Source organism: Mustela putorius, unplaced genomic scaffold, assembly GCF_011764305.1.
Source record: "Mustela putorius furo isolate JIRA1106 unplaced genomic scaffold, ASM1176430v1.1 tig00003962_pilon_pilon_pilon, whole genome shotgun sequence".
NCBI lineage: Eukaryota > Metazoa > Chordata > Mammalia > Carnivora > Mustelidae > Mustela > Mustela putorius.
This window is the reverse complement of record NW_025422106.1, coordinates 8,976,489-9,048,577: the sequence shown is the minus strand read 5'-3', so window position 1 is coordinate 9,048,577 and position 72,089 is coordinate 8,976,489. Positions and strand designations below refer to the sequence as shown.

The following is a 72,089-nucleotide window of genomic DNA, read 5'->3' as shown; positions in this document are numbered from 1 at the left end:
ATACCATACAATTTACACATTTTTTTTCAACTTACCAAAGTGTATGTATTTAAAGCATATACTTCGATGGTTTTTAATATATTCACAGAGTTAACCAACCATCACCATAATAAATTTTAGAACATTTTATCACCACAAAAATAAACTCCATACCCATTAGAAGTCATTCCCCATTTCCCCCCAGTCATAAGCAACCACGAATCTCCTGTTTTTCTCTACGGATCTTCCTATTCTGGGCATTTCATACATACGGAATGATGCAATACATGGTTTTTTGTGATTGACTTCTGTCACTTAACAATGTTTTCAAGGCTCATCAGTATTGTAGCAAGTATCAGTTCATTTCTTTTAATTGATATGGTATTGTGTGGGTATACCACATTTTATTTATTCATTCATCAGTGATCAAAAATTTGAATTGTTTCCATTATTTGGCTATTATCAGTAATGCTGCAATCAACATTCATGTACAAGTTTATGTACTTGTATATAAGATATGAAGATATATAAGATATGAAACAGTTCCATATCTTTCCAGTAGATCTTACGGTGATGTTAACTCTATGTTCATCCTTTTTATAAAAAAAATAAATTTACTTGAGAGAGAGAGAATGAGCACTAGCAGGGTGGAGAGGCAGAGGGAGAGAGAGAGAGGTGATGTGGGGCTCCATACCAGGACCCTGAGATCATGACCTGAGCCAAAGGCAGATGCTTAACCAACTGAGCCACCCAGGTGCCCCATGTTTATCTTTTTGAGGAGCTGTAGATGTTTCCTAAAGTGGCTGCATCATTTTAAAATCCCTTTGGCAGTATATGAAAACTCCAACTTCTCTCCATCCTTGCCAACACTTGTATTGTCTTTCTCATTACAGCCATTCTAGTAGGCATAAAGTGGTACTTCACTGTGGTTTTGATTTGCATTTTCCTGATGACTAATGATGTTGAGCTTCTTTTATATGCTTACTGACCATCTGTAGATGCCTATTCAGATCCTTTTTTTTTTATTGTTTTTTTCTCTATTTATTATTGAGTTGTATGTAGATGTTCTTTACACATTGTAGATACAAGCCCCCTAACAGATAAATGATTTACCAACACTTTCTCCCATCCTGTGGGTTGTCTTTTCACTTTCTTAATGATATCCTTTGAAGCAGAAAACTTATCATTTTGATGAAGTCCAATTTATCTGTTTTTTCCTTTTGCTGCTTATGTTTTCAGTGTCAAACCCAGCGTCATGAAAATTTCCTTCTGTGTTTTCTTTTAAGCATTTTATAGCTTTAGCTATTACATTTAAGTTTTAGATCCATTCTGAGATCATTTTTGTATATGGTGTGAGGTTTGAGTTCAACTTCATTCTTTTGCATGCAGATAGCCAGTTGTCCCCACACCATTTGTTGAAAAGATTATACTTCCCCACTGTATTTTTTGCTACCCCCTGTGGAACATCACCTGATCACAAATGAGAAGTTTTATTTCAACTCTCAATTCTAATCCATTGATCTACATGTTTATCCTCAAGACAGTACCACCACACAGTCTTGATTAATGCCAATTTGTATTAAGTTCTGAAATCAAAAACCATGAATCTTCCAATTTTTTTCTTTTTTTCAAGATTGTTTTTCTATAAACAAGATCACATCACCTACAAAAAAAGACAGTTTTACATCTTCCTTTCCAATCCAGATGCCCTTTATTTCTTTTTCTTACCTAATTATCCTGGCCAGAACCTCCAGTACAACTTCTGAACAGAAGTGGCAAGAACAGACAACCCTGTCCTCCTCTTGATCTTAGAAGAAAAACTTTTAGCCTTTCATCATTAAGAATGATGTTTGCTGTGGGTTGTTCCTGGATGCTCTCTACCAGGTTGAGGGAATCTCCTTCTATTCTGTTTGTTGAGTGTTTTTATCATGAAAGGGTGTTACTGTTACTATACAAAAATGCAGCTGTTCTCTTTTTTCTCTTTTTTCCTCTCTTCATTCCCTTTTTTGATTTCTTTCCAGAGCCTGGTAGGACACCAGGATGACATCAGGAAAGAGGAAACTGGGAGCTGCTGTGTGTCCATTCCCTGAAGTGCTCTATGACCAAGCATCTGCCACCTCCTCCTTCCTGTCTGCACTCCTGACCTAGTGGTGCCCTTGTTGTTCTGGCAAAAGTCACATCCCTTCCTCTTCGATCTGCTTTGCTGGCCTACTGTCTACGGGTTCTGGATCCCTGCCTTCCTGTCACTCTTCTTCAGGGTTCAGATCCTTTTTCTATCTCTTTCCAGGTGTCCTAGACTACTCTGGCAGCCAGTGGTGTTTGGAAAGCTAAAGGCTGTTTTCCAGGCAGTAGAATTTCCTTTTTATTCCTGTACCAATTTGATTGCACAAATATTTCATGAGAACTTTTTAATGCCAAGCATTGTACTTCTTTGATCCTGATAATATTCACAATAACCCCACTGTGTTATTCTTAGTTTGGTCCCATTTTACATAACAGAAAACAGAGGCTCTCCATGGCCAATCTGTCTGAGGTTACATAATGTAGTAAGTGGCAGAGCCAGAATCTGATTATAGATCTGTTTCTTTGGAGCAAAGGAGAGGAACATGCATATAGCTCTAACTATAAGACTGAACTCAGGGCATTAGTTGCCATACTGAAATAACTAGGAAGAACTAGGAAAGTGGTACATCTCATTCCAAACACAAGGCTTCTGTTGCTCTGGCTTTTGCCAACTTGTCCAGACATATCTTGCAAAAACACAAGCCCACCCATTTAAGACATGCTGAATCATATCATGCTATCTCTACTTCTGTGCAGTTGGATATGCTCTTATCTCTGGCTCAAAAACACTCTCTTCTACTCAACTGCCAACTTTTAGATGTCTGACAATTCCTATTCCTACTTTCATACCCAATACAAGAATCACCTTCCCTGGGAAGTCCTGCTCCACACTAGGCTGTGCCCTATTATATCTCATATGTACCTAGCCATAGCACTCACCACATTTCTGTCCTCCTCCCTCTCCCCTAAGATAGATAAATCATGAGCGCCTTCAAAGTGGAGCCATGGTTAGTCTCCCTGTCTCCAAGGATAGTTACTGGCCCTTTGTTTTTTAAATAACTGAATCTTCAAGAGAGCTCCTACAAACAGATGCCATCTCTAGTAGCAGATTTAAACCACCTCTCTACTGAAATAAATTAAGAGTTGGAGCTCTTGTTCCCTTACATTCTGGAGAATCTGAATCCGAAATCAAGGGGTTCAGGCCTATGAAATTTGAACTTAAAACAGTAAAACCACCTTTCCACTCTGCAAAACACAACTCATAGTCACGAGGTCACCATGAGGCAGACCTCAGGAAAGAGGATAATCCAAAGGAGGAAACAAACGGTCTCAATTTAAATACAGAGCAAGAGCACCCTCATGCTCTTATGCACTTCTTAACACCTAGGAATCCACTGTCAGTGCCAGAGACCACTTTTAGATTAAACAGTACAAGCCATCTATTTCTTCAGCTACTAAACAAAATGACAATTTTTTTTACTTCTGACTCAAAGCCAATTCAGTGAAAAGATGCCAGCTATAGGGTGTTTTGGGGGGTTCTTTGTGGCAATTCTGAGAGTAAAGCTTTAATGCAGCCACCTTTTGCTTTCTCCTCTAAGAGAAAGCTGTGAGGTCAGGCCCAGGATGACAATGTCTAATAGCTCCCAAAAAGGCTCCTGGTCTTAATCCTTGCCAATTTCCCTCCAAGCCCTGGCACATCTTGGGCTGAAGGCACACATGTTATTTTCATTTAGGCATGAATGCTGAACCACTGGGTGCTTTTTTTTTTTCTTTCTGGGATTTCTGTTAAATGTCTACAAAATGTGGTTTTAAGATATATTACCCCTGGTCATTTATCTAACAGACCATACTGTGATCTGTAAGCTCCATCCTTCTTGCAGCTTTCACATTCTATTAAAACGGGATCTCTTACCAGGAAATTTACTCAGACAGGGGAGTTCATTTGAGGTTGAAACTGTAAAGTGGCCAATTATCTCTCAGCCATTGGGTGCATTCGATCTTTACCCCAAGCTTTGGAAATAAAGACAACATTTAGCAAATGTTCTGCTCCAAAGCTAATGTTTTGGAAAGAATAACAGCATGTTGGGAATAAATTACATGGTCTTTAGTGCATTTTAGTGTTATTGCCTGTTAACACGCAGTGTGGTGTGCCAACTCATGAGAGAACTCCAGTCTTCTAAGGAATCGATTTCGAATTGTTGAGTTTATGGCGTCCGTGTTGTATCGTTGAACAGACTAGGAATACAGGAGATTGTGCCTGTGGAATCTGACCTGGGGAAGCTACGAATCATAAGTTGTCCTTCCATTCTAATAATACCCAGACCATCCGCACACTCTGGATAATGACATTTGAGGCTTTTCATCTACGACTTACCTAGTCTCCTACTTCATGGGTTATACTGATCCTAAAACCAGGTATTCTGGTAAGTATTCAGGTAATCCAGAATAGGCAAACCCATAGAAGCAAAAAGTACATTCCTCGTTTCCTAACACTAGGAGGATGGGGCATTGGGGAATCCTGGCTTAAAGAATGTGGGATGCCTTTTGGGGGTACTAAAAATGTTCTAAAATTGATTGTGGTAATGGTTGCCCAAATCTGTAAATAGACTAAAAACCCCTGAACTGTTACTTTAAATGGGCAAATTGTATGGTATGTGAATGATTCCTCAATAAAGCTTGTTAAAAAAAAAACAAAAACAAACTTTCCTTCACAAAAAAAGGAAAGATGTTAATAATTCAGATGGAAAACACAGAAAACTAAAGTCAGGTGCCACAGAATGTTAAGGAAGATCCAAAACTGCTTAACTCTCTTCCAGCTTTGGAGGATATTCTTTCTCCTGGGACCATCACAACCTCTCTTGGTATATGTTTAGGTTCAGAGGTTAGGAGAGAAGGCCCTACAGGTGAAGAGAGCTTCTGTAACTGGACAGAAATGAAAGCTATGGGAACACAGCAAAAGATGTCCTGGCATCAGAAATACCAGACTGGGGGCCCTCAGTGAAGTCCCTCTGCAATGTGTGAGAGAACTCCAGTCTTCTAAGGAATCGATTTCGAATTGTTGAGTTTATGGCATCTGTGTTGTATCGCTGAACAGACTAGGAGTACAGAAGATTGTGTCTGTGGAATCTGACCTAGGGTAAGCTACGAATCATAAGTTGTCCTTCCATTCTAATAATATCCAGACCATTTGCACCTCCCTTACAAAGGTACCTTACAAAGGTACCTCCCTTACAGCTGCTCATAAGCAAGGTATTGTATTTAAAGGGAAAAAGAGGGAAAGGTGATTTTGTTAGGCTGAGAGACAGCTCCTGTCACTGAGGCCTCTCCATTCTAACAACAACTTACTGGGAGACAACTGGGAGAGCACTACCCCCAAACTCAGGCAGCCTCCCATGTTCCCCGGGCAAAGGGCTCTGGCATCAGGGTTGTACACAAAGGAGATCAACCAGAACAAGCCCTGTGCCAACCTGGAAGCTAAACTACTATTCCACAAACACATGATGCAAACCTCTCTCTCGGGCCCCATAAGCTGCCATAGAAATTCTTCAGACAGAAGAAGAAATTATATTTCATGCCTCCATGATGTATCTTTTATTGGAGTAAGTTTATTTTATTTAAAAAGGTCCATCAACCACCTTCACCTTCACTGAAGTGGCAGGCCCCTCTCTGCCACCATTTTTTGTTTGTTTATTCCCCCGATTTCCAATATTTACTAAAAAGCAATTTGATTGGGTATATTTAATATACATAATTCCAAGTATTTTTAAATGTGATACTTTTTAAACTTTTAAACTAATTCAAGTATTTTAAATGACAAATTGCTTTCACAGGTCACACTGAACTGCCAAGGAACATTGTATGTGAGTTATCTTAAAGAAAAGTTCATCCAGAGATTTTTCTACAGGAGTGTGGATGTGCATTCCAGGTTTGATGTCCTCACTAACCAGGGACTGCTGCTTCCTCACTTTGACAATCAAGACTTGTCACCATTTTTTGCTGCCCTTGTCCTCTACATTTATTGTAGCTGGAACAAAGACCGAGCTGAGGGTTTAGTTAAAGTGATGGTACAACATTGGCACAGAGCTCAATCTTTCCTCTCCTCTTGGAAAGGGCCTGCAACTGGGTGATGGTTCTGCCAGTTCCATAGAGGAGTTCTTCAAAGCTTGTGGGTCAAACTCAGCTAAGTGATGTGTTGCCACCCTCACTCTTCTGATCTCCATTTTCCTAAAAGAACCAAGGAGAAAGAGCTCTCTTGTCCAGTGCTCACCATCATCTACCTTCTATGACAACGCAGGCATTGGCTTTGGGAAGCTGCCAAGTTTCTGGTGTGGGACTTGAACCCTTGGCCTCCCATGCAAAAGTAATGATGCTACCAGCTGAGTGACACAGGCCTATTTCCTGAGTCAATGACTGAACAGATCCAAAGGTATGCAAGGCATTTCTCTCCCACCGCCAGCCTCACCCAGCCTTGGCATGGCTGCTGGCATCGCCAGAGCCATCCTCCCTTGAGAGCAATTACTGGGCCACTGCCAAGTTTCCACAGTGCAGAGCTGTTTGTCAGCTTGTTAGTGCATTTCTTCACCTTCAGTTTTCCTAACCTGAAAATAACTAGAATAAAAACTTACTTTAATGAACAATTTTGACCCTTTTCTTTTTCCTTTCCTTCCTCTTCTCCTATATAGTAGCTGTTTTATTTTCAATGGGAGCCATTACTTCATGGCAGAGTAAACAAATTTACATTTCCCTTTATGAATAAGCTGACATTCTAGAATGAAGATAAAAATACTCAGGATATCAATAAAGCAAAAATAGGAAAAATCGGTTTGTGTCCTCCACACATTGAGTTAGCTTCTGGTAAGAAATGTTCTTAAGAAATATTGGCCAAAATGGAGAAACACTCTCTTCTACAATTAGTCACATAAAAATTGATGACATATGGGGGAAGAAAAGCAAGGATCATAAAAACCTAAAGTAGAATATCAATATTCTTCTGTTGTTGTTATAATAGTGCTTAAATGTCTACTTATTTATTTTACTTTTAAGTAGGCACCATGCCCAGCATGGAGCCCAAAGCAGGACTTGAACTCACAACACTGAGATCAAGACTTGAGCTGAGATCAAGAGTTGGATACTTAATCAACTGTGCCACCCAGGCGCCCCATGTCTTTCATTTTTAATGAGGAGGAAAGGGAAATAGCGTACCAATACACACACACACACACACACACACACACACACAGTAACCCTGCTCCTTTAGTTTGGTGTGTTAATAACTGGATATAAAACTAACCCTCAATCTATCATTCCTCTTCTTTTTCCCTTTCTCGCTTGCCAGGCATAACTCTTTTCTCAATCACTCTGGGAGTAGCTGCCACTTCCAGATTTCCTGCAGCTGCCTACTCCCCTCATGCAAGGAGTGATAAACCCCATGGCTGCAGAGGACACATGACTGACTGTCTTTCAGAAGAGATGTCTGAGAACTCTTAACAAAAGGTCCTTCTCATAGCTCAATGACAGAGGTGTGGATTCCCAAAGGCTTATTAGCAAGGCATCCACATCTCATCCCCAATTTACTCCTAATAAGATGAAGTGGGAAGAACTCACTGACAGAGTTAACTGGCTTGGGCATCTGAAACTCCAGGCCAGGTAAGGTTGCATCCCAATAATTCCCATCATTTGCCTCACAGTCTGTCTGCAATTTTCCTAAGTCATCCCTAAAACATGGAGGTAAGAGTTAAGAATTATAACTTCAGTTGAATGGATTCCATTGGCAATGCTGTCAGTCTGACCTAATTTTTTAAGTGTTCATCTCATACTTTCTTATGAAGATCCAGAGCAGGGGAAGAATCCAACCCACTATTTCTATGTTGTATGTTTATGTGTAGCTATCATAACAAGCTATAGTGACAGACAAATGCCTAGGCTCAAATCTTAGTGGTATCATTTTTTAGTCTGGACTAATGATTTAACATCTTTGAGCATCATCTTCCTTCTTTGTAACATGGGGAAATACTGGTGTCTGCTTCATATGGCTGTCATGAGGATGAAATGAAATGGTGCTTGTAAAGAGTTTTCATGGTCCCTACCCTAAAGTGAGGAATTCAAGAAATGTTAGTAGTGATGGTTATTACTATCATCATCTTTATTATACTGCCCCTCCATTCTTCACTTTATCCACCTCAAAGTGATCTAGAAATACCTTGATGCAGCAGCAAGTGCACAGAAACTAGAGATCTACAGAAAATGGATCTCTTCCATTCTACTAGCTGAGTAATGACCTTTGACAAGTTACTTTGTACATATGAATCTCCTGCCACATCTATAAAATTCAGAGTGTGATACTCACCCCCACAGGGCTACTGGGAAGATCCAATGTAAAATGATACAGGAAAATGCCCAATGCATACTAAATGCTCAGTAAATAATGGTTGAATCAGGACTTAGGTTTAGGTCACTCACCCCACTTATTTCTTTTTAGCTTAGATTTGCAACTAAAGAAGGCATCCCACTCTCCTCGATGCCTCTTCCAGCAAGAGCAGGACAGGGAGCCAAAGCATTAGCAAACTTTTGGCAGGCACTGGACAAGGAGTGTGATCACAAGACCACCGTGCAGAACTCTGACAACTGAAAGTGCAAATTATGCTATTCAAGCTGGAATATCACCCAAGTGTGTTTTGGAACCACAGTGACCACATCCCAGCTGGACTGGGGAAGTGAAGCTGTCCAGCCAAGGGTTTTATTATTTTTATTTAAAAGTGTGAATCATCAGAAAATCAACCCTCTCCAGCCAGGTGCTGTATTCAGATTCCACATAACATCCACTTCTTTGGCAGCTGAGCAAGGTAAAAGTGCCTATGAGAATTGTTCTGGGAAGATTTCAGAGGTCAACATCTTAATGGTTCAACCAAGGTAACTTTGGAAATATCACTTAAACTCTCTAAGACACAGTTTCCTCATGTGTAAAATAAGATAACAATAGGAAATACTGCATAGGTTGGGTCAGGTCTAAATAAGATGTGTGGAAAATGCTTAAAAGAGAGTATCATACACAGTTTTAGCGCCAGACATGTATTTGCTATAATGATAATGATTATTGGACTAAGGCATTTGGGACTTTCCAAAGGCATCAAATTCTCACCTCTTATATTCTTTTGGGAGAAAAACCTTCATATATGACAAATGAAATGATAAAACAGATCTGTCTGAATACATGAAAAACTGAACAAGATCCCTATTGTCTGGGTGGCTGGGAATAATTCTATGCTGGAGAAAATCTTAGAGCTGAGCCCTGGAGGAAATTTAGGAACCAAAGTCATGGACAGGAGGGAAAGAGCATTATATGAAGGGTAAACTGCTTCATAAAAACCATCCAGCCTTCCCTGATGTCTTCAAAGAACTCTGGCAGCTTGGTTTTAACTCCACCCACAAAAAAGAAAGATCCACAATTTTCAGAATTTGCTAAAATTTCTTGATTTCACTGCTTCATGCATCAACCCTTGCTTTCAATCTCCTGACCTCTCTTCCACTAACTGGCATGGATGGCCTAGCTACTGTTTTAACCTGATGTTGACCATTAGGGCAAAACATGGTTTGGTCATTAAGTTTTTGACTCTGATTTCCCTCCTGACTATGGTTTCCTCTAGGACACTCTTGGGAATCACTCCTGCAGGGGAATCCATGTCTCTGGAATCCTGTTTCCAAATACTATATCTACAGGGAACCCCTCTAATGAGTAGTTTGTGGGTAAGCTGTCATAGGCCCTGTCATGTTTTAAGGACAATGAATAAGTAGAATAATTCACTCTGGCAATCAAGGCAGCAGAAGGTAATAAAAGCTTATTAAAGTCATACTCAATGAAGGAACTTCCTAGAAACATAGACCATTCAGCACAGACCTCCACCCTTCCCTACCCTCTACAACCCCACACCCACTTCTGACAGAGGATGTGACACCAGGGCTCCAGATTTCACAGATGGATAGATTCTCATATATTCCCAGAGATTTCCCTGATGACCCTCATGTAAGTTCTACCATTGGTTTGTACAGTTGTTCCAACACTCAATTATAATGACTTTGGTTTCTACTTTGGGTAGTGTCATCTATTTTCCAGCTGGAAGATAAATTTCTAGGTAGTAACAGCTTCATTATTTTTTATTTTTATGTTATTAGAAAGCTAAATTCTGCACTTGCTATATATGTAGGGAAAACACACACACACACACACACACACACAAAGAACAACAATAAAAGCAAAACCAAAACTACTCTGAGGTTCTGATTTTGAAAAACATGAAGTCAGAAGTTTTAGGTTCTAGCTCTGGCTCCAAGGCCTGCTAGCTAAGACATCTGGGTATATTATACAATTTTCTAAACTTCCTTTCACATCTACAAAACAGAGATTATGAGACTAGTCTTGATTTCCCTAAGGAGAATCACAGTGCCAAGAGATAACAGATAAAAAATCATAGCTACAGAACCTTTTCAAATGAAGGAAAAATAAGACTGAACTCAATCTCAATTTATAAAAAGTTTTGTTTTGTTCGTTTAAAGTAAGAGAAAAAAGATGTTTACGGGAGGAGGAGGAAAACATGAAAAAGACAGCCACTGTTTTGAGGACTAAAAGAGAAGAATTCTAATGTTATGTTTTGTATGTCAGAATTCTCTTTTCTTATTTAGAGACAGAGAAGAAAAAGGGTAGAATATTATTTTGTCATTTTTTTGACCCAAGGTTAGAGGAGATTGATGAGGCAGCATTCAGTGCTGGCTGGGTTTCTGCTCATTTTGTATTGCCTAGATGTTTCTTAGACACTGCCACTCATCAGGTACTGAAGGGAAATATGTTGGAGCAGTTGCCGCATACTGGACTGGCTGAACTTCATTATTTTTAGCTGAATAAAATGTATAGAAACTATACATTAAGTGTGCCAAGGAAAAGCGTACGCTCCTTTGTTCTCTCTGACAAAGTGTAAGCTTTGGCTCTTTCTAAGACTGACCTACCATGTTTTTCCCTCCACTTCAGACATCTTCCTTTAGGACATTTTATTCCCCATTAGTGGTAGCAGGATTAAGGTCCAGTGCAATGCTGATGAGAGCTTTGAACATACGAAAGATCTCAATTTGCTGGCTAACATCAGTGATCTGGAATAATGTGCTGATACACACTCTGTGAGCTTTGGGTTAACATGACTCTCTAACTGTCCCTTGTATTCCTCATAATTAGGATAGGGCATAAGGAGTCTAGTGGCCAGTGCAGAAAAACGAACCACAATCTATTGAGTACCTATTTCTGCCAGACTATTCTAGGCCTCTAGGTTAAACCACTTGATTTCTGTAACAATGTCTGAGCCACATATTGTTACCTTCTTTTTAATGATTTAACTCACATTAATAATTTGCTTAAAGCCACATGGCTGATAAGTGGCAGGGAATGCTTCTCAGAGAATGTGAGGTTAATCCAAGTTATGATACAGGTGAGAGGCATCAACGAAGGAGTAAGAAGGGCATTTTATATATGAGATATGGCAGTACATGGGTGAAAGAGCTTGGACCAAAAGACTTAAATTCCAAAATGTGTTCTAATACTTAACTTTCTGTGTAACCATAGACAAATCACTTCGCAATCTAGATTTTTAGTTCTCTATCTCGTATTAGAACATAGGAAATTCTAACAAATTGTAGTTACCATCATCATCATCAAAACCATTACTCTTACTAATACTAGAATTATCATTGTCACTAATACTTTATTTACTCTTAGTATTTTAGGAGGATATAAGATAACAGCTATAAAAATGCCTTGTCCCAAAAACAAACTAAAAGTAATTTAAAAGTGTTGGAATTTATTTTAAATCTAAGGGAACTGAAAATTATAATTTTCAAATATAATAAATTAAATACAAAGTAACTGCTGCGTACTTCACAACTATCTTGATTCTAGTCTTAGCCACAGTTTAAACTCTTGACAATACTGAAAGATTTAATTGAGCATAACAATAAAAAGAAAGAAAGAAAGAAAAAGCAAAAATATTTCACCGATCTCTCCAAGCTATGATATTTGCATGTATGAAGGTCAGCCATGTATTTATCACTCAGTTAATTGTTGGCTTCATGTGGAAGCTTTAACAAGTTCAGTCAAATTTCCTATAGGGTATTCCATCAAAAAGGAGGGGATATTACTCAGAGATTTATTGTCTTATAAAAACGGGATATTCTTAAATGTATGACTAGGGAGAAAAACAGTAAGGATCCAAGGATTCTTCTATGGCCAGAGGAGACAGAAGGGGAAGACGACAATCCATCTTCCACCAAAACTGTACATATGGCTCTGATACATCTGTCTTACCAAGCCCCATGTGGGAAAGGAATAGAGAAGCTAAGACACCCAGAATGTTGATGACTAGGTTCCTGCCAGGAGAAATCCACAAGTTATATTAGTTTTACAAACACTTCTGAGAGTTCAAGTATTAATGAACAATTAACAGCTGCTGTTAAACTTGGTGGTTTCTAGGTTGCAGTCATGGTGGTGACGCTAATAAAAAAAAAAAAAATCATTGTAACCCATCAGCATGTATTTTGTCACTTTAGGATTACACTGTTGTTCAGACCTCATTTTTGTAGACTTCAATATGGCCTAACTCCTGCATGAAAGGAAAATTCTGAAAACCAAGAAGAGACGGCCACCATGAAAATCACTGTCCCCCTCATAGCTATTTTTCACATGTTCTGATATACTTTGTTTTCCTATAGATGCATATAAATTTCATAGAGTTGACAAGCAAATTGAAACCCATTTGTCATCTCCTCTCTATCCTTCTCTACCAGATGGTATACAGATAGTATAAATTGTGCCACCAGAGATATACTGATAAGGGAAATATGATTATGTCACTACTATGTTTAATAATCTGTGGAAATCTCCCTTTATTTACAAAATAAAGTAATAGCTCAACAGTTGAGTATATAAGGCCTTTTCAATCCAGTTCTAATGGAAAATTTCATACTTATTTCCCATTATTGACATGATGGGAATCTTTCATGCCAACACATCTACCCCATTCCTGCATTCTGAAGGTCTCTCCTGTTTTCTTTGTTTATGTCATTACTTCTTCCTAAAATTCCCTCCCCCATTTACTATCCACTGTTTAACTCCTACTTACTCTTATCCTTTCCCACACCTCTCTGGGCAGAATTAATTGCTTCTTCCTTTGGATCTCCAAAATGCTTTTTTAAAATTTTTAATAGAGTAAATAGCACTTTTTATCAATATGCTTTTAATTGTGTGTGTGTGTGTGTGTGTGTGTGTGTGTGTGTTTATCTCTGAGAGATCATTCCAGGTAATAACTGTGTCCTCTCTCAATGCACAAGGCTTAGCAGGTGCTTAATAGATGTTAAAAGAATACACACAGTGAGCAACCTTCCTTTCTTTTTGGAATGTTTGCCTATTTTCCTTTAGTCATTAATTCAACAAATAGATTTTTAAAAACATCTACTATGTGTTAGTCATTGAGCAACACCTATGACAGAAATCTGTAATTTCTGTCAAAGCATCACACTGTATCTAAAGCAACAGCAACCAAGTGAGAACCACTTTAAGTAGCTTTTATGCAAACATTTTAATCTGTCATGCTCCCTTCCATGGTTGAAGGAACTGTAAACGAAGTATTTGGCTCTCAGAGAGTTATGGCACAATTTTTGGCTCACTTTGATAAATATTGATCTTGTATAAATTACTCAGGAGAGGCAGTCGATGGTTCTCCGAGCAACACACACAACCCCCACTCCCCTTTATGCAAAGACATAAATCATTTATGAATAGAGCCCCACATGCTCTATGAATAAGTCCCTTGGATTCCAAGATGACTGATACTCAAGTATTTTTCTCATTTGAGTGCAGACCTAAATTTAAGCAAGCAGTCAGACTACATGAAGTTACAATGCCCTTTTGTTCACTGTAAGGTGAGAGATGCATAATAGGTTTTCAAGGGTAAACATAGTGTGTTTTAAAATAAACACCATTAAATGCGATTGCACATTTGTGCCTTTAATAAAACTGATTGTGAGGGGAAAACTCCTTAGAAAAATCTCATGTCAAGTTCATTCAATTTTAAGTTTTAGTCACTGGTGGAAAGAGGAACGTTAGTGCACGTACATGTGTGGAATTGTGAAGAATTCGTGTTCTTTGACTACAGTTGAATCAAGTCCTTAGTTTCATCTGGAAAGTTGTGAATAGCACAATAAGGGGTCTGTGTGTGGTGAGGAGTTATTAAAGTAAAGAACCAAAGGGCAGCAAACATTGGTTTTCAGGGATTCTTGTGGTAAGATTAATAATGACAGTGTTTAACCTCTAGGGACTTCATCATTGAAGGGACAGGAGGGAGGATAAAAAGACAGTAAACTGACAAACAGCTTCTGATCTCTTGGCAGGAGTTGGAATTTGTCATCAGAGCTCACACAGAGAGTCAAAATGCTGAAACATCTCAGGTACAATAAAGGAATGTCACTTATGTTTTCTGGTACCTTTATTTATGTGACTTTCCCCACCCTGAATGTTTTTTGCTCTCCAATTCTAGCATTTGCACATTCTATGCATTGTCGCCATCTTCATTCACAATGTAAATTGCATATAACCCACAAAACAAGAGATCCTATTCTAAGTAACTGATGGCCAAAAAATCTTTAAGGAGAATATGGAAAACCATCTAAGTCAATGCCCACAGTAGGAGATTGGTTAAACAAACTATGAAACATTCCTAACAAAAGAATGAAATGCAGCAGTTACAAATGCAGCAAGTGAAGAGAAATGTACCAAATACCAGGTTGTCCAGGTTTTTACTGAAGTAAAAAAATAAATAAATAAAAAGTTTTTTAAAAAAAAAGAAAGAAAGAAAAAGAAAAGAAAGGGAGGATGCATAACAGTATTTACAGTGTGATTTCTTTTAAGCAAATAAAACCACCATAGTGTATATATACACAGAGTTTACGATGGCTATGCCTTGGGAATATAATTACAATAAGAAAGGCAGAATTTTCACTTCTTACATTAAATACATCTGTATTGACTGAATTCATTAAACTGCATGCAGGTTGTTGCTTGGTTTGGTTTTGGTAACAACATAATTTAAAAAAAAAAAAAAAATCTTACTTGTCCTTCAAATCCAAACTCAAATAACTTCTTATCTAGGAGTGAATTCTCCCATTTCTGCAACACAGAATTTGTACCAATTTTATAACATTTGCTGCACACTGTTGCAGCATTATGGAGAGAGCATTTAATTTGATACCAAAAGTTCAATCCAATTGTGCTACTTTCTAGTGGTAGTGTAACTCCTAAGCATAAATATTTCTTTCTGTAAAATGAGAGAAACAGTATTATGTCCACAGGATCCTTAGGAGTTGCAAAATAAGAGGCATTAATATACCATGTGTTGCATATTTTTATTAATATAAAATGACAGACATTGTGTGCTTATTTTGTGCATCTTATGTCAATTCCCATAAGAACAGGGACCACTATATTCATTAATTCACTTAAAGCGTAAAGAATGAGAAACTACTGTGTATCAAGCACTGTGCTAAGTTCCAGAGATACAACAGTGAACAAGAAAGACTTTATCTCCTCCCTCACTAAATTTAGTTAAGTAAAGAAATCACAAAAATAATCAGTCACCAACAGTGCAGTAGTAAGTGTTATGATAGGTGATTTGAGAAACTCTGTAGGAAGTAGTATCTTAACAGATCTGGAGGATGAATAAACTTTAGCAGTCAGAGCGGGTGGAGAGGATTTAAAGGGTGTGTACAGTAGAGAGAGCAGACAAGTGAGAACATGAAATATGTCCAGCATGCTGGCACTTAAAAGATGAGGAGAGAGGACACAAAGGAGATGTGATCTGACATCTCCCTGACATGCCTCCTTTGTCTTCCCTGCATGCTGCTCTCTCCAGAATCATCAGAGAGGACTTACAATATCTTAGAATTCAGAATTTAAACATCTTCCAAGCAACTAACTCCACAGTTCTTGGAAGATAAAGACTCAAAAGAACCAGCATCATCTTAGTACTAATCCAGAAACCCAACAGGCTCCTCCAGGAGACATGAATCCACTCAACCTTCAGAGCTAGGTCACGGGACTGAAGGAATATTCTAAACTGGGTAATCTGGGAGCTGAAGGGGATGGAAGGGTGAAGATGGGGAGATCCATGTTTGTGTATTTGGAATGGGAGATATGTCAGGGACTGGTTAGATACATCAACTCAGCATACCCTCAGTGTAATTAATGGTAAAAAGTCAGAGAGAGGGGATGTATAAACCTCCAAATCCCAGATGCTTAAAAATCAAGAAGCTTCTGACTATATAGAAAGCTCTGGCATTAATACAAATAACTGAAATTTTAAAAAGGTATACTGTATGTGAATAATGTGATATAAAAACAAGAAATCAAAGATTTCAGGGCTCAAATAGGCTTCTGAAGTCACCTGGCTATCTCTCTTGGTTTTGTGGAAATAAACTGAGGCCCAGGGATAATGAGTTCTAGTCATCCATGCAAGCATCCTTGAATCATCTCTAGCAAGTGCCTACTGGGTGCTGCCAGTCATATACAAAGGGAACTCAAAGATGGAAGAGTTTTCTCTGACTACATGATGGCTAGTAGTAAGCTCTTTAAGATAACTTGAGATATGACAGGATACAGTGAAAACATCAAGAGTTAAAGACGCCGGACTAGTTCTCAAAGAAGTATGGGGCTTTCTCAGGCTAGAACGGGGAAGATACTGCAGAGAGAGCAATCTAGATACACAGGCAGCAGCATAAACAGACTAAATCAAGACAAGAATTGACAACAAAGCATCTATAACACAGCAGCAATTTCAGAGCACCTGGTCAGGATATGAATGGCACTTCCTTAACATCAATCCCATAGCTGAACAAAAAGGAAACTTTAAGGTGATGGATAAATTCATATCTTCTGATCCCATATTTGCTAACCCAAAGCATCCAGTAATATATTATGGATTTGAGTTTCTAGGAATTTTATTTTCCAAAGGGTAAAGGAAGAAAAAAGGATGAATGTGTATTACCCACTTAATTCAGATTTGTAAGGAAGGATGGCATCTGCAAGATAGATAAGTGGAAGGAGTGGTAGAAGTGGATGGAGCAGGATGCATTTTAAATATGCCTGGTTATGTACATAATTTTATTTAGTTTTCACAACAACTTGAGGTATGAATATGATTACCCCCATTTCAGGGATGAGAAGAATCAAGGCTCAAAGACATTTAGTGACTTTCCAGGACACAAAGCCAGTAGATGCCAAAGTCAGTATGAGTCCTACCTAGTCCATCACCAATGCAAGTGTTCTTTCTGTTACATGCCAATTTCTCCCAAGAACACAGGGGAAAGAGGCTGCAGTAACCTGAATTACATAAAAAGTAAAGCAATATAAACAATTTTAAAAAGGGATATGTACAATTGCATGGCTGAAGACTCTAAAAGAAATATAGCTTGTAAAGGATAGGCAAGTTTTCTCCCAACATTTTCTTATGAAGATTTCCAAACATACAGAAAAGTTAAACAACTGTATAGTGAACACCCATCAACCTACCACATAGACTGTACAACTAACAAACACTGTGCCATTTTTGCTTCAAGATTGCTCTTTTTTTAAAAAAAAGTAAAATTCTGACTATGTAATCGCTAGCAATTATAATAGTAAGTCTATAAATGATTATAAAAATGTAAATACTATACCATAAGTTCCATGAGGTCAAGAACTATGTTTGTTTATCTCTGTATAACCAATGCTCAGCTTGGCTCTTGGCACAGAGTTGGCCCTTGACAAAACTTTATAAATGGACGGATAACATAATTCCAGAGAGTAAATATGGGTTTCAGCTCAAGAAGCTCCTATAGTATATTCTCTGATAAATGAATAATAGAGGAGAAAATTTTCTATAACTGGAAGGAGCCACAATTCACTGGAAATCAACATATCAGAGGAGTATCAGTTTGGTAAAGGCAAAAATAAGCTGAAGCTCGTTTTTCTACCAGCATACACTGCACCAGGATGTGGAGGTTAAAACGAACATGGTAGAATGCCTCAGACTTAGTGTGAAGTCTTTCATTTCAGCAAAGGATCATTACACAAGCAGAGGATGGGGCAAGTGTTGCTTGACAGAATTTATCTATTAAAATTTGGAAGGAGGGTGGAAAGGGAATTGATTATTATGAGATAGTAGTATAAATATGTAGCATAAAAAGGTCTGCCACACTTGGACAGTATGAGTGAGCAAGGGGGGTGGGGAGCATAGATTATAAGAAGGAATAGTCCCACTGTACTCTGAGTATTCCTCTCAACACAGGGATCCATAATAGTGTTATTCAGTAAACTAACATGTCTACAGGAAGAGAGGAGGTGGTTTTGGTGAGAAGGGGTCAGAAAATTATCTTAGTTAGCATCATTAAAGGAACTAGGGATATAATAAGGTACAGCATGGTGTTCACAGTTAACATTGCTATGTGTTACATAGCAGGTTGTTGAAGGAGTGGATTCTAGGGGTTCTATTGTTCTTATTGTGTCTACATAGGATGATGGATTTTGGCTGAGCCTGTTGTGGTGGTCTTTTTGCAATCTATGAAAACAAAGCCATGATGCTATACACCTTAAATGTGTATGCTGATATATATGACTTCCCCAAAAAGCTGGGGAGGGGGAGGACCTTGGGATGTTTAGACTGAGGAGGAGAAAACAAGGGAGAATATGATAATGATCTTTAAGTTATCTGGGGCCAATAAAAAGGGAAGTAGAGGGGCCCCTGGGTGGCTCAGTGGGTTAAAGCCTCTGCCTTCAGCTCAGGTCATGATCCCAGGACCCTGGGATCGGGCCCCACATCGGGCTCTCTGCTCAGTGGGGAGCCTGCTTTCTCCCCTCTCTCTCTGCCTGTCTCTGCCTACTTGTGGTCTCTGTCAAATAAATAAATAAAATCTTTAAAAAAAAAAAAAGGAAGTAGAGATAATGGTCTCAGATGGCACATAAGCTGACTACATATACTCACACATTTATGGATATAAAATATACACATAGTCATACTTTATATTTTTTAAATACATAAAATATACACATATAAATACATACATTGGGATTCAAACATAGGGGTTGAAACATAAGGACTATTATACTTCATGGTCCAAAAACAAAGAGAAAATAGATGAGATAAAATTGCCAAGAAAGCTAGAGGTCAGGACTCATGGGAAGAAAGCACTTGTTAAGGATAGGAACACAACAAGATAACCCAAGTTCAGTGGTAGGCTACCTCTGGTATCTCCCACAAGAGGAGGAGAGCAGCCAGGCAGGTTAACCACCATCTATCCCCCATCCTCTACACTCTAACACCCCAGAAACAGAGGAATCTGTCTCCAGATCCTAATGATGAATGTGGGAGCTTGAGACAGACGAATATGGTAGCTCCTAGGCGCTGCTGCTCCAAGAAACCCTGTGATGGCACCAGAGGTCCTGCCATGCCCACTGGAAACTGGGTGCGAAAAGGGTTACAGCTACAGCTTACACACTGCCGCTCCAGCAAGCAGAAAGATGAACTTGCAATCTCAACTACAAAGATGAGTACAAAATGAAGAAACACCAAATAGCTAAGAAAAGTTTCGAGCATGAAAGGAGACAATAAATTCAACAAATAAAAGCTTAAACCTGAAGGAGGAGAATTAATAGGGCAATTAGAACAGTGCTTCTGGAAAAAGACTAGATATGGTCTTTATTATTTCTGGAGTAAAGCTAAGTAAGGCCACTAGATGAAAGCAGCAGGAAGTTAGACTTCAGCACAGTGTGAAATAAGAACTTCTCGAAAACAATGTTCATTCAACAATGAACTTCAATAAAGCACACATAGCTCTAGCCTTGATTCCATCCTATATGGCATTTTTATCAAATGCTTAATTAAAGGCACACGAAGATAAGCTATCAAAACAGAGCAACTTAGCTTTAAAAGAAAAATGGCCAGCCAAGAGGGGCGCCTGGGTGGCTCAGTGGGTTAAGCCGCTGCCTTCGGCTCAGGTCGTGATCCCAGGGTCCTGGGATCGGGTCCCGCATCGGGCTCTCTGCTCAGCGGGGAGCCTGCTTCCCCCTCTCTCTCTGCCTGCCTCTCTATTTGTGATCTCTGTCTGTCAAATAAACAAATAAAATCTTTAAAAAAAAAAAAAATGGCCAGCCAAGAGACTAAAATTAACTGGCCCAGATCTCAGGGAACAGGAATAAATAATCTATAATCACTGGGTCTGACATACAATAGCCTACAGTAAGTATTTGTTGAATAAACTTAAGCACTACCAGGGCAAATACATGTCCATCTTCTTCAGACATGAATAAGTGTTTGATATTCAGACCTAGTGGGTACTGAGTTTTCACTCTAGTAAAAAAGCCAGCTAATAAATAAATGTGAGTGGTCATAACTGTCATGAACAAAAATATAGACGGGTAAGACTACAGGGAACAATATATGATTAATTTTGTGTTGTTCATTTTCTTTTTCTAGCTTAGACTTCTTCAGAGAAGAAGACATCTGAGCAGAGGCCTACCTAAAGTGAGGCAGTATATTAGTTATTTGTTGCATGTAACAAATTACCCCAGAACTTACTGGTTTAAAACAAAACCTTTACTATCTTGTATTTCAGAGTGTCTGCACCAGGGCATGGGTTAGCTGATCTGTGTCCCTGGTTCTGCAGCTCCTGCTAGGCTGCCATCAAGATGTCCTCTTGGACTGCAGTCATTACAAAATCTGACAGGGAAGGATCAGCTTCCAATCTCACTCAGAAGGTTGCTGGAATGATTCAGTTCCTCCTCCCAGGCTGTTGGAATGAGTGTCTCAGTTCTGACTGACTGTTGGCCAAGAGCCCACCTTCAGGTCTTTGTTATACCAGCCTCTCCATAGGGCAACTCACCAATGGCAACTTGCTTCACTGGAACAAGTACCAAGAAGAGCCAGAGAGTGTAAGCAAGAATGAAGGCACAGTTTTTGATAACCCGAGGCCTATATGACATCACATCACAGTAGCTACTCTTGACAAAGCCTATTCCATTCCATTCCATTCTTTAGAAGCAAGTCATTAAAATTCAGCTCACTTACAGGGCAGGGCAGTTACACAAAGGTGTAACTACCAGGAGGTAGGGAACACTGGAAACCATGTCAGAAAGCTGCCTACCATGGGAAGAGCACTGTATACAGATCTGGGGAAACAGCATTCCAGATGTTGGGAACAGCAATGCAAAAAGCAAGGCGAAGTTGAGGTATAGAGAGAAGTTTGGAGACAAGTAAGAAAAGGAGATAGAGCTCAAAAGGCAGGCAGGGGCCAGATCCTAGGTCACATGGAACTGTTGAGGTCTTGGCAGCTTGGATTTGATTATGAGTGGTGAAGAAAATTCCCTGGAGAGATCTGAGCAGAAGAGATTAAACTAACCTTTCCTTTATGAAATTGTGGTGATAGTAAATGGCACATTCTATTCACTTATTTGTTTGGTTTGATTTACTTATAATGACCTTTCTGAGAGGAAGCTGGCAATTCCATGTCCACAGTTGGTCTCTATATTAAAAAATTATTTTATTGGTTCCTACCATACTGAATCTGACCAACTGGTGCTCTATAAAGAGATGATTCAAAACCAGACTTTCTGTCATGTGAGCTCCCCTTTGCTACATTTGGGGAACAAGGAGTCATTAGTTTATTATCATTATTAATGATTATTTTGTGATTATTTACTGCAATCAACTGAGCCTGTCCCACTGCAACCTCAAGCAAACGTCAGGGAACACTAGGATGAGGAGTAATACAGTGAAAGCGATCCTGACTGCGTATGTGGAGCCACTGGGTAAGTCCACCCATAGCCCATGAATGTTCAGGGAATGGAGGGTCTACTTCCTCCCAGAGAACAAACACGCTTAAATTGCTGATACCTTCTCCCTAGTCATCTGGGTCAATTACTCCAGCACAGAGCTGCCAGCTGAGCTCTTCCCTGGCCAAGCTGCTCTGCTTTGAAATTCTTCCCCAGGCTACCTCGCCCAATGATGTCAGCCAGGGTGAGCGCCCTGCCAGCCCTTCCCTACCACAAGATGATGTGCAAGGGGAAATGCACACTGTCTGTGCTCAGGAAACATCTGGTTGATCCGCCAGTCCTCAAGCAGGTCTCTGGCTGTTTTATAAGTTAGGGGAACAGAATAGGATGGGAAGACATGGAGCTTCAGTGATTAACCAACCTCAACGGCGAGCTGCAAGCTGAAAGGAGATGTGAGGAAATGGCCTCCCTGGCAGGCCCTCTCCAGGGACCTTGCACCACTGCCACACAGTCACATTTCCTAGCTTTTAATGGAAAACAAATGCTGTTTACAAAAACTCAAAGTAGCTGAAATGGGAATGTGAGCCAAGCGGTATAGTGGAGGGTGAATTTCTACTTGGAAGCTTTCAGCAGTCCAGTAATGATTCAGTACCAGGCCTGAAACACAGGTTCCTGATGAGAACTACTATTCACTTTCCCTTGAAAAATGAAACACCACATTCACTGGTACACAGAATCCATGACCACTTAAAAACAGATCCAGCCCCTGGTAAGCTGTCTGACAGAAAACAAAAGATGCTGTATGTCCTTTGCTGAGCTCTAAGCACTGTTTTTGTCCTGCTTGGTATCTACTGGTTTTTTTCTCAGTTTATGAACCACTAGAGAAATCAGGTAAAATAGATAGGAGAAAATGGACTTGTGTGCTGCCCCCTCCCCCACCAGCCTCCATACCTGTCCCTGGGGGAATACAGGTTTTCTGAACATTCAGCATTCTCGCCTGAAAATGAAGAGCTCTTCTCTTCTCCTGCTTTGCCTCCTACATCTCCCCCTCCCCAAGTTCAATAAAAGCTTTCCAGTGTGAGGACTTTAAGATAGTCAGTATAAGTCCTCCAAGGGTGTTGAATCCAAATGGGTAGGAAAAAAAGGATTTTTTTTTTTTTTAATTTTAAGTAATAAAGAAAAAAAAAAATCCCCGAAAGACAAAATGATTCCAGCTTTAAAAAAATTCTAAAAATTCATTTGTTCTCAAAGGCCAGTAAGAATTAGGTGGAACACAGGATTAAGCATAAATTTTGGGGGGGTGCCCTTCTTTCTGGCATAGTGGTCAAACTGAGATCATGGGGCTTTAGGGTTGCTGCACCACGGATTCATTCATTCCTTTAGCAGACATTCTGAGTATTTTTTGTGTTCTGTATATTAAGAATATAGTTTGGAACAAGACAAGGTTCCATTCTCTCTCAGAGTCTTTATACATGAACAAAGGTGAAATGATCTAATGTATGCAAAGTGCTAAGCCTGTGCCTGACATTTCCTAAGTGGTCAATAAATGTTAGCCGTTATTAGCTACTATGCCCAATTGCCCACGTCTATCTGTTTCTCACTCTCCAGCCTCTGCTTTGCCGCTCCAGCTTCGGCTTTTGTCTGTGAAGAAAATCCTAAGTTTTGTCAAATTTCTGTCCAAATGCAAGATTTATCATAAGAAATTGGCTCACATGATTATGTAGGCTGAGTGGTCCCAACAAAATTCTGGAAACTAATTTTAAGTAGACCTATCATAAAATACAGTTACTGTAAAGTCATTTATTTATAAAGGTCACTTATAAACTTTTGGCTTACTCAAATCTACTTTATTTACTTGTTCATAATAATTACTTTTAGATTACTCATGAAAATTTCAGGAGACATGAAATAGCTAACCATCTAAAGTTACCCTTCTTGCTAACAAACTCTGTGACAGAATTTGATGTGAATTTAACATGAGTGTATTTGACTCTTAGGTGGAACACAGGATTAAGCATAAATTTTTTCTTAGTAAGCTGAAATAGAATAAAAGTATTATATTTAATACTGATAACTCTAAAGATATTCCTGTTTTAATAAACCAATAAACTTAAACTAGCTTTTATTTCCTGAGGACTGTCATAGATCATGTGAACTCGCAAATTATTTGGGTTAGTTTCTGTATTTCTGAGAGTATACTTATGTAATGCTTATCTGTCTTTAAGCCAATTAAGTAGAACTCTTTACAAATTAATTTTTGCAGGTTAAAAATAGAACTACCCTACAATCCAGCAATTACACTACTAGGTATTTACCCAAAGGGATACATTCACCTAGGGATTATAGCAGCATTATCTACAATAGCCAAATTATGGAAGTAGCCCAAGTGTCCACTGACTGATGAATGCATAAAGAGAATGTGGTATATATATAATAATGGACTATCACTCGGCCATAAAAACGAATGAAATTTTCCCATTTGCAATGACATCAATAGGGCTACAGAGTGTTATGCTAAGCAAAATAAGTCAGAGAAAGATAAATACCATATGATTTCACTCATAAGTGGAATTTAAGAAACAAAACAAATGAGCAAAGGGAGGGGGGTAGAGAGAAGCAAACCAAGAAACAGACTCAGCTATGGAGAACACACCCATGGTTACCAGAGAGGAGGGAGGTGAGGAGATGGGAAAGATAGGAGATGGGCATTAAGGAGTACACCTGTTGTGATGAGGGTGATGTGTGCAAGTCCTGAATCACTATAATGTATGCCTGAAACTAGTATTACACTGCAAGTTAAGTGGAATTTAAATAAAAACTTTTTAAAAAATGCTAATTTTGGTGATACCAGTCAGAGATACAAAAAAAAAAAACAACAATGTATCTGTAGCATACATACATAACTATACATACATATACAAATAGTTTGAAAAGATCTTACAGCTTTCATTTTATTTAAAATTTTAGCCATGAGACAGGTATGAAACACAAAAGTTTATGAAAGGACAGGAGCTTATAATAGGACAGCTGGATCCAAACTGTGTTTCCAGCAGATGGAATAAGCTTACCTGCTCAGATAGCTTTTTATTAATGTTTGTGAAACAGACTTAAGACTTTTCATATAACTAGTTTTCAAAATAGCCTTTTCTTTTTTTCCTCTTCTGATAAAAACTGTCTTGGTTCCTGGAAAAAACTACCTAAAATACTTATATCACAATAGGCACAAAGAAAAATGCAAGCTCCCTCCAGAAGAATTCTTGTTCCTTAAGTCCAGATCTTTTACAATATCTGCATGCCTTTTGAGATGAATACTGGAGGTTTAGGGACTGGTGAAAAAGACAAGCGGACTTTGAATTTGTTTTCGAAACCACATTTCTGTTCTTATAAAGACTCGATTTGTAAGACAAGTACAACTGCTTTCAATGCCTCGAACAACTGAGTTGCAACCTGAATGTTACAGAGACTGCTCCACCCATCCAACGTTACTACCCTCAGCCTGCATCTTTGTTTCAGGGAGAAGACTTTCCATTAAGGTGAAAACCGAAAGATTCCTATGTTCTAGATTCAGAGCTATGTGTCTTTGGAATGTTCTAGTAAATCCTTATACAAAGGCTCCAGAATGTTATTCTTTCTTTTTGGGTCCATAGTTTCATTTACCTTAGGGAGAAGGCCTAAACACATTTCCTGTCCGGCTCTGAATACCAGCTTCCAGTCTGGCCAATGTTTGACCACAGAACTACTTAAAAAGGAAGAAAAGTAAAAAAGGAATCCTTTCGAAGACCTTGTCAAGTTTCTGTCTTGGACAGGCAGTAAATACTCCCAGCAGAAGAACAACCCCATAGGCACAAGAGGCAAAGATACTACCCTCCAAGATTCACAGCCACTCTCAAAAGAAAGACCACTGCCCTGAGAGCTGGAAACCGTCAGTAGGATCGCAGCCACAAACCGAGAACAACCCACATTTCTGTACAGCCATATCATCCGGGTCCCCAAGGTGACTGCTGCCAAGCCAAGTTCTCAAGACACAAAATAAGACCAACAAGAAGGTAAACAGCTGGGGCGCCTGGGTGGCTCAGTGGGTTAAGCCTCTGCCTTCGGCTCAGGTCATGGTCTCTTTTTTTTTTTTTTTTTTTTTTTTTTAAAGATTTTATTTATTTGATAGAGAGAGATCACAAGTAGACGGAGAGGCAGACAGAGAGAGAGAGGGGAAGCAGGCTCCCTGCTGAGCAGAGAGCCCGATGCGGGACTCGACCCCAGGACCCTGAGATCATAACCTGAGCCGAAGGCAGCGGCTTAACCCACTGAGCCACCCAGGTGCCCCTTTCTCACCATCCTGGGATCAAGCCCCGTACCCGGCTCTCTGCTCAGCAGGGAACCTGCTTTCCCCTCTCTTCTGCCTGCCTCTCTGACTATTTGTGATCTGTCAGATAAATTAAAAAAAAAAATAACCTTTAAAAAAGAGAGAGAGGAGGCAACAGCTGTCGCTGGGAGGGAAGGGACTGACCACCAGTGAGTACCCTAAGTACACATTCACCTGTCGCAATTCAGAGACCTTGTTCTTTCAAACTTTTTTTTCCCCTCCAATCTGAACTTAGGAAGAGACAACATAACAACAACAACAACAACAACAAAATGTATCTGTAGCATACATACATAACTATACATATATATATATACAAATAGTTTGAAAAGATCTTACAGCTTTCATTTTATTTAAAATTTTAGCCATGAGACAGGTATGAAACACAAAAGTTTATGAAAGGACAGGAGCTTATAATAGGACAGCTGGATCCAGACTGTGTCTCGCTCTCAACCACGCTCCACAGACCCAGACAGAAGTGGGAGAGCTAACTTTGGTCAGAATTCTTACCTTCCACGGGCTTCCGCCAGTTTTCTCCGGATCCCGTCCGCAGGCTCCGGGTGGGCGAGGGGTGTCTCGGTGGGTCTCATCCTCGCCACCAGAAACGTTAGTGGGGGGAACAACAGTTTCCCCTCTGCCCTTTAAGAGTGAGTGCTTGGTTCTAGGGCACCTCCTAAGTGGAGAAGCTTATTATGTAGGTTAAAAGTTCTCCATTGTGGCCTCGGGAACTCAAGATTATCTTTGGTAAGCAGAACCTGCTTGTTCAGCCCCAGAACCTTTTATTCACCTGAGGCCTCTCGCGGGCCACCGCCCGGCGCCTGAACAGTCAGGTTTCTAGGCTGGACCCAGCCCGCCCCCATCCGGTCCGGCGTCTAAAGGGCACCTGACGCACCCCCATCCGGTCCGGCTTCTCAGCCGACCCGGTCCGCCCCAGCCCGGGCCGCCCCAGCCCGGTCCGGTTTCGAAGTGGGCCTTCCCAGTTTCTACGACGGACCTAGGCCACCTCGGGCCTGCTCTGTTTTCTAAGTGGGGCCCAGTCTCCTCAGACTGACGCAGGGTTCTAAGACGGAACCAGTCTGCCCTCGCCGGGTCCGGTTGCGAAGGGGGACCCAGTCTGTCCTCGCCGCGTTTGGTTTCTAAATGGAACCGGTCGGCCCCCGTTGGGCCTAGCTTCTAAGGGGTACCCAGTCCGCCCCAGCCCGGTCTGGTTTCTGAGGGGGACCCAGTGCGCTTCCGGTTTCTAGGACAGACACGGGCCGGAAGAGAGCTGCTCTGTGTTCCAAGTCTGGCCCAGGCTTCTCAGACCCATTCAAGGATCTAAGTTGGACCCGGCCTTCCTCCGGTCTCTACTAGTTTCTAAGTCAAACCTGGGCTGACCCAGCACCTGGTCCAGTTTCTGAACAGAGCCAGTCTGACTCCAGCCGGTGTCTGGACTCAGTCTGCAGAAAGAAGTCTGAAAGCAAAGCTGCAGAGCCAGGATCCAAAAGGGCCTTCAACCTCCCTAGGGAGCCACAAGCTCAGCGGCTGCACCAGGTAGGGGAGCCTGGTTGCTGCTTGCTCCAGGAGCCTGTGGAGGGTCTCCTTCTGTTTCCTCTTCTGACCAGAGCTGTTAAAAGATAAGCAGCAATGGCCACGGTCACCAAACTGTGGAAAGAACCAAGATGCCCTTCAACGGATGAATGGATAAGGAAGATGTGGTCCATATACACTATGGAGTATTATGCCTCCATCAGAAAGGATGAATACCCAACTTTTGTAGCAACATGGACGGGACTGGAAGAGATTATGCTGAGTGAAATAAGTCAAACAGAGAGAGTCAATTATCATATGGTTTCACTTATTTGTGGAGCATAACAAATAGCATGGAGGACAAGGGGTGTTAGAAAGGAGAAGAGAGTTGGGGGAAATTGGAAGGGGAGGTGAACCATGAGAGACTATGGACTCTGAAAAACAATCTGAGGGGTTTGAAGCAGTGAGGGGTAGGAGGTTGGGGGAACCAGATGGTGGGTATTAGAGAGGGCACGGATTGCACGGAGCACTGGGTGTGGTGCAAAAACAATACGGTTATGCTGAAAATTAATTAATTAATTAGTTAAAAAAAACGATAAGCTGAGGCCCATTAAAACGTTTAAGAGCTTGCTTGAACAAAAGTCGATTCAAATTGGGCAGCATCCAATCGAAGAGAGAAAAGAGTTCTGAGGAGCTGTACAGGATAAAAAGACAAAGGCAGAAGGGAGAGAGAACAAGGAAGTTAACGCTGCACAGCAAAGCAGGTTGGTTATTGCAAGGTCACTTTCCTTTAGGGGATGGCAGGGGTTTATCAGGCAGATTACCCAACTAGCGCTGATCAGATGATTCTTGATCTTAAAAACCTGACTGGACAGGTTTAAGAGTTCATTTCCGGGTGAGCAGTAGCAGTAGTCAGGTTAAATCTTCATTTGGTGAGTGGCGCTTAGCATAAGCGATTCCATTTTGGACCTGTTGTCTTCTTTTAACAGCAGTTTGCCACAAACCCCTAAAATACTGAATGTTTTCTTTTCATAAGCTGGTGATCACATTCATTATCATGAACTGTGCATATATGTCACATGCTCTCTAGACTGCTAATTCCAAATGATAAACCCAGCCCTTGTAGAGAGGCATACCCTGAGGAATCAGGAAAACCTCTAAAGCATCAGTTCTACATTTTCTGCATCTCTGGCATTTACTTATTGGCTCACAGGTTCTGTTTCCCACATAACCTTGTATTTCAATGCTGTATAGTCTGTGGTCTTCAAATTAGCACACGTAAATGCCGAAAGGTCAAAACTCTACTGATTATTGCAAACTCTCTTTTTTTTGTAAATATTTAGACACCCCATATTCGTAGCATTTTTGTAGTTCTTAACAAATTCTCAAATACTGTTTAAAGATACGGGTTGCATGACATCAATTCATGTTAATTCTCTGCTCAAAAACTGTAATTGTAGTGCATATGTTTCAATGACTCTATACTTAAAATTTCAACCTGACCCTCTATTACAAAAGACATTTAGATTTCATTTATCTAAAATTAAATGCCAGGTACATTACTGATAATATTACTGACATTTTTTAAATTGGTAAATATATGAGGTAGTCAGTTATTTGCATAAATCTATCCATGAGAGCACAGTGACTAGGGAAGGGACAGGCACATGGTTGAGAGAAAGTCATAGAATGGTGTGGGATCTGCTGGAAAGAAATGCTGTCTTTTTGGCTCAGCATGAGCCTAGGAAGATGAAGGCCTACCTTTTGCTGTCAGCAGCAGTCCTGCCACCAGACACAGCCCAACATCAAAGATAACCTGAAGATGAATGTAGCCAGATTTTAATGTCCATTTGAGCACCTGTATCAACCCGAACATGAGGCTACTCTGCCCCTGGCCTTGCATGCAAGTGTGTCTAAAATTCTTGTGTTCAAGTTCATTAGTGAGGTTGGATGTGCCATGCAAACAGATGAGACCGTATTGATTCCATCTCACAAAAGGAACAAGGTAGGAAGAAAGCTGCAAGGAGGGTATTTTTAAGTCATTCTGGATTTATTGGTGTTCACTTTATTTTTCCCAGAGAGAAGACATGCAATCTGATGTATCCCATTTTAATAAATCCTCTGCTTCTGGATTTACATCCTTAATCTCTGTGACCTCTAATTAAGGCTCAGTACCATCACACAGTGGTTAAAATTATTCCCTGAGATCATGAAGGCTGTGCTTTTAGCCACAGAATATTTTGCCTTACCAAAATTCAGGAGAAAACAGAAAACAGGAAGTCAAGTCTTTTGGTAGTAGAAGAGGCAGGCAACTTAGGTAGAATTCCTGAGAAAAAGTGTAGAGTCAGTTAATCCACTAATTAATATTTCCCTGACTGTGAACTATTATCTGTTCAATATCGTTAAACATTCTAGAAGGGAAATTCATTTTATTGCCTAGAAAGACACTTTATCACAGTGCTGTGTGAGAGCATCTTGACTTTTGCTAACTGCCCGAGTTGTCATGATGCCTCAGTTTCCAATAAAATGCAGAGTTAGTACTAGTGGATGTGGGAAAAAGAAATCCAGATACAGATGATGAGAAAAAATGGTTATTACATTTAGTGCTTAGCCAGGCCTGCAGTGTTTTTTCAGAATGGTTTGAAGTCAGAACAGTTCATGATCCTCCACAAGTAGGAACGGCAGAGACACTTCCTGGATTATCACCTCAAACCCCAGCCAGATCAGCACACCAAAGCATAAGGCATACGGACATCAGCCAGTGTCTTCCAGTGTTGGTGCACGGACAGTCCATTTTGAAGGGGATGGGGCTCCCAGCAGCCCCCTCTGGGTTTCAAGAAGCCACATTCCGGGAAGGAGCCAGCTCTCCAGGATCAGCTGCTCTTGCATTGTCATGGTTCCTCCGCCCACCCATCCCCCTGAAATGGCACAATGGAATGACTGTGTTCTCTATTGAGGACTTCCCTTTTTAAAAATAAACAAGCAAAAGTTTCCCTAATCTGACCCATATTCAATAGTGGGAGAAGGCAGCCAGTCCCGGGGTGGGGAGTGGGAAAGGAAGCCAGGCGTCAGGCAAACACACTCAGGGACAAGGACGACGTGCAGGACAGTGTGCAGGCCTCTGAAGACAGAAAAGTGAAAGGAAAGTTGAGCGTCGATGGGCTGTGGCACTCCCAGATCATCGTTCCATGGACACACGATTTCCTTTCTTAGGTTTTCTCGTGGTATTTCTGACAGGCTTTTGCCATATCCTTCAAGAAGTTAGGAACACCATTCTACAAAACAAAGGAGACTGTCACTTCTATGTCTTCATGGTCATTACTCCTGATTCTTTAGGCTATGGTAAAGGTAAACAAAGATGACTCTGAGAATGATAAATATGACTGTCTGATTTCTGCAGAACATGACAGAAGACCCAAGGCACAGGTGAGACACTGTTATGTATCTTGGTTTTTGCTAGTAAAAAGATAAGATGATTTTGAGAGACTATTTTTTGAAAAGAAAAAACACAGGAAATGGTATTGGGTTGGACTTTTGGGATTCTAACCTAGTAATCATAGAAAGGACTTCTTTTACAGAATTAGGAAATGGTGAGGGTATGGGGCAAAGGGTAGACTATGTTATTTCTTAGTTCATGCTGAGCATTGTGCAAGACATTCCCCAGATACTTCCTTACTTGCCACTACTCTACAGGGTGGTAATACCCTCCCCATTTTCCACAGGGAAGAAATCAACAGCTTCCCTAGATTATACAGACAGAAGCAGGACAAGGACTCAAAATCACACGTGTTTGACTCAAAGCCTGTGCGCTTTGCACTCTCCCAGGGAATGTGCTGAGCCCTCCCGGCAATAAGTAGGCCTCCTACAAAGCATTGAATGGTTCCCATAAAGCCAGGTTCTCCGGCAGTCTCCAGCAATCCGGCCCCTACTGCAGCCCCCTCTCCTTACAGAGAAACAAAACAACAATAACAAAACTGGAGGCTTCCAAGCTTGGACACATCTGGTTGTCTCTTGAGCCAGGTTGGCCTATCAGATTCCTCCCTCCAGAAGCAGACAGAGGTTCAAAAGGCACCATTTTTCATTTTTCCTGCAAGGAAAAGGCTCCTATCCAGAGGATGCAGAGTGTGGTCCTGGCAGCGTCTTGCTGGTAGGAAGGGTCTAACATTCCAGCTAAGGATTCTTCTCTTTTGTCCCAGCCTTCACATCCTGGGTGTTGGCAACCTTAGACCCAACTGTAGTCACTCAACCAAGGTGCTTCATAAAAGAGCCTCATTAGGCCCGAGACACAGTGTCTCTTCTGTCTGACAGCTAAGTCAACATTTGTCAAACACACTTCCCCCCGCCTGCCTCCTGGGATCTCACCTTGGCGACCCAATTAATGAGCCAGGAAGGAATTTGGCCACCCGGGTTATCGAAGTAATAGATGAAAACTAGAAAGGAAAATCAGGAAGAGGAAAAATGTTAGAAAGACAACAATAAACCCTGCAAAGATTCTCCCTCTGTCTTCAGGTCCCAAAAGTAAGGAGGGAGGGAACATGGGATTCAGGAGAACTTCTCTCCTCTGCCTTGCCTCCCAGAATATGTATATATGTATGTGTGTGGGTGTATACACCCACACATGTATACACACACAGTTTTGAAAACATAGACACATGCACATTTTGCTGCTACTTATTAAATGCCTGTCGAGTGCTAGACACTTGGATATAGTCTCTCCCTTAATTATTTCTCTCATTAATTATCTTAATAGTACAAGGGAGTTGGTAAGATTAAACCCCCACTTATAAAGGACAACATGAAGACTCAGAGCAGTTGGGTGGCATGTCCAAGGTGACAGATCTGAACAGCTTCAGTATTATGGTTCAGATATTGCCTCACATACAAAGCCACACTGATTCCCGTAGGGCGAGTGGCTGGCTGCCCCTGCTCTACTCACAGCTTTTCTCTGTGCGGCTGGAACTCGAGGCAGGCAGGTCCTGAGTCTGCTGAGCAGGAGCTCTGTCCTCAGGGGCAGTCATGCCAGCCCCCTTGCCACCCCACCCCTGAAGCCTGATGTATGTATCCCCACAACTAGCCTGAAGTGAATTTCTACACCTCGTGGTTTGATTTCCTCTGGGCAATGCAAGAGTCAATAAAGAATGGGTTGAGTCAGATTTAAACATCTACCGTGCACTCAAGCCAGGTTTCTAGGGGTGAACTAAGTCTCTCCCCAGGCTTTGATTCCTTGTTTGTTTTATACTCATGCCCGTTCTCAGAGAATAAGCATCATGCATTTTACATGCCTAACAGTCAGTATGGCCTACATATGGTGGCCCCAGCTGCTTTGCCAACACGCTCCCCAGCTTTACCTTTGCTCCCTTTCTTGCCATCACTCTTGATCACCAGGCTCTGCTTATACTGATTCACCCGGACCACACCAGACCTCTCAGGAATCTGTGGCACAGAGGTGCTCTGGGCTAGGACTACATGGATCTTCTGCCCATCCATGTCCAGGTCTCGCCGCTGCCGGATGTAGATGTACTATACTGTTAGTCAAGGCATGATATCAATGCCAGCATTTCAGATGAACGAAAGGAAACCCTACAAGCCAGAAGCAAAGTGAGATGATTCTATTCCTCCCAACTGGCCCTTGCTCCCTTTAATGGTTCCTCCATTTCTCAGCCCTGTGTCCCTACCTGCACTGAAAGATGGGCCCCATACAACCTGATATTCTCATTTGACAGCATGCATTACCTACTTGGGAATGATTCCTTGAGGCTTTCAATTATACAGGGAAACTACTCCTCCTTTCTTTAAGAAGGCACTATGAGATAGATACGAGGGACTGCTTGCTCACCAACGGTGTGATTCTGCATTTGTTACTCAACCTTTCTGAAGCTGAGTTTCCCTCTGTAGGAAAAGAGGGCTATATTCCCCAGCGGGCAAGCTTAGTGGGGGCACTGGAGAAAGACTGGGGCAGAACAAGTACTCAATAAACACTGGAGTCATTTCACTTTGTCCTGCCCTCCTGCAAAGCCCTGGTTAGTGACCTCTATGCACAGAAGATGGTCAAGCAATGTTACTTACACCTAGTGGTCAGAGGAAGAGCATGAGAACCTGAGTATTCAGTAAGCAGAAGTCCTCTCTGGGTTAACATTGGTTAACCAAGAATAACCAAACCATTTCATCTCTATAAACACAGAGCATTCACTATGTCTATGGTACTATAATAGGGAAGGCAACTGACTCCTAAGAAACCATGAGAGTTACCATCTATTAAGCCCTTACCATAAGCCTTACATATAGCATCAGTTTTGATTCTGAAAAGGTCCCTCTGAATTTGGTGTAAGTATCCTCATCTTACAGATAACAATATTGAAGCTCCAAGAAGTAAAGAAATTTGCCAAAGATTCTATCGCTCAACTGGAACCTGAGTGCAAACCCAGATCTGGCTCTGAAACCTAGCTAGACTTTCATAGCTGGACAGACCTCAACAGAATTTTAGGTTTCACACTAGAAAGGAATTCAAAGCCTAAACAATAATAATTTTTTTAAAACTCTAAGTATTACATAATACACTCACTGTAACAGCAGCAACCATAGCCCCATACCACCGCAGAATCTCTGCAGCACCCACGGGTCCCAGCCCGCACTCAGGCACCCTGCAGGATATGCTACTGCCCCCAACTCTGGGGACATACAAGTAAAGCTCTTAAATGTTTTGCGGGAGATATGATGTTGCTTTGACTCTGGATTTCTGACATCAAGACCTTTTACATTTTCCTCAAAACAAAATTGTCCCACTTTCTCCCAAAACTTGCTCATCTCATGTGACAGGTATCACCTGACACTTCATTGAGGAAAAATCAACCTGATGTATTGATTAAAACTTGGCAGAGTCTTCAAAAAGTTGAAAGGTCCAGCCTACCAGAGGGCTTATGACCAGAGAACCACCAGTTCACTGAGGCCCAGAGAAGTGAAGGGACTTCCAAAGTCACACAACAAATCAGAGAATGAGCTCACTTTCAGTCTGGGATCTTTGGTTCCAAATGAATGTTCTTTTCCTCTGCACTATTCTCTGTTCTCAAAAATTTAACCACTAGTGGAGAGACATGCACATAGAAAGGTTAAAAAACTCATCATCAGATTGTGTGGTATTGGAAAACCAAATACATAGAACTTGAAGTAGTCCCAAGTATCTACCCTAACACCTAACCATCAGTGTCACACTGAGGTCAGAGAGATGGGATCATGGTCACCGCCTGATCAAGGTCACCACCTCTGGAAATAACTGGATGTGCTTCCAAACCTGCCTCTGCCACCCACTAGTTGTTAACCAGAGCAAAGTTCTGGACTTCTCTTTGCCTCAGTTTCCTTAACTGTGAAATGAGGATGATGGTTCTTACTTTGCACAGATGTTGGCAGGATCAGGGAAAACCACATAAAATCTGAGGGATTACTTAATCCACAATTGGTTGAAATACATACCATATGTTGTACAAACTACCTAGCAGTATGTGAACAAGAAATAAGTCCTTATAGAGTTTATAATCTAGTTGGGTCCAAGGAAAACACATAGACTTAGACACAAAAACACATACAAGCAATATACATAAAACACAGCAACACGCTCCTTCTCTTTCCAGAGAATAATTATGTAGGAAATACAGACTTATACAAAGCTAAAGCTAGAAGAGATCCCAGTGATCATCCAGTTGGGTGGTTTCCAAACTTTTTTTTTTAATCCACACAACCCTTTGTTGACAGGATCTTCTGTGGAAATTCAGTGTATAACATACCCTGCTGCTGTGATTGAAGAGGACAGTGAAGGAGTGGAAATCTCACCCATCAGTCACCCTGCCCCCTCCCTGCTTGTCCTCAGATTTGCATCCCCCTTCCTAGGCTAGTCCTGAGAGGGCTTCTTAGAACCTTGGAATGTCAGCTAAAACTTCCCACATTCCATTCAACTGTTTTAATGGTAAATGAGGGGAAGAAACATACACCCAATCTGCAGAGCCAACGGTCAAGTAGGGATCATGTGGGATCAATAAAACAGGAGGGGAGAAGGGGAGAGCTGGAAAGTGGGGCCTGAATTCGAGTTCCCATTTGGCCAATAATCATCTATACTTACGCCTCCATCACTTGATCTCTCTGGGTGCCCACTTCTACCTCTGAATTGAGGGAATGTATTAAACACTCTATAAAAAGTTCTTTCCAGGTCCCCGATTCTGTGGCCCCAAAATTTCAAGCCTTAGAACACCTCTCAGGAAAGTTTGAGCTGCCCTCCAGGGGCACAGAGGCTCCACATGATCAAGCCCAGACATCACACACTGAGGTCTCCAAAAGTCACATAAGAAGCAACAGTTTTAGCATATGCTTCTACAAGAATCAAGGACAATGCTGTCCACACCTGCTGGGCATGCTACCATTGGGCTATGGCCAAGGGGCACAAGAAACACTTAGAAAGCCAAGTAAGAAGGATACATCTCTGTTGGACATGGGAAAAGGGTACTTCACTTGCCAGTAGACCACGGTTTCTCCATTGTATTCGTTTTCATAGAGTTCTAAGGAGAAGAAAAGAAGTTAATGTATCTGGAGCTTCTGGGCTCCAATTAAGCCTAGGTATGATGACACCTGAGGATATGATAAACCACTAACTCGTAAGGCACAGAATTCTAGAAAAAATCAGACATTCATTAATGCCGAAAGTTTATTGTCCAACAGCAGAGTCTAGTAGACATAAAAACACAGTAAAAAAAAAAAATAAAAAGAAAGAAAGAAAAAGAAAATAAAAATAAAAATAAAACAACTCAGCAAAACACGTGCACTGTATAGCACAAGCAAGATTCCCAAAAAGAACGCAATAAAACAAAATCAGGCATCCAAAAACGAATGTTCAGGTTTTAAAATCAGGGCAACCACCAGATGTCACTAGAATCCCAATAGTTTTGCTTTTGAGACCTCTCTTTAGATTTCTTGATCTTTTACAACTAGCCTGGGACTGAGTCACCCAGTCCAGTGTGTTCAGCTGGGAAAAGAAGGTTCCAGGGATGGCAGTATCCTTCCTAAACAGCTAGAAAGTGGCATAACTGTGGCAAACCCTGGGTGTCTTCCTTCTCTCCTATTTCTTTACATTTTACCACAGCTATAAGGACCAGGATTCCTTAATATTCCATCATTATATTGTGTGCAAATAGCAGCCGACTCTCAGTTGGAGAAAGCAAAGGAATTCAATGACAAGCACACCCTCTGACCCCAAGCTGTGCAGTAAGCTTCAAACTAACCATTTAGAGAAGGAACTAAGCCAAGGCTGCTGAAGTAACCATAAGAACCCCTTGAGGAGCTCCTGAAGGGGAAATGCATTATTTAATTCAGCTTTTTAAAGAAAATCTATTAGAAGCAAGTCATGGATTAAAGAGCTTGCGAGGGCACTGGTGCCACAGGAGGCTAACAGCAGCCCTTGAGAGGAAGGGAGAAGTGGACATGTTACCTTTGCACGCTCAGCCTCACCTCCCCCTTCCTGGACCAGCAATCCCAATTCTCCCCCAGAGCATCATCCTTCCCCTCCTCCTCACTATGTAGTTTAAGCAGGACTCGCTCAGCATTAATTTCAGGGCTGGGAAAATGAGCAAGACATGGCCCAGTCATTTGTTCAGGGATGGTGCGTCTGGCCAGAGTCTAGCCTTGTCACTCTAACAAAGTTTGGGCCAAAAAGTGGTTCAGTAAAGGCTCTCAGGTAACTCACAAATATCTAGAAGGATCAGAGTTGGGCTTAGAACCTGAGGATTGTACCAGAGAAGCCAAGCTACTGTTGTGACTAGACTAGACACCCTAGCGTGAATGGCTAGGCTCTGTGGTACCTCCCCCAACATCAGGGAGATACATCAGCCCTACCATCACCAGGAAATTGATCGTGATGCTCCCCGCTTGCTCATGTTGTGCTCTCTCAAATTGAAGCTGCATGTTGTCTTATTGGCAACATCTGTATTACACCACTGAACCATGGCTGCTAAGGAGACTGGGACGGAGAACATCTGGCTTCTCCCCTAAATAGAGGAACATCACAATTCACCCCAGACAGGAATGGTATTTGAAAACACTAAGAGAGCAAAACCATGACAAACATCCACAGGATGCCATGACAGCAAATTGTGGGAATCTGGCTACCATGAGTAGAAAAGTGGAATGTTCATTTCTGTTCCTGTGGGGTTATTTATATGGTGAGACTATAAGCCTGGATCATCTGGGGGCCATCTTTGCCATGATATAACAATCTGCCTGAGAACTGGGTCAACTCAGAACAAAACTAAATCTGGATGGAGAAAGGATTTAAACATTAGATGCAGTGTCCTGGAGGTCAGAAACCCCTGGACTTTTTAATGCCATGAACTGATATTCTTTTTCCTTTTCTCACACTGGCATTTGTTAAGTTCTTGTTGCTTGCAACCAAGCACCCTGACTCTGGCAAGAATCTTTTCAGTGCCCCAGGGCTAGTTCTGCAGTTCTAGTCCTCCATGACTGAATGGTGGATGCCAAGCCAGCTCTAAGTGACAGGAGGATCACCTCTTTCATGCCTTTCCGAGTTGTCCATCACTTTCAGGGTCAAATCTAAGCATTGTAGCCTGGTGGCCAAGCTGGGCCCCTGGGGATCTGACCTTTCTCCCACCCTAGCTCTAGATTCTGCTATCCCAACAACCCAATAAAACCAAACTGCTCAGTTTTTGAACATGCCGTGCTGTTTCATGCCTTCCTTGCTTTACTCATGATGTTCCCTGGGCCTCAAATGGCCTTGAACCACTCACCCCCTTACCCTCTCAGCTTCTCACTTTCTCTCCTATACATGTTCTTGTTTTGTGTTTGTTGTTGTTTTTGTTGCTTGCATTCCTGTTGTTTCTAAAACTTTGATTCAACTTCCAAAACAAAGCTTGGACACTACCTCCTCCTTCTGTGACTACTTGGATATATGGGTTGATGACAAAATTACAGTAAGAACAAAGTAGGCCTCGGAGCAAACTGAAGAATGGCATTTGAGAGTATGCAAGGAATCATAAAGACATGTTTCAGCCTAGGATTCAAGACTTTCATGCCAAAATTAAAAATGAAACAGTAGAGATTAAACCGGTTGCTTTCTACTGGCTAGAATAACAACAGATTCTACTTTCTATATGACTTTAAAAAACAGTAAGTCGGGGCGCCTGGGTGGCTCAGTGGGTTAAAGCCTCTGCCTTTGGCTCAGGTCACGATCTCAGGGTCCTGGGATCGAGCCCTGCATGGGGCTCTCTGCTCAGCAGGGAGCCTGCTTCCCCTTCTCTCTCTGACTGCCTCTCTCTACTTATTATCTCTATTCCTCTCTCTCTGCCAAATAAATAAATAAAATCTTAAAAAAAAAAAATAAGTGTCACTCACCTTTAACATATTGGTCCCACTGTTTTCTGTAGTCTAAGTCCATATAGATATCTGCCAGCACAGCCGGTGGGCAATCATCCAGAATACCAAAGACTTTATACGCATAAAGTCCAGTCTGCTATAAAAACAGAACAGGCAGAAATAACCTATTGATTCCCAAATTGACAGACAGCTGGGTTACACAGCATATGAAAAACAGCTGTACTCGCAACACCATTAGTGACTACATCCTCTGTGGTCTTGGTGACATGATGATGAAAAAGCAGATGAGGTTCCTGCTCTCATGAGTCTTATATTTGCTTGTAGACATTGGTGGTGGTAGTGGCTATAAATGCTATCTAGGAAATTTGAATAGAATATTAGGGAAGTTCTATATTTAGTGGTGCCTGGATTGGTGGGGTTTCCCTATGTAATTAGGTGATCAGGAAAGGCTTCTGTGAGAGAGAACCTTTATCAGAACATCTTATTCTAAATATTAGGAGCCAGCCAGCCATGGAAAATTAAGGAAAACTCATTCCTGGTAGGGAGAGAGCCCTCAGACTGATGGACTGGTATGCTGAAAGAACAGAACGCCACAGGGTCCAGAGAACCATGGATGGGGGGGAGAATGGTCAGAGCTGAGTTCACAGAGGTAATGGGAGGCGGACTTCAAAAAGGCTTTGTAAACCAGGGTAAGGGGTAAGGATTTTGTTCTAACTACTACGGAAAACCAATGAGGGACTTTAATTGGGGGAAATAATAAATAAAGAGACGATTCTTGCTGCTTGGTAGAAAGTAATCATAAGGGAGCAAGGAGATAGATTTGAAGACCAGTGTAATGGTCCAGATAAGAGATGATGGGGATCTGAACGAGGAGGTGACAATGTGATGGAGAGAAGTCCATGATTTAGGGATATATTTAGAAGTAATGTCAGCAGGAAGTGCTGGCAGATTGCCTGTGGGTAAAGAGAAAAAGAAGAATTACGTATTAGAACCTCTGCTTCAACACCCAGCATGGGAGCTCCATGTTCTAAGACAGAGAAAAGTTGGGAAGAGGTGATTTGTGGGCTGTGGGGAAATCAAAAATTCTACTTTTGAGTTTGAGATGCTTATTAAACATCCCAGTGAGAGTGTCATATAGGCCGCTAGCATTCAGGGGGACAGGTTACTATTTTGGACATCCATAGGTCATAATGAAACCCAACACATTGTTTTTATCAGTTCCAAGCCAAAATTTTTCAACAGCTTCTTTTTTATTTAAGGAATTTGTGTATAAAGGAAATAAAAGCAGTGTCAAATCACATTACTCCCCTTTATTCAGGGAAAAAAAAAACATTTCTAGATTTGAAGGTATAAGAGAGTCTCCCCCCAACCCCCCTTTTTTTTTCAGGTGAGGCTGTGAGGTTCTGGGCTGGAGTAGGCCATGCTACACATTTCATTATCTGTCCAACAGCAGCTAACAATTCCTGACTCTCCCCTTGCCTAAAGGCTCTGTCCTTAAGATTAAACCCCAAAGGCTTTTAGATTAATTTCCATGCAAAAGCAAATAAAAATGATGCTTTTTGAATGACATTATTCCACGTGCTAAAGAAATGTTATTGACTAGTGAACATGAATAAAACTATCCTCTGAAACCCAATGCCAAGGAGTGACATGAAGTCAAGAGGTAACATGGTGAAGCTTTCTAGAGATCTTGAGGCTGCAAGTGCTTCCTTGTTCAGGGAGTATAACCCAGGGAAATACACTTCTCAGTTCAGGAATCTCACAGATACATTAAAATACCTGGTAAGAAACAGAAGATGGCATTGGAACTGAATTCATAAAATTCTTCCAGATCTAGAAGTATATGACTTTATACCAAGGGTTTCCAACCAGCAAATGACAAACTAGTAGATCTGAACCCCTCACGGGCTGTGCCATGGATACCCCAAAGGAAGGGCAGACATCAGGAGAAACATCTCCTCCTCTCTTCTGTCCTTTCCCCTACACATACAGGAAGATAGTGAGGGTTTATACATACCCACCTGCTTATAAATCATCTTTGGAAGAGAAACCATTAGTTCCCTATTCAAACATATTGGGGCCCCACTTTCTGTACACACTGACTGAGCAAAAGGGATAATTATGTGTTGAGATGGTCATCTCAGCTCACATGAGTTAACTGGTTATCTGGATAAATTAAGACAAACTGTTTCCTTAAAGTGGTTCCCTTCCCCCTTCTGAATTTAGTCACTGACCTAAGTGACCTCAGTCCTATACATTTTACAAAAAAGAAAAACAGAAAGCCCTCTTAGGAAGAAAAAAATACAACAATGTGATTTACGTGAATACAGAAGAATGAACTATTGTTACAATTTCCTTTAAACACTCCCTTCGTGGCAGAACTGAGAAATGCCAGCACTCAGAGGAACAAAATACTTGGTACCACTTCCCTCACTTATCAGTTAAATGTTCTTTTCAAGTAATGTAGAGGCCACCCAAATTCTTGGATCAAGGCACTTTTTCGCCCATTATTTCTTCCTACAAAGGATCTCAGCAAATTGTCTTTAAAAACTGAATTTTTTATAACTGTAGAAATAATATTCATTATAGGAGAAGTAGAACATGCCAAAAAAAGAGAGTAAGGAAAATAAAAATGGCATGTTACTCCATAATCCACAAAGACCTACTTTAATAATTGACATATTTAAGCACATAAATACTTGTGTATGTTACAAAATGGGAATGATACAGTTTGAACTTGTATTCTTATTTTTAACAAGCTATGGAGAGATCAAACCTAATTTAATGCTTCTCATGAGTCAACATCCCCAATATTTTTAAAATATAAATATTCCTGGAATAATCTATCATTTCATATGGACCAAGTTTGTCCACAATTCTAATTTTTTCATTACAAAAACTTCCTTAGAAGTTTGGGGGTAGGGGCGCCTGGGTGGCTCAGTGGTTAAGCCGCTGCCTTCGGCTCAGGTCATGATCTCAGAGTCCTGGGATCGAGTCCCGCATCGGGCTCTCTGCTCAGCGGGGAGCCTGCTTCCTCTTCTCTCTCTCTCTCTGCCTGCCTCTCTGCCTACTTGTGATTTCTCTCTGTCAAATAAATAAATAAAATCTTTAAAAAAAAAAAAAAAAAAAAAAAAAAAAAGAAGTTTGGGGGTAGAGGTTATTACCATTTTAAGGTTCTTTATGCTTATAAACCTTTAAGAAGTTTGTACCAATTTATACTCTTGCCAGTAGCACAGGAGCATCTCAAAAGGATTGGGTACCATTGTTTATACAAACAATTTGATAGGGAAAAAAGCATGAAACTTAGCTTGATTTGGGCAGTTTTTATTACTGATGTGTAAGGTCTCCTTAAAATTGGAAGATGGGGAGGAGAAGTGAGCTGGGGGAAATCGGAGGGGGAGACAACCATGAGAGACTGTGGACTCTGAGAAACAAAACAGAATTTTGGAGGGGAGAGGGGTGGGGGGTCGGGTGAGCCAGGTGGTGGGTATTAAGGAGGGCACGTATTGCATGGAGCACTGGGTGTGATGCATAAACAATGAATTTTGGGACACACACAAAAAAATTAAATTTAAAAAAATTAGAAATAAAATTTTTCTGCATATATGTCTCTAAAATTACTAGTACTTCAATAAATGATTCCAAAAAAGTTTAGGCAAGAGGTTACTGCCTTTCCTGAAGCTCCTCCAGAAACCATTTCTAAGTATGTCTCCATTTCTTTATCATGTTGTAAAACATGGTGTATACTTTTGTAATGCTCCATTTATAAATAAAGTAAAAATTATTCAGTGGTAGAGAATCAGTAAATATCTTCTGTAGAATACAATAACCAGAAGAAACAGAAGATTTCGCATAGCATACAGTACCTTCTTTCTTGCTAAGAGAACCTCTGTGGCAGTATACACAGCTAACTTTGCTGGTCTCCTATGCAGGTTTGAATATGGATGTTTGGAGCTGCAGCAGCTGTTTGTAATGAAGAGGTAACCAACAGAAGGATAAAGAGTAAAAAGACGCAAGCATTTTACTGGCATCACTGATCAGCTATACCAGTGCCAGCAACCACTGACTTCTGCCCTACTTTTTTTTTTTTTTTAATTAACATATAATGTATTATTTGTTTCAGGGCTACAGATCTGTGATTGATCAGTCTTACACAAATCACAGAGCTCACCATAGCACATACCCTCCCAAATGTCCATCACCCAGCCACTCCATCCCTCCCACACCCCTCCCCTCCAGCAACCCTCAGTTTGTTTTCTGAGATTAAGAGTCTCTTGTGGTTTGTTTCTCTCTCTGGTTTTGTCTTGCTTCATTTTTCCCTCCCTTCCCCTATGATCCTCTGTCTTGTTTCTCAAATTCCTCCTATCAGGGAGATCATATGATAATTGTTTCTCCGATTGACTTATTTCACTCAGCATAATACCCTCTGGTTCCCTCCACATTGTTGTAAGTGGCAAGATTTCAGTTTTTTGGTGGCTGCATAGTATTCCTCTGTGTGTGTGTGTATACACTCACAGACACACCACATCTTTATCCATTCATCTGTTGATGGACATCTAGACTCTTTCCATAGTTTGGCTATTGTGGACATCACTGCTATGAACATTGGGTGCACGTGCCCCTTTGGATCACTACATTTGTATCTTTAAGGCAAACATCCAGTAGTGGGATTGCTGGGTCATAGGGTAGCTCTATTTTTAACTTTTTGAGGAAACCCTCTACTGTTTTCTAGAGTTCTGCCCTACTTGTTAAGTGAGAAAAATAAACCTCATTGAATTACTGTTAGTACAGTTTCCTGTGGTATTGCGATGATACACGTAAGAGAGGAAGATTTGTGTCATAAGATTCATATTTATATTTATATTGTGAGTCACATGTATATTGTGAGTTTACCATGTAGACTTAAACCACCCTTCAAAGTAAATCTGCCCATAAAGTGCACCATACCAGATAAATACCAAAAAGTCTTAAGTACATCCTATTCAAACTCAGAAAAGAAAAAGAGAAAATTGACCTATAGAGGAACATACATGTGGATTACACCAGGCATCTCATCAGAAACCATCCATGTAAAAAAAGAGTGGAGTAAAATATAGAGTATACTGAAAGTAAAAAGCCATCAATTTGAATTCTACATCCAATGAATCTGTCCTTCAAAAGTGAGAAGAAATAAGTTTTTCAGACAAATAAAAACTGAAGGAATTCATCAGCAGAGACCTATTCTGGAAGAAATGTTAAAAGATGTTCAAAGAAAAAAAATGATAAGTCAGAAACTCAGATCTACATAACATAAAAAATTCCTGTTTTATTGTCTTCAAGCTTCTTGAAGGTATGAACTTTGTCTTACTCATCAGGTATCACCAGGGCTTAGCATAATGTCAGGTACACAACAGGTCCTAAAGACCACTTGAATGAGTACATGGACAAATAATTTGGAGTTGTTTTGTTTGTTTGTTTGTTTTTATTAACCCAAAGGTGGCTATGGAAACATGTCTATCCTAAACTAAATGGCAAGATAAGATTGTTAGGTCTATCTCTAAGTTTTTTGGGGTCTTAAAAACACACTAAAACTCCCAGGCTAAAATTCAAAGATTCACATTTGCATGGATGCTCCCTTTTTTATATATATAATTTTTTAAAAAGATTTTATTTATCCATTGGAGAGAGAAAGTGAGAGAAAGCAGGAGGGGGAGAAGGTCAGAGGGAGAAGCAGACTCCCCACAGAGCCGGGAGCTCTATGCAGGATTTGATCCCGGGACTGGGATCATGACCTGAGCTGAAGGCAGTCACTCAACCAACTGAGCCACCCAGGTGGCCCGGATGCTCCCTTTCTTACAAGAATATATCCATTTGTGGGGCACCTGAGTAGCTCGGTCATTAGGCGTCTGCCTTCAGCTCAGGTTGTGATACCACGTCCTGGATGGAGCCCTGCGTTGGGCTCCCTGTCCAGCAGGAAGCCTGCTTCTCCCTCTCCCATTCCCCCTGCTTGTGTTCTCTCTTCTACTGTCTCTCTGTCAAAATAAATTAAAAAAAAAGAAAAGAAAAGAATATATTCATTTGCATAATTTCTCTGAAGGATAAACTAGCCTCACAAAATAATGTCAGGGGATGGTGAGCTTGTGAAAAAACAAACTATTCCCACTGGAGGTCCACTAGAATTCTCCTTCTGCCCACACATGTTGACTCTGATGTCAAAAGAAGGTTGGAAGACCAAGCAAGAACCTTATTTCACTCTCCAGTGCTCCAGTTCAGCCCTGGTTCACCCTGATATTGGTATGGTATCATGACCAAGGATCCAGAATGTCCAGATCCTTACTGACAAGTCACTTCTCCTCTCAAAGGGTGCCCAAGGCCCAATGACAATCAGAGTTTTATTAATAGTCACCTCCTGTGAATCCCATATAGGAATTTGATAAAAGACAGGGTAAGGGCACAAAGCGTGGCTTGTATCTAGAGACAGAAGGGGGTGTCCTAACCCCTCTACTCTCATCCCCCCAATTTAAATCTTGGGACCAACATTCTCATACAGTCTCGTACCACATGTTCATCCTGAGAGAAGTGAGGAGGGGAAGACCTGAGGCTCTGACACATCCAACCAGTTGTGTGCTCAGGAAGATGGAAAAGGACGAGGGAGAGAGAGTATGAGCAAGAGAGCGTAAGAGCTGGCCTCCATCTCTACCAGGTAGAAGCGTGCCACACATGGGTGCTCTGCACTCAGACATGGCCCACTAGTAAAATATGACTTGGTAAGTGTCTCAGGTTCAATAACTGTTCTATCACTCATGGTGGTAACTCCTCTTCCCTTAGCAGAGAGGCAGAAGGGTGAGAGAAGGGGCAGAACTGTCCTAACATCTGGGAGGCACTCATGACGCAAATCAGATTATGATATCTCCTGCGGGGGTGGTACTGAAAACTTTTCATCCACGGAGATAAATCTGTTCTTGTGGGAGTTTAATCTGTGTTTCCTCTGAAAGGCCAGACTTTCTCTTACTCAGCCTGGCTAAACACAATTTTCCTAAGAGTGCTGGGGTTTTGTAATTCAGTAGGTGCACAGCATTAAAAAGAACAGTTCCTGGAAAAGAACTGTCTGCTCCTCACCACACTCTTTGATTAGAAGACCCGATGAAAGGACAGAGGCACAATGCAGACAGTCCCTTCGCACAGTGCCACACATTCAGACTTATAAATGTTAAGTCAAGCCATTAACCAGATCAGCTCAGACCACTATTTGCTTGGTCTAAATTGAGGTTGTGAAGCCCTGCAGACTGCTTTCAGACTGTCTGTTGGCATGTCACAAGGTCCACTGGGATGGTAACACAGCCCAAAGCTCCAACAAGACCTGACTGTAGATCACTGGGAATGCTTTTGTAAGTGGCCTATGGCCCTTCTCTACCCGCGGGACTGACTGCTCAGCACAGCTCAGAGGTCAACATTCACTCCCAAGTGGCCACTAACTTAAAAATCAAGAAGAGTGAGACATCAATTGGACGTTGCTTTTGTCTTACAATATTCCTTTTTTCCACTCTCATCTTTCCATTTCTACATCTTCTGTAAGGTACTCCCCTCCTCTTGACATCAGAACCCCCACCCTCTGTCCCTCAACACCATGCTGGATGTCCCATACATCGGTGATACTCAAAGTGTAGTCCCTGGACTGGTAGCTTCAGCAGCACTTGGAAACTGGTTAGAAATAAAACACCAACAGAAGAAGAAAAAGAAATACAATGCAAACTTTCATGCCCCATACCAATCCACTGAACCAGAAACTGGGAGTGGAGTCTGGATTCTTAATTTTAACAGACCCTTTGGGTGATTCTGCTGCATGCTGAAGTCTGAGTACCACACTGCCATATATCATTTCATTTCATGACTGCTGAGAGGTCAGTATCATCCTGAAAGGTAAATACTGCCCTTGTTTTGTAAAAAAAGTAACTTTATCACCCTGCTAAAAAGTGGGGCCTGGCTCCTGGCTAGTCTCCAACCCTAGCTTTACCCATCTGTATCCTTCTGGCTCTCCCAGGAAAACACGGCAAGCTCAGCCTGGCTCAGGGACTCACACTCAGCATTCCCTCCACCATGGTGATTTAAAACCCAGCATGTCCATTTGAATCTCATAGGAAGGCTTAATGTTAAAAACAACAACAACAAATCATTTTATTATGAAGAATTTCAAACACACACAAAAGTAGGGGGGAAAAAGTAGATGAGCCCCAATAATGAAAGGGGAATTTTTCCAAAGGACTACCCAAGCCCCAACCCAGATCAATTAAACCTGGGATTCCAGGATGGGGTGATTATGTCTTTATAGCTTCCTGGGTGATTCTAATGTGCGTGAGCTTTGACAAACATTGTCTGGTACCTTTCTGCTCCAGAAAGTTGCATGATGCCATCTCCCACTTCATTCCTATCTCCACTCAAATGTTAACCTCTGCAGAGGGGCTCTCCAGATTCCCTTATCTTAAACACATCACATTGCCCACAGCTACCACCGCCACATCACCTCTCTATCCCTTCATGCCAGTTTACTTTATTCATAGCATTTTTCACCCAACATTTCATTATATACCATGCGTTTACTCTCATCAGTGAGTGTCACTCGTTCAAACAGTGTGTGCGTCTTCCTGTTCACTGCTTATCCCCAGTGCCTGTGAGGGATGGGAGGCATCTAATGAACATTCTCTGAATGAAAAGATGGATGATAGTGGACATAATGGGGATTTTAACCCAGGACAAGCTGCTTCCAAAACCCATGTTCTTCCCATAATACCACATGGCAGCTTTGGGCTGGTTTCCCCCAGTCTCCAGAAAGTAGCTCTTGCCTTGAACCAAGCTGTAAATCTGGTGCTGAGCTTACCAAAGTAGGCTGGTTCGTGTCTAGTTACCAGTCACAGGGTCTCGTGCTGCTCACTTCATGACTCTGGGTCTTATTTCTAACTATAAAATAGGTAAATAAGCCTGTCCCTACCTACCTTCCAGATTGGTTTACAGGGATAAAGGAAACTTAACACGTGACAGCATTAAATTAAATCACCATGTAAAGGTAAGTTATTCATATTACTACCTGGGGAGGAGAAAAAGAGAAAAGAGAATGGAAACAGAGCAGGCAAAGGGAGCACAGAAAAGAAGTGAAAGGAAAAGATGATGGTGTTGGACAGAATGGTTTCAAAGAAACTTTCAAAGTCCAAAAATTCTGTGATTTAATAGGAAAGGAGGAAATTAAAAAGTATCAAAATACTGTATATCAAAAGTAGCCATCTGTCCAAGAACATGATTCAGAATTAGTTATCTACTTTTAAAAAAAAGCTATAATCTTTTTTAATTTTAAAATATAATTTAATTGTTACAGTGGAAAACTCAAATGCCTCTATACTTACTTCAACCTTTTCAAAACATGTAATAAAAGATCATCATCAGAGCTCAGGCTGGACCAACATAAATGGCTAAACATCATCCAGATGTAGGCCTGGCTTTATTACAATGGGGATACTCATCTACAGAATATGGTCCTTGGGGCGCCTGGGTGGCTCAGTCTGTTAAGTATCTGCCTTTGGCTCAGGTCACAATCCCAGGGTCCTGGGATTGAGCCCTGCATCTGACTCCCTGCTCAGTGGGAGGTGTGCTTCTCCCTCTCCCTCTGCACCTCCCCCACTGCTTGTGCACGCACTCTCTCTCTGCCTCTCTCTGTCTCTCTCTCTCAGTCAAATAAATAAATAAAAATCTTAAAAAAAAAAAAAAAAAAAAGAACATGCTCCTTACACAAATCATGGTAAACACTTCGATAAAGAGGGTCCCTTTTGCATGGGTACTACATGTAAATTTACTCCCGCAAAACTCGAGCAACCCAAGAAGATTTACCAGATTACCCATCTCAGTTTCCCTTTATGGGAATGCCAAGAAAAATTTGAATAACTAGGGGCGCCTGGGTGGCTCAGTGGGTTATGCCTCTGCCTTCGACTTGGGCCATGGTCTCAGGTTCCAGGGTCAGGCCCCGCATCGGGCTCTCTGCTCAGTGGGGAGCCTGTTTCCCCCTCTCTCTATCTGCCTCTCTGCCTACTTGTGATCTTTCTCTGTGTCAAATGAATGAATAAAATCTTTTTAAAAATTAGAGTAATTAACAAGAAAATGGGGAAAGATGGGGGGACTCAAGGCACTCATCTCAACAGAGTCAAAATCTTTAGATGGCTCTTTAGAAACAGGATGAATGAAGCAGATATTGATGGGGTTGAGGCAAAAGGCTTAATACAGCCTCTTCGAAAGTTAGGGACCCCCTGGTGGCCCTTCAACGTTAAAGGGTCCCAGATAAGTCCACTCTGTTTATCCCAGTTGTTGGAAAGCAAAGACAACAGTAAAAAACCTTACCTGAACTCACCTGCACAAATGGTCAGGTAGATTAATCAAGATGAAGATTGACAGAGGGGCCCCGGTCTTCCGGTCTGACCCCCAGCTGGACCTTGGCCTGAGGACCCAAGGCCATATGCACTCATGTGGGTAAAATGGCTTGGGTGGGTAGAAGAAAAGACATGTAACAGTAACATGAAGAGTGAATTAAACACCACTGGCGCATAAGACAGATAAAGGGCTTTGGGGCAGATAGGTGCAGGTTTACCCAGACTGTGAGGCAAGGTAATTTCACTTTTGATAAGATGTGGTATTCAGAGGAAAAGATTTCTTAACTAGAAATTAGAAGGAATTCCTTTCTGGGAGTAAGGTAAAACATGGGAGTCAACCTGGAAAGAAAATGAAGCTTTAAGCAAAGTGGGCCAGACAGCAAATAATGCTGCTAGAACCCAGTAAGGATTCTAGGAAAGGGCTCATACCCTGACCCAACAGAGCCTCTTGCTATTTTAATACAGATGGAATTCAAAGTGGCCATGGATGGCCCTTCATCCTAGCTGCTGAGGCCCAAGGGCACACCTAGTAGAATCCCATGGCCCTTTAAACTTTAGAGCAGTTACCTGGGAGCACCTGTGATTTACATCAGTGTAGCATGACCTCCCCCTCATCACAGAGCAGTTCAACCATAGCATAAGACATATAGTATGCTTAGTAAGGGTGGGAGCTATTCTAAAGACCACTGAAATCCTCCCAACCAGAGGGAAGCGGGCCCTGCTACGGAAAAATGCACAATGAAAACAATACACAGTACGAAGCCAGGCACTGCCTCAGCTCACAGGCACAAAAGCAAAAGAGCACAGGTCCATTGGAGGGGTAAAGAGTAGAGTGGTCTGGGCTAGCTAGAGGACAAGGGATGTGCAGATGAGTCAGGGACAAAAAGCTAGAAATGTAAGTTGGAACCAAACTAGTTCAGTACAGTCAACAATTTCTGACAGTACAGCTTACCATTTTTCCAACTTTACAAAATCACAAAAGCAATATGAATTCAGTAGAAACTGTACTTTGAGTTTGGAATTTTGATCTTTCCCAGGGCTAGTGATACGTGGTACAGTACCTTCTCCTGTTGCTGAGCAGGGGCTCTGAGCCACAGGGTCGACAACTGATACAACTGTTCTGTACCCATACAATCATTGTTTCTCACTTTCAGTACACTATTCAATAAATTACATGATACTCAACACTTCAGTATAAAACAGGTTTTGTGTTAGATGTTTTAGCCCAACTGTAGGTTGAGCACAGTGAGGATCAGCTAGGCTAAGCTATGATGTTTAGTAGGGGAAGTGTATCAGATGCATTTTTTTAAAGATTTTATTTATTTATTTGACAGACAGAGACCACAAGTAGGCAGAGAGGCAGGCAGAGAGAAATAGAGGAGTCAGCAGGCTCTCTGCTGAGCAGAGAGCCCGATGTGGGGCTCGATCCCAGGACCCTGTGATCATGACCTGAGCCGAAGGCAGAGGCTTCAACCCATTGAGCCACCCAGGTGCCCCTCAAATGCATTTTTGACTTAAGGTATTTTCAACTTTGATGGGTTTATCAGGATGTAAACCCATCATAAGGTGAGAAATATCTATATAGCCTACATGGCAGCATTTGCCTTCTTTCAGAGAGGGAGAGCAGAAAGGAGCCTATTTATAGGACAGGTATGGAAGTGGACCGCTGAGCTCTGATTCCAATTCAAACCCTCAGCAATCAACCTCTCCACATAGTCCTTTTCATATAGGTAAAAAAGGTGATAATTACAGTATCTTATATTAAGGATGACGTGAGGCTACTAGGTATCTATTCATACAGGATACAAAGTGCTGACTGGAAGAGGCACATGCAGCCCAACGTCTATGGCAGCATTATCAACATAGCCAAAATATGGAAAGAGCCCAAATGTCCATGGACTGACGAATGGACAAAGAAGATGTGGTAAATATACACAAAGAACTATTACTCTGCCACCAAAAAGAATGAAATCTTGGAGAGGTGTCATTTCTCTTCAGGCCCTATGTACTCCAGTCACGGCATGATGTTTGTTCACAACGACTGCAAGGTGTTCAGATTCTGTAAATCCAAGTGTCATAAAAACTTTAAAAAGAAGCAGAATCCTCACAAGTCCAGGTGGACTAAAGCATTCCGTACAGCAGCTGGTAAAGAGCTTACAGTGGATAATTTATTTCAATTTGAAAAACGTAGAAATGAACCTGTCAAATACCAGTGAGAGCTGTGGAATAAAACTATTGTTGCAATGAAGAGAGCTGAAGAGATCAAACAGAAGTGCCAAGCTAAATTTATAATGAATGGATTAAAGAAAAATAAAGAATTAGAGAAAGTTCAGGACATCAAAGAAGTCAAGCAAAACACTCATCTTATCCGGGACCCTCCTGCAGGCAAAGAAAAGCACCTGGAAGAAAAATGGTGCAGAAATTACAACAGGATGTGGACATGGAAGATGCTTTTTTAAAAAATCTCACTAATTCTTTCTATAAGCGCTTTTAAAAATCTCTTAGGAGACTACGAACTTCTAAATCTCAATTTATATTTTAAGTAAGGTCACGCAAATGAAAGGTAATTAAAAACACGTCTCTCTGACATGGATGGAACTAGAGGGTATTATGCTGAGCGAAATAAGTCAATTGGAGAAAGACAACTATCACATGATCTCCCTGATATGAGGAAGTGGAGATGCAATGTGGGGGGTTTGGTGGGTTTGAGAAGAATCAATGAAACAAGATGGGATCGGGAGGGAGACAAACCATAAGAGACTCTTAATCTCACAAAACAAATTGAGGGTTGCTGGGGGGGAGGGAGAGGGTGGTGGGATTATGGACATTGGGGAGGGTATGTGCTATGGTGAGTGCTGTGAAGTATGTAAACCAGGCGATTCACAGACCTGTACCCCTGGGGTTAATAATACATTATGTGTTTATAAAAACATTTAAAAATTATATTTAAAAAAACCCACGTCTCTCCTACATTGCTGTCATTATGGATGTTAGATTGCATCTCCATTGTTAAACCCACTCAGAGTTGCATTTATGTAAGTCATCAAAATTCTCTTTGTAAATACAAGTGTGGACATAAAATGGTCCTGCCACTTAGATAGTGGCACTAGGCAGATTTATGTGAACCAACGACAAAAATTCAGGGCTAGCAATACGTAAAATAAATTTTCTTTGCAGTAAGAAAAAAAAAAAAAATGAAATCTTGCCCTTTGCAACAATATGAATGGAACTAGAGTGTATTATGCTAAGTGAAATAAGTTCGAGAAAGACAAATATCATGATTTCATTCATGTAGAATTTAAGAAATAAAAGAGATGAACAAAGGGAAGGGCAAGGAAAAATAAAAACAGAGAGGGCAAACCATAAGAGAGTCTGTCGTTAAGAGACTGGGGCTGCTGGAGAGGAGGTAAGTAGGAGGATAGGCTACATGGGTGATGGAGGGTACTTCTAGGATGAGCACTGCGTGTTGCATGTGAGAAATAAATTACTAAATGGTACTCCTGAAACCAATACTACAGTATATTCAAATTAACTAACTTGAATTTAAATAAAATTAAAAATTAAAAAAAAAAAAAAAAAGACTGACGTGGAGAGTAGGTCAATACCTATAAAGCACTTAAACACTTCCTGGAACATAAGAAAGCCTGCAATGTGTGAGCTATTACACTAGATAGTTTTAGCAGTAATTCTGCAACCAACAGTGCCACTGAAAGCAGAGTGGTTAAGACCCCGGGGTGTCCTTCCGGTGCTTGAGCAGACTGTAACATGTAGGAGGGCAGGGATCAGAGAGGTGGAAGGCCAGGAAGCTAGTTGAAGAGGTCACGGCAATTTTAGGTGACAGGTAGCATCGGAAGCGGCAGCCACAAAGAAAAGAAGAGGGAAGGGAAGTGGGCCAGTTACCAGAATGTCTGAGCAGTCACATTGACAAAACCTGGCAAATGCCTGAATGTGGCTGGTAAGGAAAATGAAATAGAAGAATAAAGGATTTTGTCTGAAAGGATGTCCATTTTTGCACCAAGCCAACGACTGAAATTACACTCAGTAATTAATTCTGCCTGCTCTGGGCTGTGAGCTTGTTCATCTTGTACACCCTGTGGCTCTGCTACACACACACTCAGAATGCCTCCTTACTTCTCTGCCAGGAAGCCTTGATTTCACTTACCCTGCCTAAAGGTGACTTTTTAACCCATGCGTCATGCAGCTGCTGTCACAGGGTAACTGATAACAGATCTCAGGTGCACTGCAATCTTTCCACCTGGATAGCTTGCTACCTAGCTTCAAAGCTACCTACCTGGTTTCAAAGGCCTCGGGGAGCACCTGACGACTTGCTTAATAACCAACTCCATTCCTCCTGCCCTTTAAATTAATCTTTCTCTTAAAGCTTCAGACGAATGTATTAAGTGCATCTTGCAAAGATGCGGCAGCCGTGAACAGAAACAAGCCACTAAAATGGGAGATGACAGTAGCTTCCTTCCCAGGCACGCTGCTCGGCACTCACACTATCATCCTGCACACCCACCCAGTCTCCGAGAAGCCCAGTCTCCTTGCCTCCTATATGCAAACCCTAAGGCTCCCCCCCCCCCCACACACACACCAGTGGCACACACCCGGAAGGGGTACCTACGTCCCTTGCAGGAAAGTGCATGGGGCCAAGACTCAGGAAACCCACGTTTTAACTCCCGCTTAACTTCCAGAGGACCACTCCCCCTACTTGATCCAAAGCCAAATGCAGTGCTCGGGCCCTCAGACCTGAGGTTGAATTGGATGCCCTCCCAGCGGCAGGGGGCAGTCAGCTGCAGGCACTGCCCCCTGTGTTCGCTCCTCCCAGCTCCGCGTGGCCAATTCAGGTCCTGACTCCCGCGGCCGGAACCCCACACTCCCCCGGGAAGCGTGCCCCTGGCGAGCGACAGCCCAGGCTCCTCCAGCGGGCCAGATGCTACCTCGTCCAGCCGCCTGTAGATTTTGAAACCTTCGTGCTCCATCAGCAGCTCCCAGTCATTCCCAACCCGCCCGAACTGCTGGAGCTCGTCACAGGCATTCTGGAACTGCTCCTCGGAGAAGCCTCCAAACGCAGACTCCATCTTTCCACCGCCCCGGGTTGTCCGCCAGCCGCCGAGGCCACTGACCTCTGGGGTGTGCGTTCGGGGCGGGCCGAGAGAGTGGTCCAGCGTGATTGGCAGGGAACAGAGGCATGACGGGGAGCTAGCAGGACTACGGGGAAGGAGGAGCCTAGGGGGAGGCGTGGTCACGGAGGGGCGGGCTCAGAGAGGCGGGCGGGGCTGAGCAGGAGACTGCAAGGATGGAAGGGAAGTAAAATCGGAAAAATATTGGACTCGATCGTGCGGGAGGACGGAGGGGCTGGGGAAGTGAGGAGGCCTCTCGACAGAAGGGAAATGAAAGAAACTAATGTCACTTCAGAAACCTCTCCGTAGCCCATCTCATACTCCTCCCCACCCCCATACCCTCCAAACCTGCTTGGGTGTCCCTCCTTTATCTTCTCTGCAGAAGGTAGGGAAAGCCTCTGAGGCCATGGGTACACTCGGGAGGTGAGAAGGACAGAGCAGATATGCTTGAAAATTTCAAGCATGCTAGATGCTAGCATGAGTGCTATTCAAGGATCAGATGCTAAAACTGAATGCTCAAAGATCTTTTTGTTCCCTCAGACTTTGGGGTATTACTATATGTCCTACCAGCGCACTGCATTTGGCTTTGGATAAAGTAGGTAGTTTAAATATAACACCACATGGGTGCCAATAAATTCTGAAAACTCATGTTTCCTAATCCATAAAATGGGGTAAGAACTGTGCAACCAGTGAGAATTGAGGAGGTGACACTATAACATAAACCCAGAACATGTTTGCCCATGTTTGGGCAATGCCTATCAAAGTAAGTAAATTTCAATTAAAAAACTGCACTTATTTTACATTACTATATTGAAATGTTTCTCCTTCTAAACGTACAGACTTGAAATTGAGGACAAACTATGTTCATGCCAATTTCCAAGAAGAGAAATAAGATCAGTTGTGTCAGTACAGATAAGTTACTCTTTTATTCAATTCAGTGCTGTTTCTGTTTTGTTTTATGAGGATGGGAGGAGGGATGTGGTATTTTCCTAGACTGCATGCACAAGAGATGAGAGACATACTTTCCTAGTGTTTTTAGAATGCCTTTTAAGTTCTCCTTTATATAAACTGCTCCTTAGTATTAAAACTAAAATGCAATTGCTTGAATAGAGCAATTTCATCAAAACCCATTGGCTATGAACTATTTTCAAATATCTTCAAGGAATCCCACTATAAAGTTGTGCTTTGATGAAGCCGTACCTTTATCACTGTATAACAACAGATTAATGAAAACAACATGAGAGTGTAAATGACACTGTGCAAGATATGAGATGTAAGACCAGAAATTCAAATTGCATGCATCAAACATGTTTAAAAGTGTGTTTACCTACTAGACTCGGCAAGTCAATACACATATATTTGGATATGTTGAGATCTATACCCATGTTTATTATAGTTAATAAAGGAAAGAATCATATTAGCAAATACCTTTTATTTGGTGCAACCTCCGAAGTCTAGAAAAGACTTGGAGAGAGGTCTAAATCAGCCTGTTCTCCTTTAGCACTTCCCTATTTTAATAGACTATCCTGTTTCCTTTGTGAAAACATTCTCTAGAGGAACTTCCAACAACACGACAGCTGAAGCTCCTGGCCTCAAACATGGGAATTCTGGGCAAAATATATCAAAAATAGTCTTAAATATACAGTTTAACTGAAAATAAAGCATATACACCAGATTTCAGAAAGGAAAGAGAGAATGAAAGCCAGAGACACAAGCACATTGGATGGCTTTAGAAGGGATTGACTATCCCCCACCCCACATGCCCATGGCTTCTCAGTGAAGGAACTTTCTTCCTTTAGAGTAATACTCTTGGACTCACTCATTGGCTCCATCCTTCTCATAAGAAGAGGGGTGATTTATGAGTTTGAAAAAAGGAACTGCCAGGCATGTCTGGATCAAGCCCTTCTGTCTGCTCCTTTCTGGTACCTCTCCATCTGTAGAAAATGTGCATTCTCATCTGTCCTAGGTTATACAGTAAACTCAAGAGTGCAGGTGTGCTACTAGAACTGAGACTTTCCCATGCTACCTGTGCCTGGAGGGCAAGTTTGGTTATAGGCAGTGTTGTAATTCTTTGTTGCCTCTGTTCTATAAACTGCTTTATTGTAGTAAAGGTGAAATGCTCATTTCCACTGTCAGACTTCCCCATCTATCTCAGTGGATTCTCTTCAGAAGAGAGGAATAATGTATTTGGAGTTTCCTAAGTTCCAAAAAGACAGAGGCTCCAGGGGCTGGGTCTGGGGTTCTAATACTCATCCAGGGACTTAAGACTGAAGACATGGCACTGGGCCATAAGTGGTGGGAGGTTGGCAGGGGACTCCTTCATAAAGCCTGAATCCCTTGTGGCTCCTGGGTGGTTCAGCAGGTTAAGCATCCAACTCTTGGTTTCTGCTTGGGTCATGATCCCAGGATCTGAGATCAGACCCCAAGTTGGGCTCTGCAGGCTCAGGGTATGGAGTCTGCCTGAGATTCTCTCTCTCCCTCTCCCTCTGCCCCTCCTCTCCTCCCATGCTCTCTCAAAAGAAAATACAAAATAACACCAGGATCCTTCAAGATCTGCCCCTTCCACTCCCAGGAAACCAGAAAGTTCCCAGCCTGTACACTGTGGGAGCCTCAAGGAAGCACATCTTTTTTTCTGAAGCCTTAAACAGAAAGAAATAAAAAGACAAGTGGGAGAAACTAAACCCCAAGTGTATGCCAGAGATGGGACCTAAATTCATGTAACCTGTACTGTATGGGAACCATAAAGAGATAAATTTAACACCAAATCTGATTCAGGACCATTGAAACCCCTGGGATCCTGTGGGAATCAGAGCCAGGGACACTTTCATAACTAGGACATATGGAATTACCCGGAAGAAAACAACACCCACAGAAGATGCCTATATAATAAGTGAGTTATGAAGATCTGAGGGAACAACTCTCCACATGAGAGAGTTAGCAGATGTGCAGACAGGACTATTAGACCAAAGAACTACAGATAACAGGCCAATATGAGTAACTCTTTCTTTGCTTTTTTTTTTTTTTTTTAATTTTATTTATTTGACAGAGAGAGATCATGAGTAGGCAGAGAAGCAGGCAGAGAGAGGGGGAAGGAGGCTCCCTGCTGAGCAGAGAGCGTGATACAGGGCTCAATTCCAGGACCCTGAGATTATGACCTGAGCCAAAGGCAGAGGCTTTACCCACTGAGCCACCACGCGCCCCTGCGTAACTTTCAATATGCATTGCTGACAACTAACTAAATAAAGCAAAGAGGGTCTAGAAAAGGAATACTAAGAAAAAGATAAATTAACTTAAAAAAAAAAACCTCCGCGAATGAAAAATACAATAGTCACTAAAATTAGAACTTTAAAGATTGATTGATTGACTGATTGATTGATTTTGACAGAGAGAGATCACAAGTAGGCAGAGAGGCAGGCAGAGAGAGGGGGAAGCAGGTTCCCTGCTGAGCAGAGAGCCCAATGCGGGGCTCAATCCCAGGACCCTGAGATCATGACCTGAGCTGAAGGCAGAGGCTTTAACTGACTGAGCCACTCAGGCACCCCTAAAATTAGAACTTTAAAAGAGAGGTTGTTCAAGAGAAATAAAGGGAAAAGAAGGTGGCAATGAGGCAATTGTCTAGAAAGCAAAAGGGAGACAGAAAGACATGGAAAATGTGGGGCACCTGGCTGGCTCAGTCAGAGGTACATGAAACTCTTGATCTCCTGCTTGTGAGTTCGAACTCCACATTGGATATAGAGATTATTCAAATAAAAACTTTAACAAAATAAAATAAAATCACAATGAGATATGACTATGCACCTATGATCAAAGCATGTATTGGCAAGAATGTAGAAGAAACAGAACTCTCATACACTGCTGGTAGAACAGAAATGATAGAAGCACTTTGGTAAACTGACAGTTTCTTTAAAAGTTACAGGCACCTGTGACTCAGTCAGCTAAAGCATCTGACTCTTGATTTCGGCTCAGGCCCTGATCTCAGGGTGGTGAGATCAAGCCCTGCATCGAGCCCCACATCAGGCTCCACACTCAGCAGAGAGCCTGCTTGAGATTCTCTCTCTCCCTCTCCCTCCACCCTCTTTCTCTCTCTCTTTAAAATAAATAAATAAATAAATAGGTATTTAAAAATAAGTAAATAAAAGTTAAACATATACCTACCATACAATTTAGCCATTCTATTCCTAGGTATATACCTAAGAGGACAGAAAAATAGCATTGTCCAAAAATGACTAGTATATAAATGTTGATAGAGTGTTAATCTGTAATAGTCAGAAACTGGTGGAGGGGGGAGCCAGATGCCCTTCAGTGAGTGAACTGATAAAACACATTGTGAAATATCCATCAGTGACTTACCAAGAAATAAAATGTTAAATGATTCAAATGTGTGTATATTATTGTGTGTGCATATGTGCATGTAAAATTATATATAAATTATACATAAATATTACCTATATAAAAATTATATATAAATTCACATTCACAATGGAATATTTTAAGGCTCTTTTCTAGGAAATCTACTGATTAAGCAGGCAAAAAATTGGCAAAGATAAAGAAAACATTATTTGCAAACTCTCATCAAATATTCATTAAAATTGATGATCTTGTAACCCACAGAGGGTATTTTCAACAAACACTAAAGAATACATCATTCTCTGATGACAATGCAAAAGCAAAAGAAAGAAAAAAGAAAAAAATAGCTCATCCCTGCCCCCAAATATTTGATAGCCAAACAAACAAAACAAATAGATACTTATTCTAGGAACCTAGCTGGCAATTAAGCCTCTGCATCAAATTCCTTTCTGCTTAAAACACCTAAGGAAGGGTTCTTGTTTTCAGTCCTTACGCCTGTGTGATATCTTATTCATAGATTAGGATATTTAATTTTTTTAAAAGATTTTATTTATTTATTTGACAGACAGAAATCACAAGTAGGCAGAGAGGCAGGCAGGGGTGGGGTGGGAAGCAGGCTCCCCACTGAACAGAGAGCCCAATGCAGGGCTCAAACCCAGGGCCCTGGGATCCTGACCTGAACTGAATGCAGAGGCTCTAACCCACTGAGCCACCCAGGTGCCCAAATATTTAATGTTTTTTTAAAAAGACCATTTCTATCAATTTAAACTGTAAATCCAATGAAATTTAAACAAAAATCCATTAAGAGTGTTCAAGGAATGTAACACACCAATCCTAAACTTCACAGTAAAGGTACAGGAATCAAGCAATTTGAAAAAGTAGGAAAGCAACTTTTTAAGGTGTGGGTTGGGGGGAGAAAACTGCCCTATCGGATATAAGGATATATAAAGAAAATATGATAATACTGACTAGGAAAAATAAATAAATAATGAAAGAGCTTTTCACCTAGGAAAAAAATCCATATGCATACTGAAACTTAGCATGTGAGAGAAAATGGACAATATAAAATATAGTATTGGGGGCATGTATGGGGGTGAGTGGTAGCTACACTTGTGGTGGGCAGAGCATAAGGCAGAGAGTTGTCAAATCACTACACTGTACCCTGGAAACTTATGTAATATTGTGTGTCAACTATACTTCAATCACAAAAAATGGTAAAGAAAAAATGATATTGGAATAATGGACTATCCTTATACAAAAATGAAATTCCATTATCATATCACATATAAATGTGAATTACAGATGTACAAAGAACTAACTGCATAAGGCAAAATGTTGAAATTTTCAGAAGACAATATAAAAGTAAACATTTATGACTTAAGGGTTAAAAAAGATTTCTTGGAGCTCCTGAGTGGCTCAGTTGGTTAAGTGTCTGACTCTTGATTTTGGCTCAGGTCATGATCTCAAGGTGTAAGATTGAGCCCCACATTGGGCTCCACACTGGGCATGGATCCTTATTAAGATTCTCTCTCTCTGCCCCTTCCCCTCACCCTCTCTGTTTCTCTCTCTCTCTTAAAAAAAAAATTTTGGGGGGGACGCCTGGGGGGCTCAGTTGGTTAAGCAGCTGCCTTCGGCTCAGGTCATGATCCCAGCGTCCTGGAATCGAGTCCCACATCGGGCTCCTTGCTCCGTAGGGAGCCTGCTTCTCCCTCTGACTCTGCCTTCCACTTTGTCTGCCTGTGCTCGCTCTCGCTCGCTCTCTCTCTGACAAATAAATAAATAAAATCTTAAAAAAAATTTTTTTTTCTTAAAAACATAAAATAGCACAAACCATGAAAGAAAAAATTAACTGACCTACATTAGAAAGCAAAACCTCCTGTTCAACTATACACTATAAATAAATCAAAACCCGGGGCGCCTGGGTGGCTCAGTGGGTTAAGCCGCTGCCTTCGGCTCAGGTCATGATCTCAGGATCCTGGGATCGAGTCCCGCATCGGGCTCTCTGCTCAGCATGGAGCCTGCTTCCTCCTCTCTCTCTGCCTGCCTCTCTGCCTACTTGTGATCTCTCTCTGTCAAATAAATAAATAAAATCTTTAAAAAAAAATAAAATAAATCAAAACCCAACACAGAGTTTAGTAGAAGACATTTGTTACACAGACAACAAAGGATTAGTATTGATTATATAAATGGAATTCCTATAAATAAATAAGCAAAACCCAAATAAGGCAATTGAAAATGTGAATAGGGGGAAAAAACCAAACGGCATATAAACACATAGAAAATTGTTTAACTTCCACAGTAACTGGGGAGATACAAAACGAATCACACCATTTCATTTCTATTAAATTGTCCAAAACTTAAATAGTAGAAGGCTGGTAATATACAAGGAAATGAAAGCTCTGACATAAAATGTTCTGGTTAAAATGTAAATGGCGGGGATATCTGGGTGGATCAATTGGTTAAGCATCTGCCTTCGGCTCAGATCACGAACTCGGGGTTCTGGGATCGATCCCCACAGGTAGGGCTCCCTGCTCAGTGGGGAGTCTGCTTCTCCCTCTCACTCTCTACCTTACCTCTCTCCCTCTCTCTTAAATAAATAACTAAAATATTGGGGCACCTGGGTGGCTCAGTGGGTTAAGCCTCTGCCTTCAGCTCAGCTCAGGTCATGGTCTCAGGGTCCGGGGATCGAGCCCCGCATCGGGCTCTCTGCTCAGCGGGGAGGCTGCTTCCTCCTCTCTCTCTCTCTGCCTGCCTCTCTGCCTACTTGTGATCTCTATCTGTCAAATAAATAAATAAAATCTTTTAAAAAAATAACTAAAATATTTTTTAAAAATAATAAAATGTAAATGGTAGTTTGAAAAACGACTTGGGAAGACCTGTTAAGACTGAGTATCCACATACTTCCTAGCCCCGCAGGAAGGCACACACTTCAGAAAGTGTACCCGAGAGAACCACTAATGCTGTGTGAAGACACACATTGTTCTAGTGGCAAAAAAAAATTGGAAACAACATAAAATATTCAACAAACAGAATAAACTGTGGTATATTCATTTTATAACTTTTGATATAAAAAAAGGAACCTATTTTTATATCACGGATAAATCTTGAAAACACATTTAAATGAAGAAAGCAAAAGCAAGTTGCAGAAGGATGTATGAAGTAAGATACTTTGTATTCATAGCATTTAGTCTGAAAACTTCACAAGTGAATGGGAAGGATTCATGTCAATGTCAAAAGTAGCTGTACCATTCTTATTTCTTTAAAAAATTATGGTGTGAGTAAGGTGTGATATTAATGTATGTGCTGGGTAGTAGGTTGATGAGTGTTATATTATTCTCTGCACTTTTCTATATATTTGAGACTCATGTAATATAAACAAATTAAAGAAATAATTCTAATAAAGATATAATACTATCATTCTCATTAAAAATAGCAGAAGAAAAAGAAAAACACTACTCTGGAATACCTAGCAAAATGAATGAGTGAGTGATGAAGGTTCACAAATGCCTAACTTTGCACAGAGAACAAATACAGATTACCTGTTGTGATTGATCAGTTTTGTTGTTGCGTGTGTGTGTGTGTGTGTGTGTGTTTGTGTTTAATTGGGGGACTAATTTACTAGTAAAAGCTGCTGGTCATCAAGCAACGGAGAAGAGAATGAACTGTAGGGTCTCATGGATAAAACAAATGGGTAAAGATCAGAACTTCTCACTTTCCGTAGGGGTATTTTTCACAGGATAGAAAGAATTTGGTTTGTGGATTCCCAAGACAGAGAGTCATGATCATAAAAGCTAGCTCTGCAATCAAAAGATTGGGGTTCTAGTCACTTTAAGAACCAGGCAGATCACTTTAATTTTTTAAACCTATTTCCTCAACAGTGATATAAAATAATACCTGTCTCGGGGATTTGCTGAGAGGATTACAAAAATAATACAAATGAAAGCACTATGTAATGTGAAAGAGGACCTTACGGAAATGTATTCTCTCAGTAGTTGTTGATACATTCTATAGCTGACTTGAATTTAATCTGTCTCGAGGGTGGTCCAAACCAGTTTACTTCTTTTCTATTTAACTTGTATGCTTGAATGTCTGCTCCTACTAAAATGATCAAGAGTTTTGCCTTGCTAGGGCAGTGAGAAGCAGAAGAGGATGATGAGGCTGTTCTGGGCTCCAAAGCTTATAAAATAACATCCTGTAAGTCACTTAATAATACCTTAATCCTGCTGAGTACTCATTATGAGCCAGAAACTATGCTAAGTGTTTTCTTTTAATCCTTGCAATATCCCCTCTATAATCAGTTCCATTATGATCACTAGGCTTTACATAAAATAAAGTTTAAAGAAATAAAGTAACTTGTCCAAGGTCACATGGGTAGGTCAAAGGCAGAGTTTAGGCTGAGAGCTGTTTCTGTTGGGTTTGAGAGCCTACTTTCTCATACCTGTGTCACCTACTACCAACACAGGATCTATAGACATGAAACACTGAAAGTAGCTGCTAATTCAATTATATCTGTAAAAGTTTCCACTCTTAAAAGACTTTTTATGAACCATTATAGCCATAAAACTATAACATTTAATACCAGAAAAGGATTTAGATATTGCCTTTAATTTGTTCTCATTTATGTATTCCTGTACTCACTTCTTTGATAAATACTGATTAGTAAATATTTATCAAATAAGTGAGTACATTAGTAGATAAAAGAATAAATTAAAGGCAATATCTGAATCCTCCTTAAGTATGAGTTTTTTAAAAAAAGATTTTATTATTTATCAGAGAGAGAGCACAAGCAGGGAGAAGGGCAGGCCGAGGGAAAAGTGGGCTCCCTGCCGAGCAAGGAGTCAGATGCAGGACTCAGTAGATCCCAGGACCCTGGGATCATGACCTGAGCTGAATGCAGATCCTTAACTGACTGAGCCACCCAGGCACCCCTAAGCTTTTATGCCTATAACAGCAACTGTAGGGTACAAAGAAGATGCAGAGTCCCATCCTCAGCTTGCCATCCTCATGAACACATGAACAATTAATTTGAGAAATTATTTTATGTATGTATTATATATTATCTAGTCCATCACTTTTACTTTTTGGAACCAGTACCATACTGTATCTGTGACTAGAGCTTTGCAATATAGCCTGAAGTCTGGAACTGTGATGCTTCCAGCTTTGTTTTTCTTTTTCAAGATTGTTTTGGTTATTCAGGGGTCTTCTGTGGCACTTTTATTTTATAAGGAAGAATTAGAATAAGAGAACAAAGGCATAAAGAGATAATACCTTGGATAACCACCTGGTTATCTGGTTAATCAAACCATGTGGTCACAGACCCACACAGACTGAAGGTTCCTAGTCCATTTAGCCTGCTAATATAAGGAAAATAAGATATACAAATCAGGTGTTAAGAGAGGTGAGTTTATAGCTTTGTCTTTTGGGACAGATATTGTATGTGAGCTTGATTAAAACTGAAAGTTCAGAAAACCAGGTGTTTGAATTCTGCAAGGGATCACAGAATAAAGTCATCAACCACCTTCCTTCCAATAAAGGGATTCCAGAGATGAACTGGAAGTATTGTATTTCTCAAGCCCTTCCGCTGCCCTGACTAGTCACTGCGGGGGATCAGAGTTCAGCACTAGGGCATTTCAGACAAAAGTTTAGGGTTTCACTTGGGCTCTGGTCCCCAGACTGCACGCTGATACTCATCAGCATAAACACCACTGCCTTTTGTTTTCTGCACACCTGGAGTCCCCTCTCAGTGGGCAGGTCTCAAGTCTGGGTCAGAAGCCTCTGTCTTCCCCTAGAATATAGACTAAATTCTTCGTGAAGTCAGAACAACCCAGCTGAGGCCAGTTGCACCCGCAAAGGATTCATTCGGGTCACCTCTCCTTGCCTCCATCTCCCTATGGTGGCATGCCCAGCAGATCTGTTTGGAAGTCTGGAAACCTCACACTGATACTGCTTTCTTTCCTTCAAGCCTTGTGTACAATTAGTCAATAGTTTTTCCTATTTATACTTTCTACATAGCTTAGGTTTGTTCACTTCTTTCTATCGGCACTGCCAACCCTCTCCAAAGCCACCATCGCTGTTCCCCTGACAGCCTGGAGCTCCTTCCAACCAAGTGGTAAGAAGTCACCCGCCCCCCAATGGAGAGACAGAGAGCACCTGTAATACAATTCGGAGTCCACTGCTCCTGGCACTCCTCCCCTGACAACCGTCCACAGGCTTCACGTTGCGAAAAACAGCTTTCAGAGATCTTACCCCAGCTTACAGCATCCTGTGCCACCTGACTAGACCTTCCTGGGTGCCCTGATCCCATCTTCCCCGTTCTCCCCACTCTGCCTTCCAGCCCTCCAGTTCCCTGGTGTCTGGGGTCAGGCCACATATTCCCTCAGCTTCTCTCAGTCTCAGCCGCCCTCCCCATACTCCTCACTTATTCCCATTCTCTGTAGTTTTCTTCTCCAGCCTCTTTTATGTGCTATCTCAGCCTCTGGCTTTTTTTTTTTTTTTTTTTTTTTCCTCCTGTACAAAATTGATTTCCAGGGGCGCCTGGGTGGCTCAGTCAGTTAAGTGTCTTACTCTTGATTTCAGCTCAGCACATCATCCTAAGGGCCTGAGATCGAGCCCCGTGCTGGGCTCCCTGCTAGGCATGGAGCCTGCTTAAGATGCTCTCTCTTCCTCTCACACTGCCCCCTCTTTCTTAAAAAAATTGATTTCCACCTGTGATTGGACCTGCATCCCAGTGGGGGCAAGAGGAAAACAATAAAAGGTAAACAAATAAATACTAGTTTATTTCTAGAACTGATCTTGATCTGTAATTAGCTGAGCATCTTTCTCCCCCACCAGAGCATAAGCTCCACATGCCCATCCCTCTCACCACTGTGTCCCCAGTTATTAGCACACAGCCGGTATACAAACATCTGTTGAGTGAATTAATAGAAGAATTCTGTTGCTCTGCTTTCTGATATTCATTATTATGGGATATTCATATATTCAGTATCAGAATATATACACACATTTATATGAATTGTATGTGTATATATTCTGTTGAACTTCATATATATGTGTGTGTGTATAGATGAATACATATATTTGAATATATATGTATAAACTGACCACCATACTAATTCTTTTGTTAGTTCCGTTTTTAAGTTGTTCTCAGTTTTCTACACAGACAATCATATTGCCAGGGAGGAAAAAAATGATAAATTCACCATAGCTTTTCCAAGAGCTATACCAATTATTTTCCTATTTCATGTTGTTAAATGGATTGGAACAGTGGTTTTCAAACTACCTGAGGAGATACCTCTGGTTCCGTCATGGGAGGGAGGACAAACCAGCAGGCCGCGTTCCAGTCCTCCATCCCTGCTTCACAACTAAGAGCTAAGCTTTTGCTAGTTTTCCTTACTCGAGGCCTGCAAAAAAGTTTACAAGGGGAAATTTTAAAGTATGCCTTCACTATTCTTGAGCTTTTAATTTTGATTAATCCTCAAAGTCCTATAAATATTGATAATTGGCCTTTAGTATTGGGGGATTGGATTGGCTTGTATTTCTCTCTAAAATACATATTTTAGACTCTTATAAGAGTCTCTGTTCTTATGGAAAGTTCAGTTTGTCTTTTACGTTCAAGAGTTTTGCCTGGTTATACCTAGGAATATGTTCCATTTACTTTCAGTGAACCATTTTTAAACTTCAAACTCAAATATTTATTTAGCTCAAAAATTTCTTCTTCTGTTGCTTTTATTTTTGCTTGTGTTCTCGTGGTTCCAGTTCCTGCTATGGAATTCCTACTTTGCACAAACTACACCTTTCAGGCTTATTTCCTATCTTGTTTTCTCATTATTTTCGATTATTTATTATTTCCTGTGAGTCTTGAGGAAACTCTCAAGTTTATCTTCGGCTTCACTAATTGAACTTTTCTCAGTATGACAGAGGATATTCATTCCTTCATTGGGAGTGAACATGGCAAATGTATTTCTTTTTTTCTTTCTTTTCTTTTTTTTGGCAAATGTATTTCTAATTTTCACTCAGTCTTTCCAGACCTCTGATTTTTTCTTGTTTATGCTGTCAACTCTCATTCTGGAGATGAAATATCTTCTTCAGTCTTATTGAGAAAAAGACTTCAAGTCTTTCTAAAATGTTCACTCTTTGCCTATGATAAATATACTTTAATACAATTTAGTAGAAAAGAATAAGTGGTAAGTGCAGGAAATGGAAACAGGCAGTAGAAATATTTGACAATACAGTATACTGAGATCTTGGTACTGGTGTATCATTTTTTGTCCCTAATATTAATTATGAAGTATTATCAATTTTTGCTTTAGCTTCTGACCTATCTTTATGGACAGTATGGGGCATAAGAATAAAATTTTAAAAAAACAGCAATAAGAAAAGCTGTAACCAGACTGAACATGTACTTTATAAGTATAGAAAAGTATTATGGGACATCCTTGCAATGGCACACTAAGTAGCCACTTCATGGTCCATTTTATTGACATGGGAAGATGTTTACCATAAATAGTATCAAAAGAAAGTTTGTAAAAATTATATACAGCATAACCCTATCTTTGTAAGAAAAATAACACACATCTTACATAGAGAAAATAGAATAAAGATACAGCAAATGCTGACAGTACTACTGAAGGCAGAGTTTCACATTTGATTTTTTATTTTCTATTTAAATTTATCCCTATTTAGTTTTTACATTGTAAGTAAGCTTTCCTGGTATTATTAAAAAGGAAAAAAAGAAGACACCATGATTCTCTGAAATGGTAATTTGTGTGTTAGGATTTCCAGGCGTGGGCTGGGGAAAATTGTGATCTCTTTGTTCAAAACAGTTCAAGTTGCTAATGAAATACAGGTCTTCAGTCGGCAGAGGGCGCAGATGAGTCAGAGAAGGAAGTAAGGTGGAAGAGCTGGTGTGTAGCTGGTTTTATGGTTCCATAACCTTAAGGTTATTTTGATATCCTGTTCACTCATGTATCCAAAAAAATTTCAAAAGGATCACAGACATATAATTTCAGCTTGGCGATCACTTACATTGCAAAATGTTTGGCATTTATATTATCTGGAGAGTCAAACATGTACTGCAAGTGGGTAAAGGGAATAAAAATTATTGTCTATTTTATGCCAGGCACTGACGCATACTTTATATACTGCTGTCTCCTATGAAAAGTGTGTGTTGATAAATTTCATTCAACACTGTAGACAGATTAACACAACCCTGATAAAGTTTTAATTTAATAAAAAAGAAAAAGAAAGTCCACAAAGTTTAGAGATACAAAATCTCACACCAGCAGACCACTTTGTAGTTTATTAAGTGCTTGGAGATTTATAATTTCATTTTACGCAATACCCTGTGAAATAGGTTGTGTTTTTAAAGAGGAAGATACAAACAGATTAAGTGGTCTGTGGAATGTGGCAGAGTCAGCAGTCCTCCCCCCCACCACCACATCTGTGAGTCTAGGCATACTGATTCCACAGTGTTGTTTCCCTAGTAATCTAGAAATCTTTGAACATAATCAACACTTTGGCCCCACTGAAGAAACAAATGATATGAGCAACCGTTAACACGAAGGCAAAGCAAATAATTTTAGCCCCCCCCCTTTTTTTTAAACAGGATTGGACATTATAACTCCCATCTCGGACTCTTGGATTAATTAATCTAGGTTTGGTGGTTTCAGCATGCTCATTTGTGACATGAATTCAAAATGTGAAAAAGTAAAATCAACGTGGTGAGATTATATCCTGTTTTGTTTTTTGTCTTCGAGCAACAGTACTCCTTCTTTTAAGAAACAATCATGGCTGTGGATAATGGTGCCCTTCTTCTTCCCCCCAACCCCCTATTTAGCAAGCCAAAAGTCTGAAATCCCGTCAGTCTCTCCCCACCCACTGTACTTGTTTACTTCTCTGGGTCTCCAAGGAAGCACCACTGAGGCTCAGCAATGAGCAACCCTAGACTCTCCAGGAGCAAGAGGCTGCCAAGTTTCTTAGGACCTCCATGAGCTCTTCAGGTAAACTAACAGACAGGTGCATTCCTATTGCAAGTTCTTCAAAATGCTCGAATAGAAAACATTTTAGTGGCTAATGAGTACTGCACATTTTCTCAACAGCTGTCTTCTTACAAACAAATCCTGCTAATCTGCCCAAGAAGATTTTAAAAGAAAGTTGTAAGAAAAAAAAAAAATTGAGGAAAAGAATACAACTATTTTCAATTTGCATGAAAAGAACTGTCCTTTGGGGGTAGGGGAAAAAAAAAAAACCCAAAGCCTTGTTCATCCCTCTATACCATGTGCTACTGCAGACCTAAATACACAGAGCTCACTATTTTAAAAACACCTGTCTCCTTTTTCAGATGAGAGACATCCCCAAACCCTGTATTGAAAGGAAATTTTTATTTTAAGCTTAAAGAGGGTATTGTTTGGTTTTTTTTTTTTTTTAAGATTTTATTTATTTATTTGACAGACAGAGATCACAAGTAAGCAGAGAGGCAGGCAGAGAGAGAGGAGGAAGCAGGCACCCTGCTGAGCAGAGAGCCCATGCGGGGCTGGATCCCAGGACCCTGGGATCGTGACCTGAGCCGAAGGCGGAGGCTTTAACACACTGAGCCACTCAGGTGCCCCTAAAGAGGGTATCATGAAGTATAGGAGAAGATGGAAAATAAAAATTAGCTGTGATGCATTAAGAAAGCAACAGAATGATTAAGATTGACAAAGAAAATAGTAATGAGTGAGTCCCCAGATCTGTTCAGGCTTCACTGTTCCCAACTTGAAAATGAAAGAACTAGACTAGATGATTTTCAATTCCCCCACCCCCTGCAGCCTAAAGGATATGTATCTGGCACTTACTGATTCATTTGCGTAGAATTTTACAATTTGTCAGTGCTTTCCGTAGCCTCCATGTGCAGGGCACGAAATGGTTAATGGAAAGCCCTAGCCAGCAACTGCTGGAGGGGAGCTGGTGGTGGCAGAGTTCACATTTCCCTGGTCCTTCTCAGCTGAACTCCATCTGGAAACTAATTTCTCTGCTCAAAGAAGAGAGCAAGATATATAAACCAGCCCACCACAGTGCTGGGAGAATACAGAAGCCACACTGATGGAATGCCCAGAATATAAAAGGAAGTCATAAAGCAAGTAAAGAGAGACAGAGAGAGGGGGAGAGAGAGAGAGAGAGAGAGAAGTCCTTCTTGGAGATAATAACCAGAGAGACATTTCATAGGGTGAATTAGAGGGGGTAGAAATCATCCTTCAGAGTGAATGAGTCTCACTACTAATACTGTGAATCCTGAGCATTTGCAGATGCAAAACCTGTTTACTTTCCTACCACTGATATTAAAGGCCAGCATACGAAGAAGCACCCATCCCAGCACAAAGCAGAAAGGAATCAGAGCCAAATGAGGGAAACCAGAGCACAGAAATGCTACTTGATTTCTCCACAGTCGGCACATTTTAAGCAGCAAAGTTGAACAAAATAAGCTAAAATCCAGGTCTTCTGACACCTGGCACCTCGAAGTTTTGCTATGGAGGAAATGTGTATTATATGCCTACTGTATGCATTGGGTATTGTGCTTTGGCACAGGGGTCATGAGGATAAATTCTGTATAGCCCTGCACTTGAACTCAGACTCTTAGAGGAGATAAATAAGCAAACAGTTACTTCCTGCATAACTTGGTGAGGACTACATGTAAGTAGAGCAGTGTTCTCAATCTGCTACAATCTTGCCAGGGGACAGTTGGCCATGTCCAAAGACGTTTTTAGTTCTCCGCTCCGCTCTGGGGTTCCCACCTGCATCTGGTGGGTAGAGGCCAGGAACCTGCCAAACATCTTACGATGAGCAAGTCAGCCCCTCCACAAAAAAGAATCCTCCAGCCCCAAATATCAAACATGCCCAGCTTAAGAAACCCCAGCTTCAAGCAAGAAGTGGACACACGAGGAGGGAACTAAAGCCTACCTGATCTGAAGAGGGGAGGAAGACTTATCAGTGAAGGGGATACTTGAGGTAGTCGGGAAAGAGCAGTACACATCCCTGTGAGTCTCAAGGAGTGTAAATCAGCAAGTCACGAGGAACAAAGCATGTGGTAGTTGTAATTTGTCATTTGACCTGAGCTGGAGCAGAGGGTGGAGCGGAAGGGGCTTTGTGCTCTGTGTGTCATGCTGAGGTTCCAAACCTTCCATGAAGAGACACCATTGATGGGTTTTACCTAGAGGAGTCCTGGGATTTGGCTCCAGTACTCAATGGCTTGCTATACTAGCATCAAGCAGAGGACCTCAAACTTCATCTGGACACATATAAAACAATGCAGACTCCTGACCTTTCAAAGACACACAGATTCCCATACACATATATGCGCACCAAATATCCCGAGGCCGTCAGGTAGCACCTCTGGGCTGGAGCCCAGAAACCTGTGTTTTTGACAAGTATGCTGTGCGGTTCGGATGCGGGGAGTTCAAATCCTTGCTGGGGTACAGAATATACTTGATGGCGCTAAGACTGTGATCCCATCCCAAAGAAAATAAAAAGGAATTTTAGAAGGAGAAGTGTATACAGGCTATCCTTCTCTCGGCTCTAACCCATAAACGTGAGAATGTGAACTGGGCATGGTAGAAATCCACTGAGTCAGGGCAAGTCACACAGTGAATGGCACAGTTGCTCTTTCTGGATCCTGTGGCCTGGGAGGGGAGAAGTGCTTACAAACTACACACTCTGTGTGATACCCTTCCAGCAGCTTCTGGAGAGCCCAGTTGCTCTACAAAACCTGTCGCAATTCTCTGTCCCAGAGCCTCATTGGTATAGCTGTATCTGCTTCCTGTTCCCAGAGAAACTCACCCTTAGGCTTTCCTATCAGTCCTCCCTAACGCCGGCCACTCCTGTGTCCTGTCACATAAAACTGTGAACTGAGGTCTCCGACTTACGTCATGTCATGTCAGTTACAGCACAGTAATGCTCCCCAAGTGGAAATCTGGACCCCTGCTGCTTGACTTCCAAATTCAATTTACTATTTATCTTTTTACTGATCTCCTTGGACACCCCACACTCCCTACTGCACTGACTTTGGATCAGCAAGAGTGGAATTAGTGTGTGATCGCTGCAAACCTAGAATTTCTGACTGGAACTGAAGAAAACCTTTGCACTGTGGT

At 41.2% G+C, this 72,089-nt stretch overlaps 1 protein-coding gene and 1 pseudogene across 3 annotated transcripts; one reads left to right on the top strand and one right to left on the bottom strand.

The window, feature by feature from the left end:
- Nucleotides 1-29,772: 29,772 nt before the first annotated feature.
- LOC101680238 (phosphatidylcholine transfer protein) lies at nt 29,773-54,709 on the bottom strand. Of its 3 annotated transcripts, none has more exons than XM_004747356.3 (6): nt 54,439-54,709; nt 39,129-39,243; nt 36,207-36,286; nt 33,092-33,263; nt 32,106-32,173; nt 29,773-31,018 (listed from the first exon to the last, which is right to left on the bottom strand). In XM_004747356.3, the coding sequence occupies exons 1-6, from the start codon at nt 54,577-54,579 to the stop codon at nt 30,953-30,955; spliced, it is 642 nt and encodes a 213-aa protein (XP_004747413.1). In that variant the 5' UTR covers nt 54,580-54,709; the 3' UTR covers nt 29,773-30,952. The 3 variants fall into 3 exon arrangements, with proteins under 3 accessions (XP_004747413.1, XP_004747412.1, XP_012909125.1); XM_004747355.3 differs by having other exon boundaries at nt 39,129-39,246; nt 54,439-54,707; XM_013053671.2 differs by lacking the exon at nt 54,439-54,709 and adding an exon at nt 49,480-50,763 and having other exon boundaries at nt 39,129-39,246.
- Nucleotides 51,089-51,992, top strand: LOC106005291 (annotated as a pseudogene).
- Nucleotides 54,710-72,089: the final 17,380 nt, after the last annotated feature.

Bases quoted from the DNA above. Each gene is read 5' to 3' on its own strand.
- LOC101680238 (XM_004747355.3), bottom strand. From the start codon at position 54,579: ATGGAGTCTGCGTTTGGAGGCTTCTCCGAGGAGCAGTTCCAGAATGCC. The intron at 39,247-54,438 runs GTAGCATCTGGC...CTGTTTTTATAG, and splicing joins TCTACAGGCGGCTGGACGAG to CAGACTGGACTTTATGCGTA. The intron at 36,287-39,128 runs GTGAGTGACACT...TCTTCTCCTTAG, and splicing joins GTGGGACCAATATGTTAAAG to AACTCTATGAAAACGAATAC.